The sequence below is a fragment of the Octopus bimaculoides genome, chromosome 2, assembly GCF_046866305.1.
Source record: "Octopus bimaculoides isolate indiv1 chromosome 2, ASM4686630v1, whole genome shotgun sequence".
Taxonomy (NCBI): domain Eukaryota; kingdom Metazoa; phylum Mollusca; class Cephalopoda; order Octopoda; family Octopodidae; genus Octopus; species Octopus bimaculoides.
The window spans coordinates 15,231,784-15,303,872 of record NC_142929.1 but is presented as its reverse complement, the minus strand read 5'-3'; the positions used below and the strand labels follow the sequence as shown (position 1 = coordinate 15,303,872).

At 38.6% G+C, this 72,089-nt stretch overlaps 2 protein-coding genes across 2 annotated transcripts in view; one reads left to right on the top strand and one right to left on the bottom strand.

Annotated features, from left to right (window-relative positions):
* Nucleotides 1–14,879: 14,879 nt before the first annotated feature.
* LOC106875998 (uncharacterized) lies at nt 14,880–49,587 on the top strand. Its single transcript, XM_052975658.2, has 9 exons — nt 14,880–15,552; nt 25,308–26,455; nt 33,974–34,107; nt 38,867–38,911; nt 42,357–42,782; nt 44,397–44,519; nt 45,122–45,373; nt 46,935–47,018; nt 48,007–49,587. The coding sequence occupies exons 2-9, from the start codon at nt 25,386–25,388 to the stop codon at nt 49,161–49,163; spliced, it is 3,291 nt and encodes a 1,096-aa protein (XP_052831618.1). The 5' UTR covers nt 14,880–15,552; nt 25,308–25,385; the 3' UTR covers nt 49,164–49,587.
* A 10,130-nt stretch (nt 49,588–59,717) lies between these two features.
* The window catches only part of LOC106876001 (protein TRC8 homolog), a 14,839-nt gene continuing 2,467 nt past the window's right edge, over nt 59,718–72,089 (bottom strand). Inside the window, exon 2 of the mRNA XM_014924351.3 lies at nt 59,718–61,998. Within this exon, the coding sequence (XP_014779837.1) occupies nt 60,335–61,998 (1,664 nt within the window). The 3' untranslated portion in view covers nt 59,718–60,334. The remainder of the gene's footprint in view (nt 61,999–72,089) is intronic.

Below are 72,089 nucleotides of genomic sequence, written 5' to 3'. Positions count from 1 at the left end.
GAAACTATCGTCATGACAAGTTCGTTGTACAGAATATTCTCGACTCTCTCATGAGACATGCTAATAGTAATGGCTATTATAGTCAATTTATAGTCAATTGCTTGTCATCTATCACCTTGTGGTGAACACAATCAATGTTTTCCTCAGTGGTGACAGTTGCAGGACATTCAGACCTCGGGCCATCTTCTAGACTCTCTCTTCTTCTCCAAAATTCAGCTGCTCACGTTTGCACTGTTGATAAAACTGCAGCTTCGTCCCTTAATGTAGTAACCATATCAGCATGAATGTCCACTGGGGCTGAACCGTTTTTCTGCAGGTACATGATAACATTACGATGCCAAATCATGTCCATTTTCAGGAGAATTCACTACCAGTTACTTTTGAAGTTTTCTTTGACCAGTCAGATGTCAGGTTACCTGGAAAGAAACAATGTGGTTATTAAAAAGAAGAGAGTAAAAAAATTAACGCCAGCAAGTTTTTCAGAGTCCTAGCATCTCTCCTTCGTAGTCAGCCTAAAAACTTTTCAACCTACACCCGTACAAAGCCTGATTTGTGTAATACGAGCTCAAATAGTGATTGTATCTAATGGCATATAAGAAGCACTTCTCTCCACAGAATCACCTCAAGTTCTATATGCGAGATTGCTTTAAATATTACATGTTTTAATAGGCTAAAGACATTTTTTTCCCTGAATATGCGCTGCTGAAATCAGAGGGCGTCTACTTGTGTTCTTTTCTGCCATCAAACATTGTATTTCGTTGAAGATGCTTAATTATAAAACAGTTATGTCCCTTACATCTACTTGCGTTGCAACTCTTAACTACGGCAGCTGACAGTATAGGTCCCCTCAAAATTGATTAAAGGATAACATCTAGAATTTTCTTTATCACACCATTGCCTTTTTTCATCATATATATATATATGGATAGTAAAAAATAAACTAGTTAAAGATAGGTCATTATTTAAGAAGGTTTTTTTTTTAAATCTTACGTTCTCAACTGAGAAAATATGTTTATTTAGTGGGGTGGGGGTGGAAATAATTGACAAGTTCTGGCTAAGTAAACGTATAATTGACATATTTTATGCTAATTGTGCTGAGATGAATAAGAGATATGGAATTAAATAGTATACATAAAACAAAGATGGTGAGAACTGATAAAAAGAGACAAGTAAATAAAGAAATGCTGTTTCATACAGCTGTTGAATTCATATCAGATGAAGGGATACACGCATGCACACACACATTCATATATGTGTATATATGTGTGTGTATATATATGTGTGTGTATATATATATATGTATATATATATATATATATATATATATATATATATATATATATATATATATATATATATATATATATATATATATATATATATATATATATATATACACACAGAGAGGGTGAGAAAGATAGATAGATAGATAGATAGATAGACAGATAGCTACACACACACACATATTATATATATATATATATATATATATATATATATATATATATATATATATATATATATATATATATATAGATAGATAGATAGATAGATATATGTATGTATGTATGTATATATATATATAAAATAATTATATATATATTCAGTTGAAAATTCTTTTAAAGATGCAAATAATTTTCTTATCTAAACATTAATTTATTTAGAAACAAACAAAATCATAATTACTTATTAAGCTGCCAATGCTACAGTTTTATTTATTTTTTGGGGGGGGAGGGGGTTATTTTGTTGTTTGTGTTTTTTTATATTATATTTTCCAAGTTTTGTTTAACTTAAATGTCTGAGAGATAAGATAAATAAATGTTCATCATTTCCTTCAATTACGTCAGAGTTTGGTCACGCAATAAGAATGATAATATGTCTAAGAATAAAGTATTTCAGACAACAGGGAAGCCTCTACATGGTTGCTCAAAATGTTAGAAATAGCAGCCAAACCATCTTGCATTCTCACCTTTTTATTTTACCCTATTTCCAGGATACAAGTTGACATTAGCAGAGGTATAGCTAATAGGGGAGCACATTCTTTAAAATCGGAGCCTTTTCAATAATTTTTAACTCTTTTGTTACCTATATCAGTAACTGTATGTTTTATACATACAGTAATCTCTCGCCGTGGAGGCGCAATGACCCAGTTGGTTAGGGCAGCGGACTCGCGGTCGTAGGAGTGCAGTTTCAATTCCCAGACTGGGCGTTGTGAGTGTTTATTGAGCGGAAACACCTAAAGTTCCACGAGGCTCCGGCAGGGGATGGTGACGAACCCTGCTGTACTCTTTCACCACAACTTTCTCTCACTCTTTCTTCCTGTTTCACACTCTGTGTCACGCTGAATCTCCCCGAGAACTACGTTAAAGGTACACATGTCTGTGGAGTGCTCAGCCACTTGCATGTTAATTTCACAAGCAGTCTGTACCGTTGATCGGATCAGATCAACTGGAACCCTCAACGTCATAACCGACAGAGTACCAACCATCATGGTTTATTATTTAAGCTTACGTCGATCCTTCCGTGGTGTTGTTTTGCATTTGTAATAAAATAAATATATACAAATTATAAAAATGATTAAAAAATATATACAGTACAGTACTGTTTCTACTTTGTGGATTTTCACCTATCACATGGGGTTTTGGAACATAATACCTGCAATAGTCGAGGGATTACTGTAACAACATTCTAACAGAAACATGAAATTAATGAACGTAGAATACAATTATGTATATTTTAACTAATGAAATATTTCAGGTAATACAAGACAAACGAGTTAACAGTTGTTTGGTATGTGTCGCAGTGCCTTTTCTTTTTTTTTTGTATATGCTCTGTCCCCCTAATTTTAGAACCTAGTTATGCTGTTGGACATAGTCTGTAGTTTAAACAATCAAACATCTTTACAGTCTTTCCCAGTCTTGCAGCATTTCACTAGGAATTTTTGCTCCTCAGAAGTTGTCTTGGTGCATAAGTCAACTTACCGCATTTTGGCTGTAAATTTTGGTTTGGAAAATTTTGATTTGTTTGCTGGAAAATATAGTAAATAAAGAGACAATCTATTGGATAATATAGTCTTAGGTACTGATAAAAGAATGGAATGGTTTCGGGTGGAAAGCATCTGGTTTCTTTGATTAAGGTTCACCTGAGACTAAATCACAAAAGTAACAACTCATGTGAGAGATAACCGAATACCGCCACCACCGCCACCATAACCACCACCACTGCTATCACACTTCTGCTGTCATCCTGTGTACTTGTAAAAAGGCGAGACAGTCCTGGTTGGCTTCAATAATATTTGTTGTAGTGTGCTGGAGGTTTTGGGAGTGATAAGCAGTTGATTAATATTTCTTTTTTGAGATGCAAAACATACATATATACATGCATGCATAGGCATACTTATATATATATATATATATCATCATCATCATCATCATCATCGTTTAACGTCCGCTTTCCATGCTAGCATGGGTTGGACGATTTGACTGAGGACTGGTGAAACCGGATGGCAACACCAGGCTCCAGTCTGATTTGGCAGAGTTTCTACAGCTGGATGCCCTTCCTAACGCCAACCACTCAGAGAGTGTAGTGGGTGCTTTTACGTGTCACCCGCACGAAAACGGCCACGCTCGAAATGGTGTCTTTTATGTGCCACCCGCACAAGCCAGTCCAGGGGCACTGGCAACGATCTCGCTCGAAAATCCTACAGGAGCCAGTCAGGCGGTACTGGCAACGGCCACGCTCAAAATGGTGCATCTCATGTGCCACCCGCACAAGAACCAGTCCAGGTGCACTGGCAACGATCTTACTTGGCTTGCCGGGTCTTCTCACACACAGCCCATTTCCAAAGGTCTCGGTCCGTAGTCATCGCCTCGGTGAGGCCCAATGTACGAAGGTCTTGCCTCACCACCTCAGCCCAGGTCTTCCTGGGCCTACCTCTTCCACGGGTTCCCTCAACTGTTAGGGTGTGGCACTTTTTCACGCAGCTATCCTCCTCCATTCTCACCACATGTCCATACCAGCGCAATCGTCTCTCTTGCACGCCACAACTGATGCTTCTAATGTTCAGCTTTTCTCTCAAGATACTTACACTCTGACGGGTATTCACATTGACATTACACATCCAACGGAGCATACTGGCTTCATTCCTTGCGAGCTTACGTATGTCCTCAGCAGTTACAGCCCATGTTTCACTGCCATGTAGCATGGTTGTTCGTACGCATGCGTCATACAGTCTGCCTTTTACTCTGAGTGAGAGTCCCTTTGTCGCCAGCAGGGGTAAGAGCTCTCTAAACTTTGCCCAGGCTATTCTTATTCTAGCAGCTACACTTTCAGCGCACCCACCCCCACTACTAACTTGGTCGCCCAGATAGCGGAAGCTATCGACTACCTCTAGTTTTTCACCCTGGAATGATATATATATATATATATATATATATATATATATATATAGTAAAAAAAGAAGGAAGAGAATTTCAGTTATCCCCATGTGGTAAGTTGTAATGCAAAAGAATAAATAAAAATAAAAGAAGGAAAATGTACACAGTTTACATAGTTTTAATATATTTTAAATGATTGTTGTGGTAGTCAACCAGTTTCGCATTTTGCTAATTATGACATTGAAATTATTGTGATTTTTATATTTTCTTAAGAAGTTTTTAGTCCATGTTCGTGTATGAAAGTTTGTGAATGGTTGATTCATTCACACACTTTTATACAAGAACATGGACTGACTAAAAACGTCTTAAGAAAATATGAAATCACAATAATTTCAATGTCATGATTAACGAAATGCGAAACCGGTCGACTACCAGAACACTCTATCATTTAAAATATATTAAAACTACATAAACTGTATGCCTTTTCCATCTCTTATTTTATATATATATATAGGAGGAATGACCAGCAAAAGTGGACTCCTATATGCTAGAAATAGATGCCGAATCATCTAACCACGAAAAATATTTTCTCAGTAAAAATTTAGCGACACAACAGACTGTAAGGAGTCCACTTTTGCTGGTCATTCCTCTTATTTTTGTATGTAATATAATTTTAATCTTCGGATTTTTTTAATATGCTAGACCACTGGTTTTAATTGATTAATATCAATTTCTACCCTTATTAATAAATTTTACATATATATATTTCAAAACTTTAACAAAAACACTATAAATGGGAAATTTTACAAAAACATAATAAACAGAAAACTCATAGCTAATTCTTCATCAGTCAACATTCAAAAGATCATTACAATTTGTGCCTTTAACATTGGCATGTTTGTATGTATGTATGTATGTATGTATGTATGTATGTATGTATGCATACCCTGCTCCTGGTATTCCTATGCACCCTTATGACTCCTTTGATGTTTGCTTTTCCCTCTTTCTCTCTTTTATTCTCTCTACTGTACACATAATTCTAGCCATCATTACTGTTTTTTGTTTTTTTTTACTTAGGATCTTTGTATGGTTTCCTGACCTGCTAAATATAGCAACCTAATCTCATTCATATCATGCTATAGATGTCTTTAAAAATGAAGAAATGGACAATGAGATTAAGAAAGAAAGACAAGTGGGTCAGGGCTGGACTGGTTTTGATTGTAAATCTGCTGAGACAAAGCTGATGATATGCTAAAACAACAATAACTACAAAAGAACCAACAACAAAACAACAGCAATAATAATGTGGTTATTGTCTGTGCAATAATATTCCCAGTTAAAAGAAAATAAACAGACTTCTACTTAACTCTTTTACTCTTTACTCTTTTACTTGTTTCAGTCATTTGACTGCGGCCATGCTGGAGCACCGCCTTTAGTCAAGCAAATCGACCTCAGGACTTATTCTATGTAAGCCTAGTACTTATTCTATTGGTCTCTTTTGCCGAACCGCTAAGTTACAGGGACATAAACACACCACCATCGGTTGTCAAGCAATGTTGGGGGAACAAACACAGGCACACAAACACACACACACACATATATATATACATATATACAACAGACTTCTTTCAGTTTCCGTCTACCAAATCCACTCACAAGGCTTTGGTCGGCCTGAGGCTATAGTAGAAGACACTTGCCCAAGGTGCCACACAGTGGGACTGAACCTGGAACCATGTGGTTGGTACAACAAATGGTGACAAACCAATTATGGCATCAATATTTTGTGGTTGTCCCCTCTTTGGTCAAATGCTACAACATTTTGTGAACTTCTAAAGTCTCGTGGAGCAAATACTCCTGACCTCTACTTAAAACACTTTAATATCTCCAAACAACTTTAATATAAATACCAGCCTATCGGGGAGGCTATCTATGGCAGTTTGACCTGCTAGAAAGAGCAACCAGATACCCCTCAAATTATATACCCCTTTATGTAGGGGCAAATTATGACTAACTAATCTACAAAAAAATAAAATAATTTGACAGTGTATGAGTTGGTCGTCTTTGAAATGAAGATGACCAACAATCAGCACAACAGTATATTCCCGTTATTTGAGTTATCTTACATCTTTTACTTGTTTCGGTCATTACACTGGACTGTGGCCATGCTGAAGCACCACTTTGAACAATTTCAATCAAATGAATCAACCCCAGTACATTTTTTTTCCTTTAAAACTTGGTACTTACATATCTCATGCAGACATCTTTGTGGTGCCACTGGGAATGGCTAATAGGTCTCTTCACAGAGGCCATAACCAACCTGAAATCTTTGCTAGCATGAGAGACCTAGCCTATCAGTGACTGAAGTTCTAACAGGATGTGAGTTGCAGCTTCTGCATCATCAGGGAACAGCAGGTCTCTGATAAGTGCTACTTGTATTTTTATCTTAGTTTCAGGCAAAATAGATTGAAGAGACTGTCAAGTACAGATATAGATCTTCTCTGTTGTGTCACTGAAGGCCTATTGCAGCAGCACAACAAAGAGAATTCTAGAGAATGTGGGAATGTAGATGCAGTCTATCTTGATACATTGGGGATGGACTCAAAAGAGTTATTGTTGAATAACACTGTCCCCTTCAATTAGAGCTGAAGGACTCAATCATGTTCCGCAGTTTTGGTGAGCAGCCGTTCTCCAGAGGAATCTTGAAAAGGCTATCTCTGTTGGAAGGTCAAATGCCTTGGCCAGGTTCTGATATAAATGATTTATAAAGGCATTTGCTATTCTCAGCACACTTCTGGAATTAATGAAGATGACCAAAGACATACTGTAACTCTGGGAATGTAAGTTCTAAATACGTGTAATAAATGCTGGTTTGCTATAGCAGTATATGATTTACTTTTTAGTTTTCAGTTTTTTGGCTTGTTTGGTTTTTTTTATCTCCTTCAAGGAATACAACATCCAACGGCAGATACAAATTTAGTTTTACAGCAAGACCAAAACACTAATCCATACCTTCATCTAAAACAATGAAAAAATATTTTCTTCATTATTTTATTAATTCTTAATGGAATCTCTAAAGAATGGTCCACTTGATTTTCTTGTAGATCTAGCTAAAAGGTGAAAGATTTTGAAAGTCCAGTGTAGTTAAAACTTGGAATCAGAAGATTAGAAAATTATATAAAACGGATTAATCTCAGAATGAATGGAAGTGACAGTAACAGGATATTGGTAATGTCATGTGACAATCATGTAACGAGAAAATATGCTGAACTTTGGCAGAGTAAATTTTTGGTGCAGTGCAACAAAGTCTTGTGAATAAAGAACTAAGCTGTTTCGAAGACTCACAGGAAAAGTAGATTTGAGCATTGCTTAATAAATAAAACTACTTAAATGTCATTTAGTGTAGCATGCATTTTTAACATCATAGAACTGTTATGGGGGTGGAAATATTATTAAAGTATGTTACTAGCACACCATGTTTGATAAACTTTTCCTAGGAATACCATGGATTGTTGAAAATAGACAGGTGAACCCCAATGTTATTATTTTGCAATAATTCTATAATTTCAGATATATATGTGTGTGTGTGTGTGTGTGTACATATATACATATATATGTGTGTGTGTGTGTGTGTGTGTGTGTGCATATATATATACATATGTATGTATATATATATATATATATATATATATATATATATATATATATATATATATATATAACATTGTCAATGTCTTATGACTGAAACAAATAGAAGGATAAAAGAATAAACGAATGAAAGAATAAGTGAATAAAAGAATATAACCATTGAGTTCTATTTTCCTGTTTATATCAACAAACCTATTTCAATAATGTACCGATTCATTCTTAATATATTTTGGCAGATTCAAACATGAATATCTGATCACTGATGTTTCACATTCAACTCTTTCAGAACATATTAAGAATGAAGAAATCCATTATTGTTTAGAATCTTGCTGTTTTGCATGCACCACATGGATTATAATATACTTAGTTCAGAAAATGGATATTTCTGTTTCATCAATTCACTAAGTTACTATTTTTACATAAAACCAGTTTTCTTTATATCTTTTTGCTTCCTGCAATCAGGGCTGTTTGTGACAAACACACACACACACACACATACATACAGAGTTATTCATGCATAAATCACCTTCGTCATCATCCTTTTAACGTCCAATTTTTTCCTGCTTTCATAGTTATGACGGAATTTGTTGAGACAAATTTTTCTACTGTTGGATGCCCACCACCACTTGACAACCAACGTTGGAGTGTTTATGCCCCAGGGCTAAGCAGTTCAGGGAAAGAGACCAATAGAATAAATACTAGGTTTTACAGAAAATCATAAATACTGGGTTGATAAGTTTGACTGAAATGCTTCAAGGCAGTGCTCCAGCAGGGCTTCAGTCTAATGAATGAAAGAAGTAAAAGCCACATAAAAAACGTCCAGTCCACACTGTAAAGTGGTTGGTGTTAGGAAGGGCATCCAGCTGTAAAAACCATACCAAAATTAACCTCACCTGAGCTGGTGCCACATAGAAAGCCCTTGGTCCACTTTGTGGGGTGGTTGGTGTTAGGAAGGGCATCCAGCTGTAAAAACCATGCCAAAACTGACCTCACCTGAGCTGGTGCCATGTAGAAAGCCCGTGGTCCACTTTGTGGGGTGGTTGGTGTTAGGAAGGGCATCCAGCTGTAAAAACCATGCCAAAACAGACACACCTGTCAAAACATCCAACTCATGCCAGTATGGAAGGCAGATGTTGAATGATGATGATGATGATATATAAGTTGTAATAATGAAGTCAAACCAAATAGTGATAATTTGAACTCAATACATACATTTCAGCTCAGCATAATACGTAATAAGAAATGCATCCATTATCTAAGACCTTCTTTGATACTCTAACCATGATTTGGAGTAGTCTGTTACAGCTGACTTGAGTAGAAAATTCTGGTGTTGTGAACCACTTCTTAGTGTAACACAAAAGGTACAAGTTTATCTCTATAGATTCTCTAAAGAATTCAGATCTAGCACTATAAGTTACATTTCATATACAAATACATCTATGTAAACAATGTGATCAAAGATAGTAAAAGATAGCTAATGGATGTATATAGGTATTTGAAGAGTTATTGCTCTTTCATCAGCATCACATCCAACCCTTCTACTCTCCATGATCACATTGCTTAAATACCCACTAAGTTTAGTAGTGTACTACTGCAAGATAGACCAGTTTATATATTAAATGCATTTCTGGCAATTAGAATGGAAATATTGATTACTAGCATGGAGACTATTTTTTTGGCAACCATGATGTACTATCAAAGGTTTACAAGTTAATATATTGTGCCTTATTTATGTGTTAGCAGTGCGAGGTACATATTTCAAAGTTTATCTCTACAGATTTTCTATAGAATTCAGAGACAGTTTTGGAAGTTACAACATTCCATATATGGATGTCTGTGTGTAAACAATGTGATCAAAGACAGAAAATACTTGTAATGAATGTATATGCATATTTCAAGAGTTATTGCCCATATTTCCCCCCGAGTGAGGGGCCAATGGAGTCCCAACTTTCGTGGACAGAGCTACGCATCCAGGGGGTGCCTCCATCCACTTGCGGGGAGGGCTGCAATTTCCCCTCAATGCTAAAGATCATAACGACACCTAAATACCTGATGTCTTAGGGTGGCTGGTACCACCATGATGCCAGTGGCTGCATGTGTGCTGGCTCCATCTAACCACTACCTCAAGATGCCGCTATAATTGGTACAACCAGAAGGAAGAGACCTCGAGCATCACTTTTGGAGGACACAGGTTTTTGACACATGATCGGACATTAACACCTGCCATCTGGGCAGGGTGAGGGTCAACAGACATGAGCAGGACCCCCAGCTTTTGTGGACAAGCCACATGTCCAGAGGGTGCATCAATTGCCCTCCTCTGGGGCAGCAGAGGTGGGGATCATAGCCATAACCAAACGCCCAGTGTATTGGGGTAGGTTGGTGCCACTGAGGCCACCTTTAGGTTCTAATTGCTAATAAGCCACCTTAATTAATTTGTTGTTTACACTTTTACCATTTTAAAAATCAGCACATGCTTCCAACAGTTTTTCTTGTCATGCTAATGGCATCCATGCTAATGGTACATAAAAGCACCCATTACACTCTTGGAGTGGTTAGTATTAGGAAGGGCATCCAACCATTGAAAACCATGCCAAATCAGACTGGAGTCTGGTGCAGCCTTCCAGCTTACCAGCCCTGGTCAAACCATCCAACCCATACCGGCATGTACAATGGACATTAAATGATGATGATGATGATGACTGACAGAGAAGTTGAGTTTAACCCTAGGCATTAAGAGTTGCTGATGAGGATTAAGATGGTCTGCATCAAAACCCAAAAATGCGATACGACTATATGCCTTCCCTTGTCAGTCATTAAGACAGTGCTTTTGTGGCTTTTGAGTTGTTTTAACTCTTATTTTTAGCAAAAGTGGTGCTACAGTTCTATATTTAAGAGATGAGGAATTATTTACATTATTTACATTATCTACATTTGATGGATATTCGTCCTCATCCATATGGCGTAGTGGTTAAGAGCACGGGCTACTAACCCCAAGGTTCCGAGTTCGATTCACGGCAGCGACCTGATTAATAATAATAATATAATAATAATAATAGTAACATCGATAGGAATGAGAACCCAGGTTCGAAATTTCCCCAAAAGTGGTGCTAGTCAGTACCTTCTGTCACTTTTATGACCTCTATTAATTTTGCCTTTAGGTTCTAATTGCTAATAAGCCACTCTTTTTAATTTGTTATGCACACACACACATATATATATACATACATGTGTGTGTGTGTGTGTGTGTGTGTGCGTGTGTGTGTGTGTATTTACACAAATCTCCCACACTACAGATGTAAAGCATTCCTAAAATTCTTGCTGTGAAACAAAATCTCACATGAAATTCATTTTGCTATTGATTTTCGTGTTATAAATCGAGAATGTATTCCAAGAGAAATTTTTTGAAAGAAGCAATACCTAAAACCAAGTAAAAGAAGCAGTTTTATGCATGTGGTTGCTTCCAAACCATAAGGTTCCAGGATCAGTCCCATAGTGTGACACTTTGGGAAAGTATCTTTTGCTAGAGCCTCAGACCTACCAATGCCTTGTGAGTGGATTTTGAAGACAGAAAATGACAGAAACCTGCCATCATCATCATCATTTTACGTCTGTTGTCCATGCTGGCATGGGTTGGACAGTTTGACCAGGACTGGCAAGCTGGAAGGCTGCACCAGACTCCAGTCTGATTTGGTATGGTTTTCTATGGTTGGATGCCCTTCCAAATGCCAACCACTCCGAGAGTGTAATGGGTGCTTTTATGTGCCACTGGCATGAGTACCATTTGCATGACACCAATATCTGTCATGACTGCAATTTTACTTGGCTTGATGGGACTTCTTCTCAAGCATGACATACTGCCAAGGTCCCAGCCATTTGTCATTGCCTCTGTGAGGCCCAACACTCAAAAGGAGCTTTACGTATGGCACCGGCATTGGTCACTTTGCCTCTGTGAGACCCAGTGCTTGAAAGCTGCTTTTTATGTGCCAGTTACATGATACCAGCATTGGCCACAACTACGATTCCACTTGGCTTGACAGGTCTTCTCAAGCACGGCATATCACCAAAGGTCTCAGTCACCACTCATTGCCTCTGTGAGACCCAAAGTTCAAAGATCATGCTTCACCACCTCATCCCATGTCTTCCTGGGTCTGCCTCTTCCACAAGTTCCCTCCACAGTCAAAGATCGGCACTTCTTTACACAGCTGTCCTCATCCATGCACATGACATGATCATCCCAGCACAGTCGTTTCTCTTGCACATGTTTGCATGGTGCTTTTTATGTGCCACCAGCACAGGGAGCCAGTCAGGCAGCACTGGAAACGACTCACACATGAATGGTTTATTGCATGCCACTGGCATGGGAGCCAGTCAGGCAGCACCGGCATCCACCACAGCTACAATTTCCATTTGACTGTGATTTGATTGTGATTTGATTTGATTTTGATTTTGATTTTACTTGACTCAATAGGTCTCCTCAACCATGGCATGTCGCCTGATGATTCAAAGGTACTTTTTAAATGGGTTTGTTATGTGACACTGATGTAGGCTATGGCTGTGATCTCACTTTACTTGCCGGGTCTTCTCAATCACAGCATATCTCTAGAGGTCTCAGTCTTTCGTCATTGCTTCTGTGAGGCCCAACATTCGAAGGTCATGCTTCACCACCTCATCCCATGTCTTCCTGTGTCTCCCTCTTCCATGGGTTCCTTCCACTGTTAGGGAGTGATACTTCACACAGCTCTCCTCATCCATACGCAGTACATGACCATATCAGTGCAGTTGTCTTTCTTGCACACCACATCTGATGCTTCTTATGTCCAACATTTCTCTCAGGGTGCTTACACTCTGTCGTGTGTGCACACTGACATTACACATCCAGTGAATCATATTAGCTTCATTTCTTTCAAGTCTATGCAGGTCTTCAGCAGACACAGCCCATGTTTCACTGCCATGTAGCATGGCAATTCACACACATGCATCATACAATCTACCTTTCACTCTGAGCGAGAAGCCCTTTGTCACCAGTAGAGGTAGGAGCTTTCTGAACTTTGCCCAGGCTATTCTTATTCTAGTGGCAACACTCTCCGAACATCCACCCCCACTACAGACTTGGTCACCTAGGTAGCAGAAGCTATCAACTACTTCTAGTTTCTCTCCCTGGCATGTGATGGAATCAGTTTTCTGAGCATCTGCGATGTTTATTGCTCCTGTGCATCTGCCGCACACAAAAGCTATCTTCCCAGTTAACCTTCCTTTGATGTTGCTGCACCTCTTATGCATCCATAGCTTACACTGGGTACATCTTATTGAGTTTCTACATACACCTTTTCTACAGATCGAGCTGGGTCATTTACCCGAAGGGGTTTGTAATGTGTTCGCCTTCCTACTTACTAGGACTTTGGTTTTTGCAACATTGACTTTAAGGCCCTCCGATTCTAAACCTTGCTTCCACACCTGAAATTTCTTCTCAAGTTCTGGTAGTGATTCTGCTATGAGAGCAAGGTCATCAGCATAGAGGAGCTCCCAGGGGCAACCTGTCTTGAATTCCTCTGTTATTGCCTGGAGGACTATAATGAATAAGAGGGAGCTGAGGGCTGATCCTTGGTGGACCCCTACTTCTACCCTGAATTCTTCACTATACTCATTGCCGACCCTTACCTTACTAACGGCATCCTTGTACTGGGCCTGTACAGCTCTTAGTAACCACTCGTCAATCTCCAGTTTCCGCATACGTAAATATATGCATGTGTACAGTACAGTCTCTGGCTATCGAATTCCACGCACAATGCATTGATCTATCCAAGCCTTCAAAAACATGACACTTGCGCAATATGCCATGCAATGGGATTGAACCCAGAACCACAGTGTTGTGCAGCAGCAATGCCTGTGCTTATTGCTATAGGTATGATTTCTACTTTGTGTGTTTGGACTCAACTCAAAGTTTCCCATGTTAGTTTTAGCTGAGCAACTCTAGAATCAGACATTCCAGTTGTGATGACCACCACCTCCACTTTTTCCTTTAAATATTTATTTTGCAAAAAAATGTATCAAGAAACAAATCATCTAATGTCGCCCTCCCTAAAATGTTAATGCAATCTTTTTTTCTTTTTTCAGAGATTTAGTTATTTCAACCCCGTCGGACATCCACACTGAGGCTCTCTCAGTAACTCAGTTTTAACGTTTCTTTTAAGGGGTAGATAAAAAATAAATATCTGTCATATATATAATTTCCTGAAGTCACAATCTTTACTAGTAACATCTTAAATTATTTCTTTTTAGAAACTTCTTTTTTTCTTGTAACACTGGCCAAAAATTATATCAGATAAGTTACCAAATTGTGATAATGTGATGCTGCACATTAAACACTGGCGGAAAATCTCTTTAGATAGTTCTAGCTAATCCGATTATTTCAATTAAATAAAATTTAAGGGAGATAATCCAAATAGACACCAAAAGTAAAAATAATTAATATTAAAGAATTTTTTTTAAATTAATTAAAATGTTTTCTTCCGGTTTGGGATTTGTATTTCTAATGAGTTTTTGTATTACATATGCATCATCTACATGTGTTATATTCCAATAAATTTTAATAACTAAAATAGAAAAAAAAATCAGGTTAAAAAAATACGGCAACAGTGTAATGTTTTCAAGTTTCAAACAAAAATGTTCTGTGAAATGGTATATAACGATATATGACAGTGGAATATATTTTCTACTATAGGCACAAGGCCTGAAATTTTGGCGGACTGGACTAGTCGATTCCATCGACCTCAGCACTCAACATGGACTTTGGTTTACCGACCTCGGCATTATTTAAACTAATAATAATAAAAATCCTTTCTCCTATAAGCACAAGACCAGAGATTTTAGTAGGAGTGGAGGTGCTAGTCGATAATATTGACCAATAATAACAATAATAATGTTTTGTTTTTTAATTTTGGAACAAGACTAGCAATTCTAGGGAAGGCGGTAATTCGATTATATAAACAGTGGTGTTCAACTGTAATTTTATCGATCTCAGTATTATTTGAACAAATAATAATAATAATCCTTTCTTCTGTAGGTCAATTTTAGGGTGGGGCTAGTCGATATTATTGACCAAAGATAAAACTTAATTCAAGGTTTAGCACAAGGCCAGCAATTTCGCTGATGGAGAGAGTAAGTCGATTTACATCGACCCCCAGTGCTCAATTGTTACTTATTTTATCGATCCCGAAAGGATAAAAGTCGACCTCAGCAGAATTTGAACCAAGAACCAAAAGACAGATAAAATGCCATTAAACATTTTTGTTTGGCGCGCTAACAATTCCGCCAGCGGAATATATATATTTATGACAATATAATTATACAACAAATTATCAAAGCCGACACATATGATTGTGTGTTTGTCGCCCTTCCATACTTCCGGGAGGAAAAGGTGGAGGAAATTTTTCAACTAAATCTCTCTATCAAACATGGCTGTCGCTTGCGATATTTATGCAGTTGTCTACATTATATTATCTATGCAATAATTTTCGTGGAAAATCTCTTGGTAAGTTGCATATATTTATTTTTTTTAATATCCAATTATATTTAGAATAAAATTATTGTATGTGGGGTTTTTTTTTGCCAAAGTTACTATTTTTTTTCTTCATCCAAGGGATACCAGAACACCAATACAACTGGTTTTCTATATAATATTCAATGTCGTAAGTGGACAGGAGGTGTTTTTTCTTTGAAATGAGAGGCCTTCTTCCATGTCGTGTTGTTGTCATCGATGTGTCTTATTCGTCTTTTATTTCTATTAGATTTCGCATTTAAATAGTTAAGAAAACTGAAAAAAGGGGTCGAGAGAAAAAAGAGAACTTTTGAAAATGGAACAGAGTATTTTATGTTAAAGGAAAAGGGGAGAAATATATATATATTACCGTTCTGAGATGGATGCAGCTTTTAATTGTTTTGAATACAAGCAAACATAATCTGTAGTACACGTATTTTTATACATGTATATATTTACACACACACGTATATATATATATATATATATATATATATATATATATAGGATGTTTAAAGTTGCAAACAGTACTCAATACATCTAGTGAAGTATATTCTATATTCATATGTTATATATATATTGTTATGTATGTGTGTGGTACTATTATATTTCGTGATAGAATTTTCTTTCGTCTAACCTGCAGCTGTGAAGGATGCAAATGAAAATATACTAAGAAGCTGGTATTTAGGACAAAGTGTTCAACTTCATAATTTATTTATTTTTCCAATAAGTAAAACATTTCGTTACGTCTAATTGGAATGTGTGAATTTTAATATTTTACAAGAAACCACCTACACAGATGTGTTGAGTATCAAAAGGAACAATGAATGTATATATTAAATTTCAAAGGATAAATATACACATATCTGCACATTATTTAAACATTCCGCAGATGTGCATTCAATACCGTGTGTTTCCCTATTTTAGAATGTGCCCACCATGTCCCTGTATATCACAAAAAGGCGACAGGAAGGGCATCTTGCTATAAACACAGCCTCAGAAACAAAGTCCACTCCATGTCAGCATGGAAAACCGGTGTTAAAGGGTGACTGAGAATAGTAATGGAATATTGCGTGTAGAAAATATATATTACAACTTAGGAACATTGTTTTGTATTTTCCATTTTATTCATTATAAGATAGATTATATTTTAATTAATCACTGCATTTTACGTAAAAGAAACCCAGTAACTCACTCAAAGATAACTAAACCTATATTATAACTGATAATTCAAACACTCGAATATATTTTTTAATTTGGTTCTTAACTATTTGAGGTCTTAAATGTATTATAACGACGTTCTTGTAACTTAGGTTTTTCATACACCTCTTCGAAACTAAATCAAAAATTTGGATTAATACTTGGTTTTTGTATTTTGTTACTTGGCGCCGCTAGGATGTTCCGATGTTTTCTGTAACTTGTCCTTGTTTGATGTGGAAGGGGCACTCGGTTAAAACAAGTCATGCCTTGAATAAAGATGTGTTTAAAAAGTTCTGTTATAGTTGCATTCATAACTAGGCTACTTTAGAGCAGTGGTTCCCGAAGTGGGTAATACTGCCCCCTTCTGGGCAGTGGAACGATCCAGGGGAGTGTTGAATAAAAGTGGGATGATAATGGGGGTGGCCAAAATAGGGTGATAGATGTGAAAAAAAAAAGTATAAGCTAATTAGGTTTAAGTTTTATTTGTGAAATACAGTTGTTTTGAATTTGCTGTAGAAAGTGGTCTATATTTGTGGTAGGGAAGATGAGGGGGCGCTAGGAATGTGGCCTGGATGCCAAGGGGCAGCAGCTTGTAAAAGTTTGGGAACTACTGCCTTATAGGAATATTTTATCAATCCAGTACTTGACTTGTACTTCAATTACAGACCTTCAAAAACAATACTGGATTTAGACTTGGTGTGGTCCCTAAGGTATATAAAGTGCAGAAGGCACCTTGTTAGAAAAAATACACCAGGAGATCTCAGATATTGAAAACATGGATTCTTTTCTATTTTACAGCCCTGTAGTTTTTGAGGCTCTTAGCCAGTGCTCTGCAACCAGTGTGCCATGAGGCGATGCTAGGTGTGCCACAATGTAACCTGAATATAATTTTTTTTTCCCCCTATACTTTAGTTATATTTTTAGTTTAGGTGTGCCGCCGAATTTTGAAAAGAATATAAGTGTACCACAAGTGAAAAAAAGGTTGCAGAGCACTGCTCTAAGGTATAGCTTGTTTAGTTTATGTCTGGATGCAGCACTGCTCAGAAGAATCCAATGCAAAGTTGGCCTTTGTGAGAACATAAGGGCAGCAACTAAATGCTCCACAGAATTTTGTCTGCTGCTCAAACAATTCAGCCAGTCCCTCATGGTCTCTGTTGTTCTACTGCAAGTTTTTTTTACAGGATTTGAGCATAACAGTGTGCAAGGAAATCACAGTATCAACAAGACCTTCAGATGCTGTTATACACTGCTAGTCACTTCTCTCTTGATTGTACCATTCTTTTCCATTTTGACCCAAATTGTTTAACTAAATCATCTTCCAGTTGGAGTGGAGGCCTTCCAAGGGGCCTTTTCCCCATCTTTTTGATACCACTTGGAAACTGCATCATCATCATCGTCGTTTAACGTCCGCTTTCCATGCTAGCATAGGTTGGACGATTTGACTGAGGACTGGTGGACCAGGTGGCTTCACCAGGCTCCAATCTGATTTGGCAGAGTTTCTACAGCTGGATGCCCTTCCTAATGCCAACCACTCCGAGAGTGTAGTGGGTGCTTTTACGTGCCACCGGCACGAAGGCCAGTCAGGCGGTACTGGCAACGACCACGTTCGAAAAGGTGTATTTTACATGTCATCTGCACAGGAGCCAGTCCATTGGCACTGGCAACGATCTCGCTCGAATGTCTTTTCACGTGCCAGGAAAGCGATGTTGGTAACGATCACGCTGGTGCTATTTACGTGCCACCGGCACGGAAGCCGGACAGCGTCTCTGGCAATGATTACGCTCGGACGGTGCTCTTAGTGCTCCACTGGTACAGGTGCCATCACGATTTTGCCTGGTTCCAACTATTGTCTGCGAACCTTAGGCCTAGCATTTTGCAGTCATATCATTCACTCAACTCCATTCTGAAATTATCTCATTTCAAATGTGTTCTCTTAGTGATGTTCTTAACATGGCTCTTTCAGTGCCCTTTATGTTGTGGATCTTCAGGTGCAATATTTTTAACAAGGTGCCTCCAAGCCTTATATACCTTAAGACCTCACTGAGTCCAATCCAGCATTGTTTTTTGAGAGTTGATAAATAAGTTATTGGACAACCAAGTTGTAGGTCTTCAGCTTAGTCTATTCACAGAGTGTGTTACTGAACACTTGAGTGGTGCACATACTTATATGTGCTTCTTTTCATCAGTCTACTAGAGAGGGAGATAAGAATTAGGTCATCTAAGAATGTTACGTCAGCTAGATGAACCAAAAATTGAGCCTGTGTGATTAATCAAACTGCTAGAAACAGCAGCCAGATCTCCCACAAATAACATTCCTACTGTCTTTAAAAAAGGGGAACATATTGAATAGTGCTGTTGGGCCTCACAGAGACAAAGTGGCTGAGTTCCTTTCGAGTGGTGGGCCTCATGGAGGCAATGACCAAGATCTTTGGCATTATGTCGTGCTTGAGAAGACCCATCAAGTGATGGCAGATACCAGTATCACACAGATTGGTACCCATGCTAGTGGCACATAAAAGCACCCCAGTGTCATGCAAATGGCACCTGTGCCAGTGGCATGTAAAAGCCTTGGAGAGGTCAGCGTTAGGAAGGACATCCAGCCATAGAAAACCATATCAGACTGGAGTCTGGTGCAGCCTTCCAGCGTGCCAGTCTGGTCAAACCATCCAACCCATGCCAGCACGGACAATGGACGTTAAATGATGACGATGATATTATGTCTGAATAGTTAAAATGATTATGGCTGGGATACCTTTGATGATATGACTGTTTCTGCCTGATCTGGGGCTAAAACCACAATCTCAGCTAGAAAAACAACCTATACAGTGGAATCTTTTATCTCTCATCTCTTCATTGTATGGAATTTGATCTAAGCACAATTTAAGCATCGTTTAAAAAAAAAACCCTCCCAGCTGAAGAGACATTATTTATAGTTAGGAAAATGTCATTAAGAGCTAAATGTTTTAACAGTATGTCACCAGGAATGAGATATAAAACAGTAGTATTGAGGCCACAAGGCAGATGTCACTTCTCCCAGTTAGTTGCATAGAGATGCAGCCTTTATGTGGTCACTTGACTTCATGAAATATCAACCAAATGTCATTCAAATTGCATCCTGTTATTGTTTAAGAAAAAAACATAGGAAGGATAATATGTCTCTGAGGAAAAAAGTTGAAGTGATCAGGGTTTGAACTCCTTTTGGCTGTAATGTGTCTGTTCCCACTCCCTAAGCAAACAAGTAAAATATTTTGTGCATTGTAAAAGTATAACCAGTTTATTGCACATAAATTTTAGCAGCAAAATCTTACATGGACCCCAGTTGAGAACCAAGGATCATCTGGACTTCGGTTGAGAACACACAAACCAGCCCAGTTATTATTCTGTTGGATGTAAACAAACCAACAGCGGTTGTCAAGTGGTGGTGGGGGACAAAGACACACACACACACACACACACACAAAGAGGACAGGCTTCTACAAAGTTTTCCCCTCTACCAAATTTTCTCACAAGGCATTGGTCAGCCTAACACTTGCTGAAAGGGGTGCACTGTGGAACTGAACCCAAAACCATGTGGTTACTAAACAAGAGAAAGCGAGAGAGAGAGAGAGAGATCATTTAACATCTACTTTCCATGCTGGCATGGGTTAGACGGTTTAACTGAGCACCATTCCAGTGTGATCGTTACCAGCATCGCCTTACTGGCACATGAACAAAACATTCGAGCAAGGTCGTTGCCAGTGCCGCTGGACTGACTCCTGTGCAGGTGGCATGTAAAATACACCATTTGAACGTGGCCGTTGCCAGTACCTGGCATGTAAAAGCACCCACTACACTCTCGGACTGGTTGGTGTTAGGAAGGGCATCCAGCTGTAGAAACTCTGCCAGATCAGATTGGAGCCTGGTGTTGCCATCCTGTTCACCAGTCCTCAGTCAAATCGTCCAACCCATGCTAGCATGGAAAGCGGACGTTAAACGACGATGATGATGATGATGAGAGAGAGAGGTCATTTAACATCCACTTTCAATGCTGGCATAGGTTAAACGGTTTAACTGGAACTGGTAAGCCGGAGAGCTGCACCAGGTTTCAGTCTAATTTGGTATGGTTTCTACTGCTGGATTCCCTTCCTAATGCCAACCACTCATGGAGTGAAATGGGTGCTATTTGCATGGCACTGGCAATAACTTGACAATTCATGAGTGCCATTTACAAGGAACCACCAACAGCCCGACTCCAATTTCACAGGTGCCATTTACATGGCATCAGCATATATATATATATATATATATATATATAGTCCTCCTGGGGCTAAAAACAGCAGTAGCATCGTCCTCTATGGGACCACCACATTTGGTTAGCAATTATATTTCATATATATAGTGACAAGTTAAAAAGCACTGGTGCTAGTGCCACATAAAAAGCACCCAGTACACTCAGTAAAGTGGTTGGTATTAAGAAGGGCATCCAGCTGTAAGCAAGCCAAAACAGATAACTGGTGACTGGTGCAGCCCCCAGCCTTACTGGCTCCTGTCAAACCATCCAACCCATGCCAGCATGGAAAGCAGACATTAAATGATGATGATATATATATATGTATATACAAACTTCCATAAATACTGTCTAATTCTGTATTGACTCAAATGGAAAAATGTGTTGCTCAAGAAGGACTTCAGTTTGAACAATTTTCAAGATGTTTCATATTTAGATGCTTTTATTAAATTCATTCAGTTGTTAAACATAAATTAATCTTGAAATTCCCGTATTTTAATATGTATAACGAATCCTTTTTTGTCAAAAATTAGGTTAAAAAAAAATATGGGAGTTTCTTATACATGGAATTTTAAGCCCCCAAAATTAGGGGGTTAAAATACGGTAAATGGTTTTGATTTACTGTCACGTGGCTTTTGGCCAACCCTGTATATTGGTAGGAAGTAAGAAAAAATGGCTTGAGAAAATGGTGTCTGCATCAGCAAAAGTTGTATCTTTTTGATAAAGTGTGAAGGGTCTAAACTTCATAAATCATAGAAGAGTTTTGGACATTTTAACAAATGATTAAGTTAACACTTTTGATACCAACCTGGCTGAAACCACCTCTGGCTCTGTAGAAGACATTCACCCGAAGCACCATGCAGTGGTACTGAACCCGGAACCACATGGCTGGGAAGCAAATTTATTACCTCACAGCCACACCTGCACCTACACAAATTTCAGATCTTAGTAGTAACCCTTATCAACTAAAAAGATCTCCATGTTGATTAGCATCCGTTAGCTTACCACAACCATTAATGCACTAACATTCCCTATTCTCTCTCTATCTCGCCTTCTGTAATTAATATGCTCCTCTGAACTGGCAAGCAATACAACCCCCATCCCACACATAACACCCTGCCTAATTTTTTTTTTTTGCCTTAGTGAAAAATCATGCCGGTGCAAAGATCAATGGAGTTGGCGGAGTGAAATTTCCGAGGCTTCCACCTCATCTTCTGGACCCAAAAAAGGGTTTTGTAGCATACCAGGAGGTCACTGGAATTCATTCAATGAAAAGACAAAAAAAAATTTCCAATGATTCCTAACAAAAATAAGGAGTTTGCAGCATATTAGGGAGTCAGGGTACTTGATTCCACGCAAAAAAATCCGTTTTTTTTTTTTTTTTTTTTTTTTCTTTGTGAAAATCATGCAGGTGAAAGGATCAAATAATACCTCTTCTTATCTTCCTTCGTATGTCTCACCTACAAACCTTGCCTACTAAACATCTATTCCCTTGAAATGCAATTCTCTGAAAACTCCCTCCCTGCCCATGGCTACCTGCAGAAATTTAATCTGAACATTAACTACATCATCTCCTTCGCCTGGCTGGGAAGGTCTGCAATGGTTGATAATCATTGCCTTTCCTCTCCATGTTAACGGTGTTAGAAAAACAGAAAAATATAAATAATACCTATGCAGTAAAGGTGTGGTGTTATCCTTGACAGATGATCACAAAGCAGGACTGTACCTGAACATAATGTAATACAGGATAAAAACCTTACGAATATTAACTGCTTAAGTAGCTTCCTGTGAATATTAAGTAAGCTCTGTTATCTACATAACCTGATGCTGGGAGTTCATCTTGTGGGATAATATTACTTCTGGAGAAGTTAAAAACCTTCCTATCATTAGGTGTATCACTTTCTACTTCCTCTCTCTCTCTCTCTCTCTCTACTTCCCTCTTTTTCTCCTCTCCTCCCACTCTCTCCAACAGATTATCTAAAGATGTGTGTGTGTGTGTGAAAAGTGAGATGTGTAGCAGGGATTCTCTGATTGTAAATTTTTTATTTTGGTTTACTTTTGTTTTAGTTATTAGACTGCAGCCATACTGGGGCACCACCTTGAAAAATTTACAAAAAATTTGTTTTTTAAGCCTGGCACTTATTCTATCATTCTCTTTTGCTAAACTGCTAAGTCACAGTGATATAAACAAACCAACACTAATCGTCAAGGGGAGGGGGCACAGTCACACACACACACACACATGTCATTATCATTTAATGTCCATTGTCCATGCTGGAAGGCTTGTGCCAGGCTCCAGTCTGATTTGGCAGAGTTTTTCTACAGCTGGATGCCCTTCCTAATACCGGTCACCCCGAGAGTGCAATGAGTACTTTTCCGTGCCACCAGCACAGGGGCCAATTGCATGAATTGCATGACATTGGTATCTGCCACAACTGCAATTTTGCTCAGCTTGATGAGTCTTCTTCTCAAGCACAACACAATGCCAAAGGTGTCAGTCATTGCCTCCATGAAGCCCAACACTTGAAAGGAACTCAGCCACTTTGCCTCCATCTGGCCCAATGTTCAAAGGTTTTTTGTTTTTTTTACATGCCACCAGCATGGGTGCACTTGGCTTGACGGATCCTCTTAAGCAAAGCATATACATATATATGACAGGCTTCTTTCGGTTTCCATCTACCAAATCCACCCGCAAAATATTTTGACATTTAAAAAAAAATACTGTTCTTAATAATATTTAATTATAAAGATAGACGCAGGAGTGGCTGTGTGGTAGGTAGCTTGCTTACCAACCATATGGTTTTGGGTTCAGTCCCACTGCGTGGCACCTTGGGCAAGTGTCTTCTACTATAGCCTTGAGCTGACCAAAGCCTTGTGAGTGGATTTGGTAGACGGAAACTGAAAGAAGCCCGTCGTATATATATATGTGTGTGTATATATGTTTGTGTGTCTGTGCTTGTCCCTCCAACATCGCTTGACAACTGATGCTGGTGTATTTACGTCCCCATAACTTAGTGGTTCAGCAGAAAGAGACCGAGAGAATAAGTACTAGGCTTACAAAGAATAAGTCCAAGGGTTGATTTGCTCGACTAAAAAGGCGGTGCTCCAGCATGGCCACAGTCAAATTACTGAAACAAGTAAAAGAATAAAATAACCTTAACACTAGAAGGATAAGACTACATCATCATCATCATCATCATCATTGAACACCTGTTTTCTATGCTGGCCTGGATTGGATGGTTTGACCAGAGATGGGAATCCAGAGAACTGCACCAGGCTCCAGTTGTCTGTCTTGGTATGGTTTCTATAGCTGCATGCCCTTTCTAATGCCGACCACTTCACAGAGTGTATTGGGTGCTTTTACATGGAGCTGACAACAAATATTCTTTTCTACTCTAGGCACAAGACCCAAAATTTTGGGGTAGGGGGCCAGTCAATCTGATCGACCGCAGTACGCAACTGGTACTTAATTTATCGACCCCAAAAGATGAAAGGTAAAGTCAACCTCTCCGCGGAATTTGAACTTAGAACGTAGCGGGAGATGAAATACTGCTAAGCATTTTGCCCGGCATGCTAACATTTCTACCAGCTCGCCACATTACAATGACCTACAATGGATTACATTACTCAATGTGTCCTTCCTGTTTTAAAACAATCAGTTGTGATTTGAGGAAGATTTATCTGCTATTTCTAGCATGCAAGTGACTCCTTAGCTTCTCTTTCATTGGTAGTTCATTTCATGAACAGGTGCCCAATAATCTTGAAATGTTCTTTTCTACTCTCGGCACAAGGCCCAAAATTTTGTTGGAGGGGGGCCAGTCAATTAGATCGACCGCAGTACACGACTGGTACTTAATTTACAACCCCGAAAGGATGAAAGGCAAAGTCAACTTTGGTGGAATTTGAACTCAGAACATAAAGACAGACGAAATACAGCTAAGCATTTCACCGGGCGTGCTAACGTTTCTGCCAGCATGCCACTTCATAATCCTGAAATGTTACTGTTCAGGGATAGATTTTCCTATCTTATCATAAAACAAATTAAACATTGACCCTTAAAAAAAACCTTTCAAAGCTCGGTATTCATTTATAATTTTGTTTTCATTCCATATTTTATCAGAGTCTACTTGGTCTTTCATCTTTATGAGTTATCTTAATAACTAATTACCAATCTACTTACTTTGAGTTTTTTTTTAATTATTTTTGCCAATCTACCATTTTCAATTAGATTCATCTCTACATTTTTATGCTTATAATTTTCCATTTTTGTTTTTTGTTTCAGGCCATTTGCTGTGATATGACTAATAATAGATGCCTGCTTTAAAAACTGCAACTTTTCTTCTGCACTCATTTAGTAACGATGGAAACTTGCACCCTTGAAGCTACCTGCAATGTGACAAATGAAGAAAACAGTTATAAAAACAACTCTTCAGATGTTGTCAACAATTCCTCATCTTCAGACAATGCAATAGAAGCTTGCCCAGAGCAAAAAACGGTGATTCAAGTAGCATCAGAAAACAGTGTAGGTAATGAAGGCTCTGAGCATGTCAATGAGGATCAGATGAATTGTGCCAAAAAAGAAGAGAGTTCTGCTGCCAAGATAGACCTACATCAAGCAGAAAGTAACCTAATTTCTGAAAAGGAAGACATTGAAACGGCCATAACTGCTTCACCAGTTGTTGGTAATTATATCACTTTAAGAGATAGGAAAACTGATGATTCCAGTCAAACAATAGATTCTGTTGAAATAATAGAAAATAATCTTTTGAATGTAGCCAATGAAACACCCTTCCCAGTGGAGACCGTGGTGGAAAAGGTTGATGTTGTCAATGATGCTCAAAAAGACTCTAGCACAGTTGAATGTAAGGATGTAATTCTGGTTCCTGTATCGGTATCAATTACTGCATGCCAGAATACAGAATCAAAAGCAGTATCAGTAAAAGAAGTGTCAGAAGGGAATAATTCTAACAATCTCTCGCATTCCAAAAGTTCAAATGATTCAGTCACTGAAACTGTGGATACAGAGACAGAAAAAAGACAGTCTAAAACTAGTGAAAGTGCTGACACCAAAAACCCCGTTTCTGTTGTTCCGGATGGGAAACATTCCACCACGGGTGAGAATGGTACAAAGATTGGAACTAATTGTGAAGATGCAATCACTGCAGAGACTTTAATTGCAATATCAATCTTGCAGAACAATTTAGGTAATGTTAATAACAAGAGCGCTGAACAAGTAAGTAGTACATGCAATAATAACCAGACTAAAGACAGTGATGACAATGGATCGGTTACGAAAGAAAATGAAATGGTGCTGAGGAAGCCTCTCACACCAATTAGTGTGGAAATTGGAGTTCAGGCGAATGATTATGAAATTGAGAGACGATCAGGGAAGGTTCCGGCTCGACGGCGAGTTATTCCCTACAAATTTAGGTAATTAAGTTGTATCCATAATTAACTTGTGTTTTTGTGGCATTCGTTATACATGGACTGAGTATGTATTGTATTGTTTAATCCAACCAAAATATTTGACCTGTTTTATGGTGGAGGCGCATGGCTCTGGTTAAGGTGTTGGACTCATGATCGTAAGATTGTGGTTTCGATTCCTGGACCAGGTGATGCATTGTGTTCTTGAGCAAAACACTTCACTTCTCGTTGCTCCAGTCCACTCAGCTGGCAAAAATGAGCAATCCTGCGACAAATTAGTGTCCCGTCCAGGTGGGGAATTTGTTGGCCACTGAAACCTGGCATGGCTTGAGAAGGAAACATTTCTTCTTTATGTTGAAACTGACCAGATTTGACCTCTTTCATTTCCCCTACATCATTCTAAAAATAAACAATCACGTTATTGAAATTTAAAAACTGCAAGATGATGCATGACTAATTCAAATTCATGTGAATAGATATTACATTTGACAGTAAAACTGAATGTTAAAGGGTTAATACTGTCTGAATCTCATAAAGCTGCATTTTCTAATCCTCTTTAATTTTTCCCAGTTATCTTCTGTTTTTCTTCCAAACTTAGAATAACGATAAGTTAAATTACTGTCAGAATTGTGAACATGAGTCAAATCCTGTTTGCTTTTTGCCCATTTTAGAAGAGGAGGAGGCAACTAAAGTATCATTCAAGTCCCAGTGGTGGGGGTTGATTTATTAAATTGTTGCCTTTCCCAACATTTGGGTCTTCTACCTATGTTAGAGACCATTATTAGTGCTTCTCCATTTCACAAAATTTTCCCCTTTCACCTATTCAACTAGCTAAAGAGTGGAAAGCCCATGTCCCCTAATCTGTTTTCAATGGCTCAGTCTACCTAACTGAATGTATGTACCACACTACCAGCATACAAGTCAAAATTTACAGCCAAAATAAGTAGGTCGACTTACACACCAAGACAACTTTAGAGGCACAAAGATTCCATGTGAAATGCAGCAGGATTTGGAAAGAGAATGTTGATCATCATTTAATGCTCATTTTCCATGCTGGCATGGGTTGGATGGTTTGACAGGAGCTGGCAAGGCCGGAGAGTTGCACCAGACTTCAATTGTCTGCTTTGGCATAGTTTTTGCTGTTGGGTGCCCTTTCTAACGCCAACCACTTTACAGTGTGTGGCTGAGTACATTTTACATGGCACTAGACAAGTTCTTAGCCCCTCAAGTAAATGTTGACGACAATGGACTATAAGATAGAGGATAACGTCTTCCTCCATGTCACCTTCATTCCTCTACCACCATTCCTCACACAGTAATCAATATTTTTTTGTTGATAAGAACATACCCTATTACAATATTTCGATTCTAATTTATGCTCTAACATATTTCTCTTCAAATAGTTTTTTTATGTATACATCTTACTATGTTTGTTTACAAGTTGTTTACTTTCATACTTAAAGGTAATTGTGTGGCTTGATTTTCGTTCTTGTTTCGAAAAAATCCGTAGGAAGGCATTATCTCTTTACAGTAATCCCTCGCCACATCGTGGTTTATTATTTAAGCTTACGTCGATTCCTCCGTGGTGTTGTTTTGCATTTATAATTAAATATATACAAATTAAGAAAATAATTTTTTTTAAATATACATTACGTTACAGTATTGTTTCTACTTCGCGGATTTTCACCTATCGCGGTGGGTTTTGGAACGTAACACCAGCGATAGTCGAGGGATTACTGTATAACATGAAAATTAATGAGAAAATAGTTTTCGCGTTACGACAGATTTTTTCAAGAACGCACCAACTCCGCAACACGAACAGGGGGAGGGTTTTCTGCATTATTCTCAAGCAATGAATATTATCTCCCTTTGATTAATTAATGGGAGTTACCTCCCTTACCATATATTTACTTTCATTTTAGATTTATAAATTGTTTTCTTTATATGCAATTCTAGCCATATAAATCGGATCAGTATTTAACTGGTACTTCATATTTTTATCGATCCTAAAAAGATGAATAGCACATTTAATTTCAATGGGATTTGTCCGACGCTAACAATTCTATCAATCCGCCGGTAATAATTTCAAATAAAAAGCACCTTTCGGACTCTTATCTTGGACTCGTCCTTAGCTTCCCCAGCTGTCAGTAACAAGTTTCAGATCATCTGGTAATGCTGTCTGTGATAAATTGCTATCGCTGTTTAGAGAAAGATTAAATTTCGCGCGTGTTTCATATCATTATCACTAAATCTAGTTTCTGGTTCTCGTATTTACATAAATATGTAATTATCTGCGTTTTAGGTGTGTTGAAGAAAATTGTTGTGTATTTCAAATGAGAACGAGGACCGGATAGGCCAACAAGAAACTAAATAATTAATAATTATGTTCGTTGGATTTTTCTTTTTTTTTTTTCTTTTTTGTTTTAGCTTTGTAATTGGATTTCGTAGACGGAAACAGAAACTAGCCCGTCTCCCACCACCATTTGACAACCTGTGTTGGTGTGTTTACCTTCCCGTAACTTAGCTGTTCTGCAAAAGAGACCGATAGAATAAGTACCAAGCTTTTAAAAAAAAAAAGCTCTGGGGTCGATCCATTGGAATAAAAGTGCTTCAAGACGGTCCCCCTAACATGGTCAAATGATCGAAATAAGTAAAAGATAAAAGATATATCATTGGACAATTTTGATTGAGCAGACTTATGATTAAAGGTATTTCATTTGTAACCATCCAGTCATTTAGATATACCTGGGACTTCATTATCAGGTGTGTTCTTCCTTAACATAATACATCATGAATTGAGAGCTAATTGGCTGATATGAGCGACCACATTTAGTTTCCTTTATTGGTCTACCCATTAAGTTGTAAACACAACTGGAGATTCATCTTTGTGCCCTGAAACTAGTCCGAAATGGTATGGTAGAACTTATCCTTTCAGGAAGTATGATCCAGTGAATGTAGAACGTTAACTAGCATAGGTAAGGTACAGGTAAGCTAAGGGGAACAGTTAGGTATTAAAGACATGAAGCAAGGTATGCCTAAGAGAGAACCATGATGGTTGGGATAGGGATCAATTAAATAAGAATTAGTCAGGAATAGGATTAGATTAAATTGCTTGTGCCATTTCTCAAAATTTTGGAATATTGTACTTGTGATAGAAATTGCCAGCATTATGATTATATCATCCATGTCCTGTGACACGGATGGACAGGATGAGGAATGAGAAGGTGTGAAGACGAACAGGAATGAGAGAAAAACTAACAACCAAATTGGATAGACGAATGGAGAGGATGGATGAGGTGTGGATGGTAAGGAGGGTGATGAAGACTGAAGTAGTAGGCAGCAGAACTAGAGGCAGACCTCGGTTTGTGTGGATGGATGGAGTGAGAAAAGCTTTGGTGGTTAGAGGTGTTGGAGTGAGAGAGGCAAGAGAGTTTATAAATGATAGGAAAGCTTGAAGAGTGTTTGTGGACGGATGAGTGAATTTTGATGTTGCTTAAAGGGGTATGGAACCAGCATGATGCAGTGAGGGTAAACCAGCATATTGCTGTCAGGGCCTCGCTGCTGATATTAGGGGTTGCTTTCTATGCCTTGACCCAAGCATAGAATGGGGCTCACCCCTTTGAGCTGGGAAATGAAGGGAATGCCTGGTGTGTGCCTTATTGTGGCTACCCCCTCCTAAAAAGAAATGGGGAATAGGCTGAGTGGTTGGCGTTAGGAAGGGCATCCAGCTGTAGAAACTCTGCCAAATTAGATTGGAGCCTGGTGTTGCCATCCGGTTTCACCAGTCCTCAGTCAAATTGTCCAACCCATGCTAGCATGGAAAGCGGACGTTAAACGATGATGATGATGATGATGATATATATACACAAGCAAAGTTTGTGAACTGGAAGAATTCTTAGCACATCAGACAAAATGCTTTGTAACATTTCATCTATCTTTATGTTCTGGGTTAAAATACGCCTATGGTTGACTTTTCCTTTTGTGCTTTTGGGGTTGATAAAATAAGCACCATTTTAGCACTGTGGCTGTTATAATTGACTTATCCTCTTTCTCTGAAATTGCTGGCATTGTGCCTATAGTAGAAAGGATTGTGATTATCCTAGCAGAGAAGTGATACAACTTGTTTAACCTTTAGTGAATTAGACATTGGGTTGTCTTTTCCAGTAGACACCTCTGGCATGCCAACCACTAGTTTAGCTTTGAAGGAAACTTTGGCAGGATCACTACACCATATTCATCTTCTAGGTGAAAACTCCTCAACATTCAACAGAACAAAACAACTCAAAGAAAATCCTTAAACAGGAACAATAATGGTTTTATTCATTGTGGTGTCTGCTGTAATTTTACAGATAATAGTTTCTCAATGTTGTGTATGCAAACATAGTATACAAGAATACCTTGAAATAAAAACAATACATCTTATAATCAGAGGACAGTTGTAAGAACAACCTACATATATTCAATGCTTCTCATCCAAAGCTCAAATGCTTTTGAAATTTCTATTTGGCCCTTCCATAAGGGAAGATTAACTTTCGTTTTTTTCCTTTAATAATATGTGGAGTGGAAATCCCTCACTTCCATGTTATCTGGAAATTCATGGAATGTTCCAGAACATTCTATAGAAGGTCACTCAAGCTACATTTATTTATTTTTTTTTTTATCTAATTATCTGAGAGGGCACTACAAACCCTCTAATTGTGAAATTAAATTTCATAGTTATTCCAGTAATGGTCTTAAATATCTACCAAAAAAAATAGAATTGGTATTTTCTGCAAGTTTTGTTGCTCCAATGAACTTGACATATCTCAACATGAACTAGTTTCAAACATGACAGTCCTCAACAAAAGATAGATTGGTTTATAAAACTGCTTTCCACTGTTAATTTTGAGTGGATATACCTGATTTCCACAATTGTTCTGGTTTAAGCTATAGGGTTATGTGCATCCTTCACTCTTGAGAGGTCTTGGATCTGCCTTCAAAGAGGGTACAAGCCTAGACACGGTTGTGTGGAAGACCAGTGGTTGTCCATACGGTGGGTTTTCCCTGTCTATGCAACTTAACACCAGAGTTGTCACAGGACCAAGTTGAAGATAACTTCAGATTGTTTTAGGGACTCCAGCTTTTGATTTTTAGTCAATTAAACATTTGTATTTAACAAATATTGATTGTGGGTGTGTGGTAAGTAGTTTGCTAACCAACCACATGGTTCTGGGTTCAGTCCCACTGTGTGGCACCTTAGGCAAGTGTCTTCTACCATAGACTCGGGCTGACCAAAGCCTTGTGAGTGGATTTGGTAGACGGAAACTGAAAAAAGCCTATTGTATGTGTATATATATATATATATATATATATATATATATATATATATATATATATATATATATGTTTGTATGTGTGTGTCCCCACCAACATCGCTTGACAACCGATGCTGGTGTGTTTACATCCCCGTAACTTAGCGGTTCAGCAAAAGAGATCAATAGAATAAGTAGTGGGCTTGCAAAGAATAAGTCCTGGGGGCGGGGATGTGCTCGACTAAAGGCAGTGCTCCAGCATGACTCCAGTCAAAATGAAACAAGTAAAAGAAAAAGTAGAATCCTGTTCATTTGATCAAATGTAATATTTTCTCTTTTTAAAAAGTGTCTTGAAAAAAAACATTATTGTTGTTGCTGTTGTCATTGTTAAACTTCATTGAAGAGGTAAAAACAGGATTTTAGTTTTATTACTCTAGTTTTTATGTTTAATTTCTGTCAGGTTCACTTGAGTTCCCTTTTCTGTGAACTCAGTAAAATCATTCACAGTCATAAACTGGAGATTAATTCAGTTGGCTGCACCCTTTCCACAGAAAGATATAGCTTGTTTCCAAGAAAATGTATGTTTCTATGGGTAAAGCTTTGAACACTTTCATTACCATATTTTTGCTGAAACATGTCTTTGTTTCCATTAATTTGGAATGGAATGGAAATTCCTCTTAGCCCGTTGTGGAGCATAGGGCCGGTTTCCTGGTTTCCATGGCGTATGTGTTCCCCCACCCCCAGCTGAATGGGACACCAGTCCATAGCAGCTTTTTACTCAAGAAACAGGAAGAAAGAGTGAGAGAAAGTTGGGGCAAAAGAGTGCAAGAGGGGTCGCCACCACCCCGTGCTGGAGCCTCATGGAGCTTTAGGTGTTTTCGCTCAATAAACACACAACACTCAGTCTGGGAATCGAAACCGTGATCCTTTGACTGCGAGTTCACTGCTCTAACCACTGGGCCATTGTGCCAACTTCCATTAATTTAAAATAATAAAAAAAAAGAATTTAATAAAGTAAATTAGTTATTAAACTGGTGTTTGGAACATAAAGTTTTAACTTAGATCACTTTAACACTTTTCTTACCATATTTCTGTTGAGATGCTCTGTGTTTCTTTCAATTAATTTTAAATATAACAAAGAATTTAGTAAAATAACTTAGTTATCATTAAGCTAGTGTTAGAAACATAAATTGTGACTAAGGTTTGGTGGAAGATTTTAATTCAGAACTTTTGAAAACAAAACATTTGTACTACAGAGCCAGAGCCGGTTTCAGCCGGATTGGTAACGAAAGGGTTTGTATCATGATATCAAGAGCAGTCTCATGTAGGTTGGTATCAAAAGGGTTAATTACTAAAATATACTAGTATGGTAAATATCATTCAGTTATTTTTGACATCCTTAAACCCTTTCAATACCAACTTGTTCATGACTATTTCTGCCTGTAGAATACAAAATCTCTCGTTTTAGTGTTTATATTTAAATTAAACTTTCCATTTTTTTAATATTCATTTAAGAACCATTCTGTCAGTTACATTCAAATCATAGCTTCATAAAAATGTTATGCTATTTTACTAAATGCTTCCAAATTTTTGATCACTTCCAAAATTAATTGAAACACTGCACAAATATTTGTGCAGTGCATTTCATAAGAAAAGTTATGGAAGGGCTTATTAGAAATTTCAAAAGAGAGACTGGCACTCGTGCCGGTGGAGTACTAACAGCACCATCCGAGCAGGATCACTGCCAGAGTAGCGGTCTCGCTTCCATGCCGGTGGCACGTAAAAAGCACCATTTGAGCGCGATTGTTTCCAGCTTCGCCTTACTGGCACTTGTGCCGGTGGCATGTGAACAGAACATTGGACTGACTCCTGTGCAGGTGGCACGTAAAAAACACCATTTGAGCATGGCCGTTGCCAATACCGCCAGACTGGCCCTCATGCCGGTGGCACGTAAAAAGCACCCACTACACTCTCGGAGTGGTTGGCGTTAGGAAGGGCATCCAGCTGTAGAAACTCTGCCAGATCAGATTGGTGTCTGGTGTAGCCATATGGTTCACCAGTCCCCAGTCAAATCGTCCAACCCATGCCAGCATGGAAGGTGGACGTTAAATGATGATGGAAAAAAAATTAAAGCTGCAGATTTTTAAAAATATGGTTATTTTCTAAATTACTTTGAATGTGCCATGTTTTTCAATAACATCTTCTTGACTCTACTATTATCTACTTTTGTCAGAGATTACCGGAATGTTGATTTAGTGGAACAAACGAACGACAGTGATTCAGACTACCATCCTTCAGAGGCAGAACCAAAAGCACCCAAAAAACGGAAAGTTACTCCAGCTCCAACTTCTACAGGACGGAGACCAGGTAAATGCTGTAGACTAATATATACTCACTCCTTTACAATTTCTGCTGTTGTTTCATGTTTGTCTTTTTGGTATGCTATCATATATGTGATGATTATAGAAATGACTGGGAATCGGTTTCAGTGAAGGCTAAGAGATGTACAGTAAGGGATGTACCAAAATATATTGACAAAGGTAAAAAATAACTTTTCACAGATTGTATTCAGCCATTACAATTTATTTTATACACTGAAGCTTGTGGCAGTCAACTGTTTTCAAATTGGAGGCGGATGATAAGAATTATTTCAAATTTTTGCCACAAGAGCAGCTTGGGGGAGGTGGAGATGAGTTGATTATATTGACTCCAGTGTTTAACTGGTACTTATTTTATTGACCCAAAAAGAATGAAAGGCAAAATCAATCTTGGCAGAATTTGAACTCAGAACATAGCGATGAGTGAAATACCGCTAAGCATTTCATCCAATTTGCTAACGATTCTGCCAGCTCGCTGCCTTGTGGAGGATGATAATAATCCTTTCTATTATAGGCACAAGGCCTGAAATTTTGGGGGTGGAGATAAATCAATTATATCAACCCGAGTGCGTAACTGGTACTTAATTTATTGACCCCGAAAGGATGGAAAGCAAAGTCGACCTCAGCGGAATTTGAACTCAGAACATAGTGACGAGTGAAATACCATTAAGCATTTTATCCAATTTGTTAACGATTCTGCCAGCTTGCCGGCTTGAGGAGGAGGATAATAATGACAAGGCTCACACAGCAGAAAAGTTATCGTTTGTCTCAGTATAGGTGCTAGAAAGTGACAGAAGTGAACTAAGAATGAAGAAGGAACTGTTTGAGAAAACTTGGAAAGGATTTGAATTTACACCTGTTTGAAAGTTAAAAGTAGGTCATTGAAACAAAATGAAAAGGTTTATCTGAGTTGAACAGAATTAATACTCACACTCTCTCACGCATACACACATGAATGGATGAATGGATAGATAAAAGAAACTGTGATATATGTATATGTTGCACAATCTCCTATAATTTTAGTAGAGTAGAATTAGAACATTTTTACGTGTAGGGGCCTCCCCCACTCACAAAAATAGACTTAATGACATTACTGAGATAGAAGAGTTTCTGTTGAAAATTGATACTGTGTTATAAGTCTTGGTTTACTGCTTGCCCTACATTAAGAGCTCACCCATCTCCAAATACACACACTCACACATATATATATATTTACTCTCTTCTACTTGTTTCAGTCATTTGACAGCGGCCATGCTGGAGTACCGCCTTTAGTCGAGCAAATCGACCCCGGGACTTTTTCTTTGTAAGCCTAGTACTTATTCTATTGGTCTCTTTTGCCGAACCGCTAAGTTACGGGGATGTAAACACACCAGCATCGGTTGTCAAGTAATGTTGGGGGCACAAACATACACACACACACACACACATATATACATATATACGACGGGCTTCTTTCAGTTTCCGTCTACCAAATCCACTCGCAAGGCTTTGGTCGGCCCGAAGCTATAGTAGAAGACACTTTCCCAAGGTGCCACACAGTGGGACTGAACCCAGAACCATGTGGTTGGAAAGCAAGCTACTTACCACACAGCCACTCCTACGCGTATTTGTTTTTATGGTCAGTTATAATAAAAATAATTTTACATTAGTGAATTATAACGTGTCTTGAATGACACAACAATGCAAAGTGGACTATAATAACTGTTTTAATTTAATTATTCATATAATAATATTCAATATAATATTTCGGAATATAAAAATTCCTTCTTCGGATATTGCTAGGAATTGATCGAGTCACTGCTATAATCGGCTTTTTTTTTATCTATCTATCTAGCCATCCAATTATAGAAGTGGCTCAATCAATTCCCAGCAATATCTGAAGAAGGAATTTTTATATTCCAAAATATTATATTGAATATTATTATATGAATAATTAAATTATAGCAGTTATTATAGTCCACTCTGCATTGTTGTGCCATTCAAGACATTATATTTCACAAACAATACACAATCCTTCCAGCGAACTGGTGAGTAGCTTGCTTACCAACCACATAGTTCTGGGTTCAGTCCCATTGTATGGCACCTTGGGCAAGTGTCTTCTACTATAGCCTCGGGCCAACCAAAGCCTTGTGAGTGGATTTGGTAGACGGAAACTGAAAGAAGCCTGTCGTATATATGTATATATATATATATATATATATATATATATATATATATGTGTGTCTGTGTTTGTCCCCTCCCCCCCCCCCCAACATCGCTTGACAACTGATGCTGGTGTGTTTACTTCCCCGTAACTTAGCGGTTCAGCAAAAGAAACCGATAGAATAAGTACTGGGCTTACAAAGAATAAGTCCTAAGGTCGATTTGCTCAACTAAAGGTGATGCTCCAGCATGGCCTCAGTCAAATGACTGAAACAAGTAAAAGAGTAAAGAGTATATATATATATATATATATATATATATATATATATATATATATATATATATATTCCAGATTTTATATGAATAAATATTTACATTTTCCGGGTTTTTCTTATATAAGTAACTTTATCAATTTAATATCATTTTCTGTATGCCTCTACCTATTTTTATTCTGGTAACATAACCAGGCTACTTTCTGGCCGTTGTTGGCTCAAGCAGTATACCATCAAGCTACAACACCATGTCCTTCCCAGCTAAAATCTTCAATGATACTGCAACATACAAAATATAAATATCTAAACGACTGGGATTGGCTGCTCTCAAAAATACTATTAATTTGAAAGGTTAATAACTTCTTGTTGGAATGATTGTTGTAAAGAAGCTTATAGTTTTTCAGGCTGTTAACCTCATCGTTGGAGATGGGAGTAAATAGTTTAACATAAAATGGAAATGAAAGTCCTGTTCTTATTTTACAAATCATTAAATAAAAACTATGAATTAATTTCCACTGAGATTATGGTGCTGTACTATAACCAAACTTTATTCTAATTATAGAATCTCCCCTCTCTCCTTATTTCTTAGAAATAAACTTCATTTCATCCAGCTGATAATATATTCTGCTTGAGTTACTTTCTTAAGGAGCATCTTAAGATTTACAAACCTATCAGACCTATTCAATCTGTAATAGTGTATAAAAGAAAATGTTTATGGAAGTTTCTTTTCTTTTTTTTACTTTTTCTGTTTACTCAAAACTACTTCAAGTTTCATGAGTTGCTTTGACCTATTGGATTTAAATTAATCCTTCAGACTGAAATTAAAATCTCTATCAAATTATTGTTACAACATAAGTAATGAGATTTTAGTTGGTCTATAGAATCATCAACATCATCGTCGTTGTTTAACGCCCGCTTTCCATGCTGGCATGGGTTGGACGGTTTGACTGAAGGCTGGCAAGCCAGAAAGCTGTACCAGGCTCCAATCTGATCTGGCTAAGTTTCTACAACTGGATGCCCTTCCTAACGCTAACCACTCCAAGAGTGTAGTAGATGCTTTTTACGTGCCACCAGCACAGAGATCAATCAGGCGGTACTGGCATTGACCACGCTTGAATGTCGCTTTTTACATGCCACCAGCATAGGAGCCAGTCAGACAGCACTGGCAACAACCACACTCGAATGGTGCTTTTTACGTGCCACCAGCATAGGAGCCAGTCAGGCAGCACTGGCATCGACCACACTCAAATGGTGCTTTTTACATGCCACTGGCACAGGTGCCAATCAGGCAGTACTGTCATCAGCCATGACAACAACTTCACTTGCCTCAACAGGTCTTTGCAAGTGCAATTTATTGCCCAATGATTGAAGGGTACTCTTAAATGGACTGCTTATGCTGCACTGGCATAGGTCACAGTTACGGTCTCACTTGGCTTGCTAGGTCTTCTCAAGCACAGCATAAAATAAACTAATCAATGCATATACACAGACCCACACATATGTGTGTCTTTCTGTAAGTGTATATATATTGAGTCTCTACATTTTTAAACATACAAATTTGAAACCTTGGAAATATAAACAATGAGAACGACCCTTAAGGAATCTAATAAATGATCCTTTGGGATGTAGTCTTATGCTATATTGGTAGCGATTACGAAATTAACTGGAAAATTATATATATATATATATATATATATATATGATTCTTTTAACCTCCACTTTTTCCTTCTTGCATTGATCAGGTGGAATTTAATGAGGCTGGTGTTGTTTCTTAACAGCACAGCTCTGCTTGTACCTTATATAAGTATCATTCTCATCATTTAATATCCATTTTCTATGGTGGTATGACAAGATCTGGTGAGCTGCAGAACTGCCTTACACTCAAATGTCATGGTTTCTATGGCTGGATGCCTTTCCTAATGCCAACCACTTTACATAGATATGAATATCATCATCGTTTAACATTCACTTTCCATCCTAGCATGGGTTAGAATGTTTGAGAGGAGCTGGCAAGGCCAGAGCGCTGCCCCATCCTCCATTTGTCTGCTTTAGCATGGTCTCTATGACAGGATGCCCTTCTTAGCCCCAACCACTTTACAGAGTAATCTGGGTGCTTTTTACATGGCACCAGCACATATTTAGCTAGATATAAAGTTACTGATATTTTATTACACTCCTTACAAAAATCTTGATTATATTTAAAATTAATCAAAACATGTAACCAGTCTAACTCATCACAGAATGGTTATCAAATAAATTCTCAACCATCAGAGCAAATCAATTTTATATTTCTTTTAAAACTTTCTTTCTTGTCTTTTTTTTCCCATTCTTCAGGAAGGCCTCGGAAAATTCGTCTTGAAAAAACTGAAAATGAAACTTGTAAGCATTTATTTGTATTTATTTTTTCATTTTTGTTTCATTTCAATCAAGATTTATTACTTTCAACTTTATCTTTATAATTAGCTATTACATGCTTTCATAAACGATATATTTGATATATTTAATGTATTGAGTGTTTGAATTCAAAGATGGTTCTGGAGAAAGTCCAGTGAACTGATCTCTGGCAGCATCCTTAAGAATCTTCATCATCATCATTTTAATGTCCACTTATCCATGTTTGCACAGGGCTGATGGGATTTGTTGAAGCACCTTTTTTAATGACTACATTTTCCTTGTTACGAACCCTCACTTGTTTCCAGGCAAGGTAATATTTCCCCATAGCCTGACATGTTTTCATGGAAGACTGGAAATGCTTGTATGACACTGACAATCGTTTTATATCTGTTGCATTACATGATGTCAGGACAAGGAGACACATGCATGCATACATACATACATACACAACACACACGCACACACACATAATTAAGATACAGTTAAACTGAGTACTTAAATTGAGGCACCTTGCTAGATTGGTATAATCCTCACACCCAAACAATATTAATTGAATATTGAATATAAAGACTCCGTGCAGGGGTGTTTGTACCTGATATTTCTGCCATGTGTGTGGACAACGCAACCCAGCTAAGTGACAATATCTGCTCTTGGTAATTCAGACATGTGCTTTTATAAAGGTACTTTTTATAGTATTTCTGAAGTGCAGATACCAAGTTAGGCGAACAGAATATAAATGTGTAATAAAGATGTGCAAAGATGACCAAAGCCTTGTGAGTGGATTTGGTAGACAGAAACTAAAAGGAGCCCATTGTATATATATGTGTGTGTATATATATATATATATATATATATATATATATATATATATATATATATATATATATATATAATGGATAAGGATAGCTGTGTGAAAAAGTGCCACACCCTAGCAGTTGAGGGAGCCTGTGGAAGAGGTAGACCCAGGAAGACCTGGGATGAGGTGGTGAAGTACGACCTTCGAACTTTAGGCCTCACCGAGGCAGTGACTAGTGACCGGGACCTTTGGAAATATGCAGTACGTGAGAAGACCTGGCAAGCCAAGTGAGAGCATAATCTGTGGCCTCTGCCAGGGATGTAGCCAGCTCACTTATTCGTATCTTTACTTCATTGGACACTAAACTCTGCTTGCGAAGACCTGTTGAGGCAAGTGAATTTAAAATCGAAATCAAACCAAATTCGACGACTAGCACCCATGCCAACCTCTCCTTCATTGGGAACTAAACTCTGCTTGCAAAGACCTGTTGGGGCGAGTGAAATCAAAATCATAATTGAACCATATTCGATGACTGGCACCTGTGCCATTGGTGCACTAACAGCACTGTCCAAGCGTGATTATTGCCAGAGCAGCTGTCTTGCTTCCGTGCTAGTGGCACATAAATAGCACCATTTGAGTGTGATCATTACCAGTGTCGCCTTACTGGCACTTGTGCCAGTGGCATGTTAGAAAATCATTTGAGTGAGGCCATTGCCAGTGCTGCTGGACTGGCTCCTGTGCAGGTGGCACATAAAAAACACCATTTTGAGCGTGGCTGTTGCCAGTACAGCCTGACTGGCCCTCATGCCAGTGGCACATAAAAGCACCCACTACATTATCAGAGTGGTTGGCGTTAGGAAGGGCATCCAGCTGTAGAAACTCTGCCAGATCAGATTGGAGCCTGGTGCAGCCATCCGGTTCACCAGTACTCAGTCAAATTGTCCAACCCATGCTAGCATGAAAATCGGATGTTAAAAGATGAGGATGATGATATCTGTGTGTGTCTTGTTTGTCCCACCATCATCACTTGACAACTGATGTTGTTGTGTTTACATCCCTGTAACTTAGCGGTTCAGCAAGAGAGACCGATAGAATAAGTCCTGAGGTTGGTTTGTTCAACCAAAGGCGGTGCTCCAGCATGGCCACAGTCAAAATTCCTGAAACAAATAACAGAATAAAAGACTAAAAAAATCACATCGTCATCATCATCATCATCATTTAACATCCATTTTCCATGCTGGCATGGGTTGAACGGTTTAACAGGAGCTGGCCAGTTGAAGAGCACCTGAAGGTTCCATGTCTGTTTTGGCATAGTCTCTATGGCTTGATGCCCTTCCTAATGCCAACCACTTTACAGAGTGCACTGGGTGGTTTTATACAGCACAGGCAAGGGTGCTTTTACATGGCATCAGCATCCATGAGCCTGCAAGATTAGGAATGCTCAGCTGAAGAGGGATGCAGGGGACATGCCTGTATGCAAAGACAACCACAATTTTACTTAGCTTTATGTGTCTCCTCACAGCAAACCACCAGGAGTCTCGGTCCCCTATCATCCCCTCTGTAAGGCCCAACATCCGAAGATTCTTTCTCACAACTTCATCCCACATTCTTCTATAAGGAAAATATGCCTCCTAAGACAATTCCTGCTGGCAAAGTCTTTCAATGTTTGAGTATATATATGACAGTGTTAAACATTACTGTTTATACCTATACGTGGTCTGATCAATAAGTATCCAGACTGTAGCCATGGTAATGAAGCTAAAGCACACTGAGTGAAGCTGCTTGGCACTGATTGACCTTGAATTCTGGTCTGAATGCTCACTAAGTTTTAATGTTTTATCTCACTTCCGCTGTTTAGAAGGAAGGTGTGTAGTGTGTGATCATCACACTGATCATGACAGAGAAAGTTGAGCAGAGAATCTGCATCAAATTTTGCCAAAAGCTTGGTGATACCTGCTCAGAGGCCTAAGCAAAGTTTTCAAAGAGTTTTCATTGTTCTTGACACAATCATCTATAGCTTGATGCCCTTCCTAATGCCAACCACTTTACAGAGTGCACTGGGTGGTTTTATACAGCACAGGCAAGGGTGCTTTTTGCATGGCACCAGCACCTATGAGCCCATAAGAATTAGGGATGCTCAGCTGGAGAGGGATGCTGGGGACATACCTGTATGCAAGGACAACCTCAGTTTTACTGAGCTCAACATGTCTTTTCAAGCACAGCAAACTGGCCCCCTGTCATCCTCTCTGTGAGTCCCAATGTCTCTGGATCCTTTCTCACCACTTCGTCTCACGTCTTCCTGGGTCTACCCCTTCCATATGTTCTCTCTACGATTAGAGATAGGCACTTCTTGATGCTACTGTCTTCACTCATACATGTTATTAAAATTTCAAAGCTACAAGATAATGCCTGATTAATTCAAACCAGTGTGAATAAATAAGCATTACATTTGAGGGAGTAATCTGAATACTGAAGGGTTAATCGTAATAGGTCCACTGCTCGATCGGAGCTGGCCTGGGGCTAAACAGCAACAGGAAAAGTGGGGAAACTAGACATTGCTGTCATAAATACATGCATCCACTTGTTATCTTCATAGTAAGCCACATGTTGAAAGTTATATTGTTTTCATTACAGCTCCTTCTCTTCTGCTTCCACCACCACCACCTCCTCCTCCTCCACCACCAATAACAACAACAGCAGCAACAACAACAGCAGCAACAACAACAACAACAGCAGCGGAATTAACAACAACAACATCGTCGTCATCGTCATCATCGTCGTCGTCATCATCATCATCATCATCATCATCATCAGTAGTAGCAGCAGCAGCAGAGTCAATAAATGAATTAGTCGGGCTCACCAATCAATCAGGGTCAGAAAGTACTGAACCTATAGAGTCTGTCTTTGTGGTGTCCTTAGAAGACAAAGCACTTTCGTCTGTGGAAGGTACCTGTGCAAAGAAAACGGAAGGTTCCTGTGCAAAAAAAACGGAAGGAAATGCTTCTTCAAATAAAAGTAATTTTTCTTGTAAAATTTGTCATAGAGAATTCACTCAAAAAGGTAATATAGATTTGATTTTTTATATTGTTGTTATTATTATTATTATTATTATTATTGTTCAGTAGTTTTATTTTTATAACATGCTTTCACTTCACTACCGAGCGCAGCTCTGTGCGCCTTGGGTATGTGCTGTGGTTTGCTGGTGCTCTTATGGTTACTGTATTGAAAGTGTTTTGCATAGGATGTGTGCAGTGCCCAGTAGTGCAATTTTCTGTATGTTATATATATTTGTAAGTCCTGGTGTTTTTGTTATGTATTTGTCTGAATATTTTTTTATTACACCTAAGGCACCTACTATGGTAGGAATTATTTCTGGTTTTAGATTCCACATTCGAGTTACCTCTATTTCCAGATCTTTGTATTTTGAAAGTTTCTCCATTTCTTTTAGAGAAATGTTGTCATCTGAAGGTATTGATACATCAATTAGAAAGCATTTTTTTTCTTCATGATCCCTGACAACTATATCTGGCCTATTGGCCTTAATTTCTCTATCTGTGTGTATTGGCATATCTCAGAGTATGGTTACTTTCTCGTTTTCTGTGACCTTTTCTGGCATGTGCCTATACCATCTCTTTTCTGTTGTTGTTGTTGTTGTTATTATTATGTTATTCTGTTGTTATTATCATTATTATTATTATTATTAGTAGTAGTAGTAGTAGTAGTAGTATTTAAGGCGGTGAGCTGGCAGAATCGTTAGCATGCTGGATGAAATGCTTTGAGGTATTTCACTCATCACTCCATTCTGAATTCAAATTCTGCCGCTTTCCATGCTGGCATGAGTTTGACAGTTTGATTGAGGACTAGTGAACCAGAGGCTGCACCAGGCTCAATCAAATCTGATTTTACATATTTATGTAACCTATTAAATTATTGCCTTATTCTTAAGAGCTAATTGTTTTAATTCATTAATATTTTTTGTGGAAGGGGACAACAAGAATGGATATATATATATATATATATATATATAAAACATTGTCTCCTTCATTGGACACTAAACTCAGCTTGCGAAGACCTATTGGGGCAAGCGAAAGTGAAATAGTGATGGCACCTGTGCCCAGCATCGCCTTCCTGGCACTGGTGCCAGTAGCACGTTTAAAGACATTCAAGCGAGATCGTTGCCAGTGCCGCTGGACTGGCTCCTGTGCAGGTGGCACGTAAAATACACCATTTTGAGCTTGGTCATTGCCAGTACCGCCTGACTGGCCTTCATGCCGGTGGCACGTAAAAGCACCCACTATACTCTCAGAGTGGTTGGCGTTAGGAAGGGCATCCAGCTGTAGAAACTCTGCCAGATCAGATTGGAGCCTGGTGTAGCCATCTAGTTCACCAGTCCTCAGTCAAATCGTCCAACCCATGCTAGCATGGAAAGCGGACGTTAAACGATGATGATGATGATGGTGGTGGTGGTGATATATATATATATATATATGCGATCCGAAATGGTTTGTAGAATGAGGGAATTGTTAATGTAAGGACCAAAATACGGTTCACCAGCCTCTGTGCCAGCTGTCTAGCTGCATTAAATCCAAGACTTGCCCTACCCATTTCACCTGTTGCTAGAACCTACTGTTAAAGCCCTGTCTCACACGTGCATATGTATTTTATTTATTTCAGGCAATCTCAAAGTACACATGAGAGTACATACAGGAGAAAAACCATTTCAGTGCAGTTTTAATGGTTGTGCAAAACGTTTTCGAAACAATGAAAGTTTGCGAAGACATAATCTTGTTCACTTAGGTTTGTGTTTTGATTTTCTTTAGTTGTGATTATCATTTTTTCCCCCCGTCTTCCTCTTTCAACAAATTTCCTAGTCTTACATTAATAATGAAATTATTGTGTGCAGTGCTCAGGTGCACTACAACTCATCGAAGGTATATGTACAGTACATAGAATTATGTACAAAAGTCAGGAAAGTAAACAGTGTATGTGAGTCATGATATACATGTGTGCATGTGTATGGAGGGGGGTGGATATCAGGTGTAGTGTTGACGAATTTCAGGAAGCATGGAGGTTTTAAAGGATGCAATGTCTCAGCAACTAACAATTGATGCAGGTAGTTTGTTCCACGCTTCAGCAATTCTGAGTGTGAAAAAAATGTTTCTGAAAGTCATGGGAGCTGTGCTGTTTTCTGACTTTGTAGGCATGCCCATGTGTGTTAGACACATGGAGCTCAAAAAAGTGCTCAAGGTGGTTGTTGGCACAATGATTTAAACCAATGTACTTCCTCTCCCGATGTCAATATTCTCCTTCTCCCAAATAAATCAATTATTATTTCATTTAACAACCTTTTAAAATAATCTTTTTCATTTTTTTCTTTTCCCTTTCATAAAATTATGCAGGAATCAAACCTTTTGCATGTGAAATATGTGATAACAAGTTCTCGAGTAAAATAAGCTTGTTGGAACATGTAGCAATTCATACCAACTCCAAGCCACATGTTTGTCATATTTGTCAGCTTCCTTTCCGTCAGATTAGTTGTCTACGACGCCATCTCATCACTCACTCTTCAGAGAAACCCTTTGAGTGCAACCAATGTGGCCAGAAGTTTTCTCAGATGGTGTATCTAAAATCTCATTCTAAAGTACATACAGGTATCTTTCAGTTTTCCTATTTTCATTAATTTTCTAACTAAAACCTGTTCGGCATTTTCTTTAATTGAAAATGTGTATAAATGTTGCTTCATTGTCGAATTAGGTTTGCAAGATTCTTGATGTGAGTTTGTGTGTTGGGTGGGTCATTTCACCAATGATAACACATGCACAGGTTCAATTCCACTTAATTGTTTATCAGTTAAATATTTAACCAACTCGTTAACTAATTGATTGTTTAATGTGCTAGTTAAAAAGTCAGTCAGTGACTTTCTCTCTCATTCCAAGGTTTGCAAGGTCCCTAGATAAGTTTTGGTTTTCCTTTTAATAAACGGCATGGTTGATGCCAGTGCTGGCTGACTGGTCCTGTGCCGGTGGCATGTAAAAAGCACCATTCAAGCGTGGTCATTGCTAGTGCCACCTGACTGACCCTCGTGCCAGTGGCATGTAAAAAGCACCCACTACACTCTCGGAGTGGTTGGTGTTGGGAAGGGCACCCAGCTGTAGAAACATTGCCAGATTGGATTGGATTGGAGCCTGGTGCAGCCTTCTGGCTTGCCAGCCCTCAATTAGACCGTCCAACCCATGCTAGCATGGAAAGCAGACATTAAACGATGACAATGATGATGATGATGATGAACCATACCAGCAAACTTGTTTGCTATGCTGCACTGGGGAAATATTTATGGAACTGATTTGTGTCTTACAAGATTTGTGTCTTGCATGAATATGGCTAATGATAACTAATTAACAAATTTCATTAATATTCTCAAATGTACAGTTATTTTTGAAAACGTAAACTCAAACCATAAACTGTATAATCATGCAACTAACTTCCACTCCCTAAAATCACTGGCCTTGTGCCATAATTCGAAATTATTATTATTATTATTATTATTATTATTGAGTGAGAGAACAGTGCATGCCATCAAAGTGATTTGATATATTCCATATAAGTGAAATATAAAAAACACCTTAAAAGATCATTTTTTGGATCTGCTATAATCATTAACTCTAGCTTTTGAACCAACCATATTTGGCTCAAATATTCTTCCTGTTTTATATTCAAACTGGCCAGGTTTGGCCTCTCATACCTACCCTACAATGTCATACTAAAATAAATAATCATATCAAAATCTCAAGTGTTTTTTGGCATGGCATTATTAATAGTAATAATATTGGTTTCAAGTTAACGCATGAATAATTCAAAACTGAATAAATAAGCATTATATTAGACTGAGAAAAGTAACGAGTTGGCAGAATCATTAGTACGCTGGATGAAATGCTTCGTGGTAGTTTGCCCGTCGCTATGTTCTGAGTTCAAATTCCACCAAGGTTGACTTTGCCTTTCATCCTTTCGGAGTCAATAAAATAAGTACCAATGAAACACTGGGCTCAATGTGATCGACTAGTCCCCTCCCAACAAATTTGAGGCCTTGTGCCTATAATAGAAAGCAATATATTAGACAGAGTAAGCTGAATTCTAAAGGGTTTTAGCAAGATTATACTTTGATTGTGACAGTTTTCTTTTCTAAAATATGAACCTTTTAACATCAATTTTCAGGTGAAAAACCATTTGTCTGTGATCATTGCAACCGTGGGTTCGCTCACCAATCAGATGTAACAAGGCATAAAATCATTCATACAGGTGACTTTCTCCTTTATATAAACTTATTCTTCATGGTAGCCATTCATAATACTCAGTATTTTTTCTTGTTTTTTGTATATTTGTATTTATATTTTTAAGATATGTCAACTTCAATCTGTTCTTGTTACTAATTAAATTATTATTATTATTTCTTTCTGTGTAATACATTGGTACTCTTTGCATAAGGTCATATATATATATAACTATGTATATAACTGCAGATATAACTGTTTAAAGGATAAACCTATTATAATGGATAATATAATGTGATGTAATCTTGGGACTGGCAATATTTGCGGCTGAAGATAGCTTTAAACCATCCTTTATATCAACAATATATACTGATGTAATGACAGATTGTGTATAAAGCTTGAAACATGTGTACCGCGATATCCTTTGTGTTCTGTTTTCAATTTACATTTGATATATTCTTTCACCTCTGCCACTATTTGGCATATACAGGTGCTTACACTTATCAAGTATTACCTCTAAACTTACAGTACCTACGTGATATATATATATATAAGCATATAATTAGCATTAAAAGCACCCTTCAGTCGTTGGGCAATATGCTATGCTTGTGAAGACCTGTTGAACCAAGTGAAATAGTAGTCGTGGCCGATGCCAGTGCTGTATGACTGGCACTTAAAAAGCACAGTTCAAGCGTGGCGGATGACAATGCTGCCTGGCTGGCCCCCGTGCCAGTGGCACATGAAAGCCCACACTCTTGGAATGGTTGGTGTTAGGAAAGGCATCCAGCTGTAGCAACCTTGCCAAATCAGATTGGAGCCTGGTGCAGCCTCCCAGCTTGCCTGTTCTCGGTCAAATCATCCACACAAATTTAGTGGGAAGGGTAAAATCAACTAAAGCAGCCACAAGTACTCAAACAGTTTTTTTCTTTTTTTTTAATCCAAGAAACTGCTAACGATATTAATGACAATGTTGATAATTTCATGTAAATAAGATTTTTTTTTTTTTTTTTTTTCAGGAAAGAAGCCATTTGTTTGTAATTTATGCCATGCACGATTTAGTGACCCTTCCAGCAAAAGACGCCATGTTAAAGAACATTTGGGTTCGAAACCCTACACTTGTGAACTGTGTGGTGATTCTTTTAAAAGGGCTGGACAATTAAAGGTCCATACGACACGTAAGCATTCAGAACATGAGAGCAATTTTAAGATTTCTAAACAAGAAGCCAAATCTACCTCCCAATTATCATATAAGGAAAATGAGAGAAATCAAGCTGGAGCTGTTTCTCGAGTTGCTGTAGACAATAAACCAACAGCCTATCATAAAAAATTAGCCCAAATAGTTGAAGGATTAACAGGCAGTGAAGTGACACATATAGCCACTCCAGTGAACAGTGGGGATGTTATCTTAGAAGAAACAGATGGTTCGAGTTCACAGACTGTGGCTCAGGTGGTAGCTACGGCAATGCAGTCTGCTGGCATCGGCACTATCTCTGAAAACGAACGAGAGCAGTTCTCAGCTATGTGCCAAGCTGCATCACAAGAACACTCTGCCAACTATGACAACACGGCAAATCAGATTGCTGCAACAATCGTTGAACAAGATCTCCCTTCGTTAATTGAAAACACTACTGATGGTGCCACAGTAATAACTATTGTCAGCTTGGAAGATGTTGAACAAAATCCCAATCAAACTTGTACAGAGCAAGTAGAGGTGCCAGTTGAATACGCTCAGCAACTTATAGAGAACGTAAAAGGTGAAGATAATCAGCCACATTTTGTTGAAGTTCAATTTGAAGAGAACAACGAGTCAGTGAAGCAGGAAGAAATAGCAACAGATTCCCAACATCTTCTACAAAGTGATAAACTTGAAGGTCCAGTAGATTTTGTATCGAAACCAGATTTCAGTAGCCAGGAATACTACGATTGGTTGTCTAACTTTACAGAAGTTTGCAAAGTAATGCCAATGCCATTGAGTCCTGATCTTTTCCAAAAGATCAGTCAAGTTCACAAGACCCTGTCTGATGTGATGGCAACACCAAGCGGTGTTTTAGCAGACAAAGACAATTTTAGAATTCTTATGTATATTTCAAGTGATCTCCATACAATCATCTGTGAACATTTATCATTTGTATTACAGAATTTAGACAGTGAAGAAAACACTCAAATGCAATAGTCTTTTATAAATTATGAAAAACAGTGGGTGCGAGGTTAAGGCTGGATGACTTTTTTAAGTTGTCTATGTAGAAAAGGAGATAATTTCACATGCCTCAACCTACCTGACAAACAAATAGCTTCCACTTGTCCTTGAAGGTCGAGTGGTTGGCAGTCATGAAAAGAATCTAACCATCAAAAGTGGGGAAAAGCATTGTTGGAACAATATGCATATGTATAAGTTTTTAAAAATGTAATTTCCCAACCACATGTGCATGATAAAACAAATAAAAATATAAATGGAAAGAACATCATTAAATTATATATTTCTTTAGTATTTGCAATGTGTAGTTTATCATAAATACTTGTTTAAAAATGCCAAAATAAAAATTGTGATTTTTACTGTAGATCTCAATGACCTGTTTTATTCTCAACAGGAAAACCTTTTTTTTGTTTTTGTTTTTTTGCTTTTTCATTCCCGTAGGATTTTCGAGTGAGATCGTTGCCAGTGCCCCTGGACTGGCCTGTGCGTGTGGCACATAAAAGACACCATTTCGAGCGTGGACGTTTTCGTACGGGTGACACGTAAAGGCACCCACTACACTCTCTGAGTGGTTGGCGTTAGGAAGGGCATCCAGCTGTAGAAACTCTGCCAAATCAGACTGGAGCCTGGTGTTGCCATCCGGTTTCACCAGTCCTCAGTCAAATCGTCCAACTCATGCTAGCATGGAAAGCGGACGTTAAACGATGATGATGATGATGATGATGATGATTCCATTGTTAGAAAATGCTGAAACGTGCAGAAGTTTATCCCAGTTTCATGGTACTGACCACTTGATGGACATTTGATTTTGCATTTTCTGACCACAAAATATGCTCAACCATACAAGTTAACAAAACTCTTGTTAAGCACAAGGTACCCTCCAATGTTTATAGTATCTTCTGAAATTCTAGAGATATTCCATAGAAATAAACAAGCACCACCATCATCCTTCGTTTCCAGTCTCCCATGAAAATATGTTCATTCACAGGAGAATATTATTTTGCTTGAAAACAGGCCAGGGTTGGTGATAGGAAGAGCATCAATGATGCATGGAAAACTATAAATTTAAATGATGATGCCAGCATATATATATTCCATGCACACATACATACTTATATTATAAACATCACCATTTTAACGCCTGCTTTTCTATGCTTGCATGAAACAAATGGAATTCAATGCGACAGATTTTCTGTAATTGGATGCCCTTCCTTATTGCTAACCCTCACCTACTTCCAAGTAAAGTACATTTTCTTCATAAGCATTTTCATTGCCATAGAATATGTGTCATCGTCATCATCTAAAGTATGTTTTCCATGTTGGTATTGGCTGGACAGTTTGGTAGGAGCTGGTACGGTGAGGATCCACACCAGTTCAGTAGTCTGATTTGGGTTGGTTCCTACAACTGGATGCTCTCCCTAACAACTACCAATTTACAGAATGTACTGGGTGCTTTTTATCTGACACCAGACACCAGTGCCTTTCATAAGCAAGCATTACCAAAGTGGTTTTAGGATATCAATTTTGTTCAGTTCCGTTGTGATGGGTAGATTTTGAGTACAGTAATGCACTGTATATTCCAGTCTTTAATCATTTCCTTTGTAAAGCTCAGCATTTTGAGGTCGGTCTATATATATAAACTCAGCAACTTGTTAAGCCGGCAACAATATAGTAAAAGAAAAACAATAGTTGACATTTATTATTAATTTTCAGTACTAAGTACATAAAACCCAACTCTAGACATGTTTAACTAGTGTAGATTCCTCAGCAAAAATGGACCCTTCTTATAATCAGCCAAAAATTGCTAAATGTGCATATTAAACCAGAGATTTATTGGTGTAGAATAAGTGGAATTCTGACAAAATATTATTTTCTACTCTAGGCACAAGGCCCGAAATTTTTGGAGAGGGCCCCAGTTGATTAGATTGAGCCCAGTATGCAACTGGTATTTAATTTATCGACCCCCAAAAGGATGAAAGGCAAAGTCGAGCTCGGCTGGATTTGAACTCAGAATGTAAAGACAGACGAAATGCCACTAAGCATTTCGCCCAGCGTGCTAACATTTCTGCCATTCACAACTCAGCTACTTTGCCTCCATGAGGCCCACTGCTGGAAAGAAACTCAGCCACTTTGCCTCCGTGAGGCCCAACGCTCGGAAGGAACTCAGTCACTTTACTTCTGTGAAGCCCAACACTCTGAAGGATATCAGCCACTTTACTTCTGTGAGGCTCAACACTTGGAACTCAGCGATTTACCTCTGTGAGGCCCAATGCTTGAAAGGTACTCAACCACTTTACCTCCGTGAGGCCCAATGCTCAAAAGCAACTCAGCCACTTTACCTCTGAGAGGCCCAATGATCAGAACTTAGCCACTTTGCCTCCATGATGCTCAACGCTGGAAAGGAACTCTACCACTTTGCCTCTGTGAGGCCCAATGCTCGAAAGGAACTCAGCCACTTTGCCTTTGTGAGGCCCAACACACTGAATGGAATTCAGTCACTTGCCTCCGTGAGGTCTGTTGCTTGATTGGAACTCAGTCACGTTGTCCCCATGAGGCCCAATGCTTCAAAGGAACTCAGCCACTTGACTCCATCAGTCCCAATGCTCAAAAGGAACTCGGCCACTTTGCCCCCAGGAGGCCCAACACTCAAAAGGAACTCAATCACTTTGCCTCCATGAGGCCCAATGCTTGAAAGGAATTCAGCCACTATGCCTCTGTGCGGCCCAATGCTCGGATCTCAGTCACTTTGCCTCCATGCGGCTCAACACTAAAAAGGAATTCAGCAACTTGTCTCCATGAGGTCTAATGCTTGATAGGAACTCAGCCACTTTGCCTCGAAAGGAAATCCTCCATGAGGTCCAACCACACTATTAAATATGTCTCCTTTCTTTTTTTAAAAACAATAGGAATGCTATTTGTGGGAGATCTGGCTGTTGTTTCTAGCAGTTTGATTAATCACACTATTTTTGGTTCATCTAGCTGACGTAACATTCTTAGATGACCTAATTCTTATCTCCTTCTCTAGTAGAATGATGATAAGAATTGCGTATAATGATGTGCATTGCTTAAGTGCTCAATAACACAGAAACACTTTGCTTCCATGAGGCTCAACACTTGAAAGGAAATCAGTCACTTTGTTTCCGTGAGGCCCAACGCTCAAAAGGAACTCAGCTACTTTGCCTCCATGAGGCCCAATGCTGGAAACCAACTCAGCCACTTTGCCTCTGTGAGGCCTTAAGCTTGGAACGCAGCCACTTTGCCTCTGTGAGGCCCAACGCTCAGAACTCAGTCACTTAGCCACCATGAGGCTCAACGCTTCGAAGGAACTTAGCCACTTTGCCTCCGTGAGACCTAACGCTGGAAAGGAACTCAGGCATTTTGCCTCTGTGAGGCTCAACGCTCGAAAGGAACTCAGCCACTTTGCTTCTGTGAAGCCCAATGCTCGGAACTCAGCCACTTTGCCTCCATGAGGCCAACACTTGAATTTAACTCAGCCACTTTGCCTCCATGAGGCCAACACTTGAATTTAACTCAGCCACTTTGCCTCTGTGAGGCCCAACGCTTAGAAGGAGTTCAGCCACTTTGCTTTGGTGAAGCCCAAAACTCAAAAGGAACTGATCTACTTTGCCTCCATGAGGCCCAACACTTGATAGGAACTGAGCCACTTTGCCTCTGCGAAGCCCAACACTTGGAGGGAACTCAACAACTTTGTTCAGTGCAACCCAACGCTCAGAAGGAACTGGGCTAGTTTGCCTCTGTGAGGCCCAGCACACTGAAAGGAATTCAACCACTTTGCCTCGGTGAGGCCCAACACTGAAAAGGAACTCAACTACTTTGCCTTCGTGAGGCCCAATGCTCGAAAGGAAATCCTCCATGAGGTCCAACCACACTATTCAATATGTCCCCCTTCTTTTTTAAAGACAGTAGGAATGCTATTTGAGGGAGATCTGGCTGCTGTTTCTAGCAGTTTGATTAATCACACTATTTTTGGTTCATCTAGCTGACGTAACATTCTCAGATGACCTAATTCTTATCTCCCTCTCTAGTACACTGATGATAAGAAGCACATATAATGATGTGCACTGCTCAAGTGCTGGGTAACACAGAAACACTTTGCTTCGGTGAGACCCGATGTTCAAAAGGAACACAGCCAGTCTGCTTCGGTGAGGCCCAGCAGTCGAAAGGAACTCAGCCACTTTGCCTCCATGAGACCCAACACTCAGAAGGAACTAAGCTACTTTGCTTCTGTGAAGCCCAACACTTGAAAGGAACTCAGCCGCTTTGCCTCCTTGAAGCCCAATGCTCAAAAGGAACTAAGCTACTTTGCTTCTATCAGGCCCAATGCTCCATGCTGGAGCACCGCCTTTAGTCGAGCAAATCGACCCCAGGACTTATTCTATCAGTCAGTTTTGCCAAACCGCTAAGTTATGGGGATGTAAACACACCAGCATCAGTTGTCAAGCAATGTTGGAGGAACAAACACAGACACACACATACATATGTGTGTGTGTGTGTGTGTGTATATATACGACTGGCTTCTTTCAGTTTCCATCTACCAAATCCACTCACAAGGCTTTGGTCGGCCCAAGGCTATAGTAGAAGACACTTACCCAAGATGCCACACAGTGGGACTGAACCAGAACCATGTGGTTGGTAAGCAAGATACTTACCACACAGCCACTCATGCACCTATGTATGTATATTTTCTCAAAGATACGTCTTGAGAAAATACACACATACTTGAGCTCTAGCACACTTGTAAGAATTTTGTTAATACATAAAGATTTAATAAATTCTAATTCTATTAGAGTGGAAATCTTTAAATCTCTTAGCTGATAAGTTAGTATTTAAATAGAATTTATCCAAATCGAGCCAAAGAACATACACACAAAAGTTTAAACTTACCAAGCTTTATTATTATATTTTTTTTATTATTGTTATTATTATTATTAATCATCATCATTGTTTAACATCCGCTTTCCATGCTGGCATGGGTTGGACGGTTTGACTGAAGACTGGTGAACCAGAGGCTGCACCAGGCTCAATCTGATCTGGCAAAGTTTCTACAGCTGGATGACCTTCCTAATGCCAATCACTCCGAGAGTGTAGTGGGTGCTTTTTACATGCCACCAGCACAAGGGCCAGTCAAGCGGCACTGGCAACATCCACGGTCAAATGTTGTTTTTCACATATCACTGCCACGTCAGCAATTTAGGTTTGTTTACACTTGCCTCAATAGGTCTTCGCAAGCAAAGGTCATTGTCCAATGAATGAGAGGTACTCATAAATGGGCTAGTTACACCCACTAGCATAGGCCATGGGCTCACTTGGCTTGTCGGGTCTTCTCAAGCACAGCATATCTCCATCCCAGGTTTTCCTGGGTCTACCTCTTCCACAGGTTCCCTCAACTGCAAGAGTGTGACACTTTTTCACACAGCTGTCCTCATTCATTCACAACACATGACCATATTATTATTATTATTATTATTATTATATAAATGTGATGAGTTGGCAGACTTGTTAGCACACCAGGCAAAATGCTTTGAGGCATTTCGTCTGTCTTTACATTTTGAGTTCAAATTCCACCAAGGTTGACTTTGCCTTTCATCCTTTCAGGATCCATAAAATACAGGTTTCTTTAAAATTAAAAAAAGCACAGATCTACCGGTAGAAAGTATTTTTTGGTAGATATTCAACAACTCCACTAGAAATGAAAGCAATAAGGAGAAAGGTCAATATCAACAGGTTATAATGGTACATAAAACTAGGACTATATAGTATAAAACGTGTTTAATATTATTTATTTAAAAGTCACAACTGAAAACAACAATCTGTTATAAAAACATTTATTTAATTTATTTTGTTTTGGGATCTTCATATGCACACAAGTCTCTCTATCTCCATTTTGCAAGAATAAATGTTATTATTTAAATATATTGGCAGTTTACAGTAAAGATCTGATGAAATCAAATAAAGAATTGGACAGTTGTAGACTGAGAATCAGATGAAAATTAATGCATGTGCACAAATTATTTCCAATAAAAAATATATTTCAACTTTCCTGAAATAGAGAGAGGGCTTATAACTGAAAGAGGGTGGGTGGGTTACAAATCGACTGCACTGATTGCAGATTTCAATATTGGAACTTATATTATGGATAAAGAAAAGAAAAAAAAAAAATTCATCCGAAAGTGATTTCCACTAAGATGAGAAAAACTAAATGCTATGATGCGTTTAGTCCCCCGCTTTTTTTTTTTCATTTTCATCATTTTAGGTTGTAGTTGAAATAATAAATTAACAGCAACATGTATGCAATATATTGAAGACAGACCTAAAAAAGTTGTAAAATTTTAAATGTCTGAAATGTTGATTAAGATAATTTTTCAGACTATTGACTTCATTGTAAGGATTAAATGTTGTTTTAATAACTCCCTCTTCTCTGACTGAAGGAGCCATGTATCTCCTTTACAGCAACACACCCGTTTCTTTCACCCTTTCAGACTTCAACTTCACATTACATGGCCCAAAGCCACCTCCCTCAATACTATCCCCCTGCTTCAGTTGAGGGGGGGGGTCTTGTCTTGCAAGTTACCTGGTGACTCCACTGGTGCCAATATCACATGAGAAGCACCCAACACACTCTCTAAAGTGGCTGGCATTAGGAAGGGCATTCAACCGTAGAAACCATACCAAAGCAGACACTGGATCATGGCACAGTCCTCTGGCTCACCTGTTACTGCAGAACTGTCCACCTTGTGCAAGCATGGAAAATGGATATTTAATGGTGATGATGATGATGATGATGATGATCTGCACTACGTTTCAAACAGTTTGATCTCAGATCAATATTGCCTTACTCCTGTAATCGAACCAACAGGATTGTTTATTTCTAAATTCAGAGCATTACTGCCTTTAATTTAGAAATGCAAGTTCCTAGTTCAAATCCAGTCTGATACTAAGCACGTAGTTAGGAATATGACCCCAGACAACAACAACAATTAGAAAACAAAAAAAAAAAAAGAAAGAAATGTAATGTTTATCCCAGCATTGTTTTGAAGACCATTCCTTTTTTATTTCTTCATGCTGGCAGCAGGAATTGGACAAGACTCTCTTTGATAGTATTCTGCGGCTAGGTACCCTTCATGTCAACAACTCTCTGTTTTTCAAGTGATGCATTATTGTATTCATCTTTACACACACACAAACCCTCAAGCTGCAGGACAAACTATTTACAGCAGCTTAAACCAAGGCTGAAGCCCAAACGGTTTCATGCAAAAGACATGGAAATAAATACTCACGCATACATGAATATATGTATGTATGTGTTGTGTGGGTGTGTATGTATATACATACATATATGCATGTATATGTAACATAAAAGAATAAGAATTTGAAATCTAGGTAGGTACCTAATGAATACTCTAATACAATCCAGATCTGGCTAACCATATTGAATGATAGGGTATCTTCAGAATCCTTTTAGATAAAGAAACTGTATTTCATTTGATAGGTAAATCCCGAGTTCATTTCGTTGGATTTCATGTAGCATACAGGACATGATAAAGAAGAATGGAGAATTATAGATCTGCAAAATTTATTTATTGAAGTAATTTCTTCATAAATAAGAAAATGAAGAAAATACTTTAATAAATAAATTCTGAAGATGTATAACTCTGTTATGATGTCAGGATCATATATACACACATACATATGTAGATTATATATATATACACACACACATACACATACACACACAGACATCCATCTACATATACATCTTTATAAATACATACATACATGTATATATAGACATACACATATGCATATAAAAACACTCACACACATACAATGGGCTTCTATATAGTTTTTATCTACCAATTGCATTCACAAAGCATTGGTCAGCCCAAGGCTATAGCAGAAGACACTTGCTCAAGGTGTCATGCTAGGGAACAGAACCGTAAACCATGTGGTAGTATTGATGTAAATATTAAAAACACGTCTACTTTCTAAAGATGAGGTTAACAGTCAGAAAAATTTACCTTCTCGTTAGTAAAATTAAATCCTGGATTTACCTAGTTATACATAGGTAACCAGATGTACAAACAATAACAAAGACAAGAAGAGAAACAAACCAAGGGTTGTACAGTTAAATTATATACTTCTGAAGAAGTTAGTCTTTTAATATTTTTATACTTAACGATTATTCAGAATTTTGGAATTTATGAAAAAAAAATGGATCTTTAGCTTAGTCAGATAAATGTGATAGGGTTTTGAATGGTTTCTTAAATACGACATCATCTAGAATTGAATTTAACTTTAATAAGACAGATATGAATGTGTGTGTGTGTCTACAAATATTATGTATATATATATATATATATATATATATATATATATATAACTATATACTTATAATACATGTACCCTTTCACTCATTTCAGTCGACTGTTGCCATGCTGGAGCACGACCTTTTAGTCGAATAAATCGACCTCAGGATTTATTCTTTGTGAGCCTAGTACTTATTCTATCAGGCTCTTTTGCTGAACTGCTAAGTGATGGGGATGTAAACACACCAACATTGGTTGTCAAGTAATGGTGGGATGGGGGGAACACAGACACGCAAACACACACACACACATATATATATATATTCATGTTCAGTTTCCGTCTACCAAATCCACTCATAAGGCTTTGGTCGGCCCGACGCTATAGTAGGAGACACTTGCCAAAGGTGCCACACAGTGGGACTGAACCTGCAACCATGTGGTTGGGGAGCAAGCTGCTTACCACACAGCCACGCCTGCGCCTATAGATATATTGAATATTCAGATATACAATAAATATATATAATACATATATATATATATATATATATATATATATATATATATATATATATAAAGGGCATCCAGCTGTAGAAACTCTGCCAAATTTAGATTGGAGCCTGGTGTTGCCATCCGGTTTCACCAGTCCTCAGTCAAATCGTCCAACCCATGCTAGCATGGAAAGCGGACGTTAAACGATGATGATGATGATATATTGTATATCTGAATATTCAATATATCTATAGGTGCAGGCCTGGCTGTGTGGTAAGCAGCTTGCTCCCCAACCATATATTTATATATATATATAATGGCATAAGTACACACACACACACATATATATATATAAAGTGACATATGTGCTTATACATGTCAGACTAAGTTACTCAATCTTTGCTTTCTTTTGCCAGCAAGATGCTTACTGTTGCAAGCTGCAGAAAACCCGAAAATCTTTGTCAGATTTATTCATGAGACAAGTTTTTCCACTTTGGTGAACTAAATAATCTCAATAAAACAATATTCCAGTAAATATTTCTAGCCTTTCGACTTACAGGCATGTAAGGATGGATGTATGGCTTAGAAGTTTGCTTAATTCCACTACATTGCACCTTGGACAAACAGTTTCTACCATAACCTCAGATTGACCCAAACCTCGAGAGTGGAGTTTGGCTGATGGAAACTATGTAGAAGCTTGTCAAAAGGACTGCACTTGTTCTAAGATGGTAGAATTAAAGTGTTACCCTGTTTGCAGTCCCCATCTGGCCTCTTAATAAAGTCTATTCTTGTTTCAAGCCTTCAGTTGAGGTTGTGCTTTCTTCCACATGTATGTGTCACACACACACACACAATTACAGAGTCTTGGAGGTCTGGCAAGAAAGTTATGAGCACTCCTTTTCCTCCTCTGACCAAACTACAAAAAAGTTTATATTACCACTCTGGTTTGGGAGAAACAGGTAGCTAAATACATAATTTAAACAAACAAAAAAAAAACGATTATTTGGTTTTGGATTAAGTCCTGAATATCTGGTGTCTTTGACATTCCTAGACTGTGCATTTTGCATGTGAAAAGAAATAAGATTCTAATATATTTAACTTATTATCAGGACTGATATTCTAAAACTGCAAAATGCCACTCAACATGAAAAAAACTTTAATAAACGATCACTCTCCAACATCACAACCAGATGTTCAATTAAAATTGAAAACTGATTTTTAATTTATAATTTCAGTTAGTTTCTCCTTTTTATTACTCTTTCTTTTAAAATTTTAATTAACTGATTCAAACAAAAAAAAAGTAACTTGAAAACATTCAAGATAAAACAAACAAAAAAAAATTTTGTTTTTTTAATGCCTCTTGCCAACAATTGAAGAATTTTTCCACAGATCATAGAAGTAAAAGTTGCCAATCATGCTAATCACATCTTTTAAACGTTTGTCTACGAATAACATAAAATAACTGATGGAACCAATAACTGTTAATTTCTCTAACAAGAGCTATCATAATTATGGTAATAATCTGAAATAACATCTGTAAATAAGATGCACAAGTGAAAATGCAGTAAGCACATTTAAATGAAACAGCTAAAAGAAATGAAGAAAATTAAATAGTGGAGGGGTTGTTTGTAAATCCATTTTTTTTTTTTAAATATATCAAGGTAAGTTTTGCAAGAAAAAAAAAATTATATTGAAAATATACCTTATAATGTGTAAATTTTATTTTGGAAAGATAATTGTTTTGTTTTTGTTGCTTTTTTTTTAAATTTATAACAAAAAAAGTTGCTAACTTTTCCGTTATGCTACGTCTACATTCAACTTTTTATATTTCTCTTTGCATAAATAAGTCCAGAGATCAGTTTTCCGTATATTACATATTTACAGATTAATAATAGTCAAGGGATCTGTGATAAAGACTAGTTTGTTTACACAAAAGGAAACTTTTAAAAATTTAGATTGATAATCTCCCTTTTTTTTTTTTCTTTTTTTTTTTGTCAAATGTAGAATCATGAAAGTTATTAGTTGGATCCTTTGCTGGTGGACATAAAACATTCAAAATTGTAAAAGGCAGATCATGTTAGAGTGTGAAGCAGTCAGATGTTGTTTAAAAAATATCCTTGTTGTGAAAACTGAGAGATTTCCTCAACCTCAAACTCCAGAACAAACTTCCAGCTCACCTTTTAAGTTTCATTTCTTCCTGAGATATGCATAAAATGGTAACAATGAAATTCTTAAACAAAAATCTGACAGGTCTGAAGAAGTGTTCAGAACACGATGCTGTTGCTGCTACCTGTTGCTGTTATATATCTGGTACGGCTTTCTTTTATAACAGTATTAGTCTAGCTGTCTGATTTCGTATATCAAACTGTGGCACATTGGACATTTGTCTTGGATATAAAGCCATTTACGCAGACATACTCCATGGAAGTAATGGTTGCATGGTGTTATCTTTGCCGAATTCAGATGTTCAAAACAAATAGCACACAGATCGTTAAGTTCCTGTAACTGTCCTTCAGATGCATCAGGAAGAGAATTGATTTTGCTCACAGCTGTCCGACGGTGCATAAACATTTTCCAACCTTTTTTCGCTTGCAGCCATATATTGAAGTAAGCATGTATACACATCATGATAGCCCGGATGGTTCCACCAGATTCAAACAACATAATCCATGTGCCGTTGCAAAATAAGAAGATTCCAAACAAAAACTCAACAGTATTGCCAGCAGATTGAATATAATAGACATAGTCATCTAATCCCTCCCAGAAGCTATTTCTGTAAGCATCTATCATAAACAAAATGTACACAGTTACTGTAACGAGGACTTTGACAATGATCTCAATACTAAATGCCGACACGGCCAAAAGCCAAGTACTTGTAGAATGGTGACTCCAAAGATATTTCAAGAGAAGACAGGGGAAAAGGATGAGAATAAAACACATCAATAATGGTCGTATGTGTCGATTGGGCACGGAATTTCGTGATGCACTTACTGACATTAGAATAGGGTGTACCATACTGTGGACAAAATGGAAAATAGCAGTCGATAATAAACAAAAATTACGGAACAGTCTTACTAAACGTGCATCAACCTCAAGACTAGTTAGACCTGTTTGTAATGCTAAAACTAAGAACAGCATGGCAGATAATAAACCAACATTACGGTCAGCATTTCGATCTTCCTCAACATCACAACCAACAAAATATGCAACAAAGATGCCTATATAATGTGAGATGAGGGACACAATGCATGTGAGCCCAAAAAGAGCAATAAATGTATCACAGCCACGGACAAGTAGACTTTTACTAATCACAGTATAAAGTTCCAAAGTGTTTTCAGGTATCTTCCCCGAAATTAATTTTGAAAAAACTTCATCTGGACTTGCATTGTCTGGTAAAGCTATCATGTTGACATAAAATAGTAAATGGTACATAAAACGGCTGAACCAGAACAAACGAAATACTTGTGGAAAGTGAAGACGAATCCAGTGGGATTCAAGGAAAATTTGAATTCCAAAATTTCCCAAATCTTCACGAACAGATTGGTAGCAGTCTTGAATAAATGTAAAAATGTTTTGTCTTTCTAAAATTATTTCAAAAAGAAGCAAAGAAAATGTGTAAAAAGTGTGTAGATATATTAAAATTTGAGGTGTGTAAATGTCTGTAACTAATTTGCTAAATACTACCAAAAGAAAAGTAATGTAAATACTAAATTCAAGGTAATTTCCTTCAAAGTATGCCCACAACCGGCCCTTTCTTCGAAAATGAATAAAAAGCCTTTGTAAAGTGAAATTAACTACTACAAAGAATAGAAAGCGCTTTAAACTTTTGAAGGCTAATTCTTCTTTTAAAAACAAAACACTATAAGTTAGTGGCATCTGTGTATATGAGGAATTTATATGCTGGCACAAAATAATTATTCCTCCAGAGAAGATGTAAGAATATACTAACTGGATGTAGTTGAGTTCAAGGCAGAAAACAAACAAAGAAGACAGGAAACCTGAAATTAAGAAGGAAAAAAAAATGTTTTAAAAACCAAAGCAATTAAATGTCTATGAGAAGCATTAATTTCATTAATTAAAATATGAAAAAGAAAAACAAAATAATCAGTCCATAATAGCAATACTGAACTGTCACATTCAAAACTTGAAATAAATAACATCAGTTGAACATAAGACAAACAGAAAATGGTAAATAGTCAATAAAAACATAATTTTTAAATCACGGTTAGAGCAGTAAAACCTATAATGTTTACTCTTTTACTTGTTTCAGTCATTTGACTGCGGCCATGCTGGAGCACCGCCTTTAGTCGAGCAAATCGACCCCAGGACTTATTCTTTGGAAGCCTAGTACTTATTCTATCGGTTTCTTTTGCCGAACTGCTAAGTGACAGGGACATAAACACACCAGCATCGGTTGTCAAGCAATGCTAGGGGGTCAAACACAGACACACAAACACACACACACACACACACACATATATATATATATACGATGGACTTCTTTCAGTTTCCGTCACAAGGCTTTAGTCGGCCTGAGGCTATAGTAGAAGACACTTGCCCAAGGTGCCACGCAGTGGGACTGAACCCGGAACCATGTGGTTGGTAAGCAAGCTACTTACCACACAGCCACTTTTGCGCCTATTCAAAAAACAAATTTACATCCTAGGGGTCCCCAACCACTGAGCTGTGAATCATTTAGTACTGGGTCACACAGAAAGAATAAATGTTTTTATTTATTTCTATTTTATTAACTACTGCAGTCTGCAGTTTTCTTTTGAAAAAGTGCCATTTTTGTCTCTTCCTTTTTCTGGCACTTGTCTCTAAGTCAGAGTTTTTTTTTTTTCATGCACTGATAAATTAAGTCAACAAACAAACTGTAACAATAATAAGAGCATGTGATCTGGTCTGCAGAAAAAGGAATGGTTCATGCTAAAGCATTTTTGAGTAGAGACAGATGGCCTAGTGGCTAGAGTAGCAGACTTGCGATCGAGGGATCGCGGGTTCGAATCTCAGACTGGGCAGTGTGTGTGTGTGTGTGTGTTTACAAGCAACTTCGGCAGAAGGTAATAGCAAACTTCTGCTGACTCTTTCGCCACAACTTTCTCTCACTCTTTCCTCCTACATCTAGAAGCTCACCTGTGACAGACCAGTGTCCTGTCCGGGTGGGGAACCTATACGCCAATGAAACAGGGAAATTGGCCCTTATGAGCCAGATATGGCTCGAGAAAGAACAAACCACAACAACAACAAAGCATTTTTGAACATGGATCTGCTCAGTCAAGATTAACTTGCATCTAAACAACAATATGGTGGAGGAAAGAAGTGAAATCTCATATCTTCAAAGCTAATGTTAACCCTTTGCCTACCCAAAGCATTATCATAAGTTTGTCCTAAACATCCATGTTAGTTTTGGGTAATATAAAGCTTTCCTTTTATAAGTCACAAGTTACTCTGATGGTTAAAAGAAAATTGGGAAGATGCATGGTTACCATGGAAATATGCTGTGTGTGTCACCATGGTACACAGAACAGGCAAAGGGTTAACTAGAAGACAAGAGAACTTTCATTCTCAACTATCCACGATTCTATAAGATATCTTTTACTTGTTTCAGTCATTTGACTGCGGCCATGCTGGAGCACTGCCTTAAAGGTTTTTAGTCAAACAAATCGACCCCAGGACTTTGGTTTTAAGCCTTGTACTTATTCTATCAGTCTCTTTTTGCTGAACCACTAAGTTACAGGGACGTAAACACACCAACACCGGTTGTCAAGTGGTGGTGGTGGGGGGGGGGACAAACACAGACACAAACACACAAATACACACACACACACACACATATATACACACAACAGTCTTCTTTCGGTTTCTTATTTCGTTATTGCCCACAAGGGGCTAAACATAGAGGGGACAAACAAGGAGATTAAGTCGATTACATTGACCCCAGTGTGTAACTGGTACTTAGTTTATCGACCCCGAAAGGATGAAAGGCAAAGTTGACCTCGGTGGAATTTGAACTCAGAACGTAGCAGCAGACGAAATACCACTAAGCATTTCGCCCGGCGTGCTAACGTTTCTGCCAGCTCGCCGCCTTATCTTTTCTGCCTACCAAATCCACTCCACTCACAAGGCTTTGGTTGACCTGAGGCTACAGCAGAAGACACTTGCCCAAGGTGTCATGTAGTGGGAGTGAACCCGGAACCACGTGGTTGGGAAGCAAACTTCTTACCACACACTCAAGCCTGCACTGAAGATGAAGTTTGAAATACAGAAAGATTCCTAAAGGCCTGGACATTAATGTTTCTGTGGTTATCCTATCTTTAACATTTTAGCATTTAAACCGGCCATATCCAGCTCAAATATTCTACTTGGTTATCGTTGAAACTGGTCAGATCTGGCCTCTGATACATACCCTGCAATGTCATTCTGAAAAATAAACAATCACATCATCGACTGTCTCAAAACTTGAAGATAATGCAAGATTAATTCGAAATAATGTGAATAAATACGCATTATATTTCACAGAGTGATCTGAATATTAAACGAAGATCATCTGCAAGAATTCTAATCTTCTTTTATTTTTGGCCACTATATTTGGAGGAGCAGGAGTGGCTGTGTGGTAAGAAGCTTGCTTCACAACTACATGGTTCCGGGTTCAGTCCCACTGCATGGTAGCTTGGGCAAGTGTCTTTTACTATAGCCTCAGGCCGACCAAAGCCTTGTGAGTGGATTTGGTAGACGGAAACTGAAAGAAGCCCGTCGTATATATGTGTGTATATATATATATATATATATGTATGTGTGTGATGTTGTGTATCTGTGTTTGTCCCCCACCAACATCGCTTGGCAACCGATGCTGGTGTGTTTAGGTCCCCGTAACTTAGCAGTTCGGCAAAAAAAGACCGATAGAATAAGTACTAGGCTTACAAAGAATAAGTCCTGGAGTCGATTTGATTCGACTAAAGGCGGTGCTCCAGCATGGCCACAGTCAAGTGACTGAGACAAGTAAAAGAATACAGTTACAGAATCCAAAGGAAATACAGATAAATCTAAAATATAAAGTTATTTAAGTGTCGTCTAAATGACATAAAAATTAATTATTAGCTACGTCCACGATTCTATTTCTGGCAAACATGTCCTATTTTTTCCCCGTTATTTACATTTTGCAAAATGATTCATCCCAGCAATTTATCATACAGAAAACTTCAAGTGGAACAAACAAGATTAAGAAAAAGTTCTGTTTCTTGCAAAAGTTAAGTGGAAAATAGAAACAAATTTCTCTCTCACTGTCTCTCCTCTCTTTCTCCTTCCGTTTCTCTCTCTCTCTGTTTTTCTTTTTTTTTTTCACAAGGTCAGATTTACAATATATTTAGCCATCAAAAAGGTATCCCTCCATTCTTGCCAAGATATGTAGCTGTAAAAGCATCTATCTCTGTTCTTTAGATGTTAATTAAGATTTCAGTCGTGGAATCTTCAACTTATGTGACTGACCACAGTTAGAAGGTATCAGGTGATAATCAGCTAACTTCCTGTTCCATAGCAAAGTCTTCATCTATTATCCATAGTTCTTACTTTCTTGTTTACTAAAATACACATCTCTCTCTTTCTCTCTCAAAATACACTTATTCAATCCACACACTTAGACATACATTTCAACACACACATACACACACATGTATGTAGCTTTAAGATACCAACACGCACATGCAGGTTTTCAATCACAATCATACACATTTTCATTTACTAACTCTGTGAAATCAGATTGGAGCCTGGTGTAGCCATTCCTCAGTCAAATCGTCCAACCCATGCTAGCATGGAAGGCGGACGTTAAACAATGATGATGATGATGATGATATGCAAAAGAAAATTCATGTTAACACAGCTGTTTCCAGCAATAATTGCCAATATACTTCCAGGCAGCATAAACTAAATCACAGACGAAATGTGAAATTTTACAAGCTTATACATCTTTCCAGTGGAGGCGCATGGTTTAGTGGTTAGAGTGTCAGCATCATGATTGTAAGATTGTGGTTTCGATTCCTGGACCGGGCAACGCGTTGTGTTCTTGAGCAAAACACTTCATTTTCACGTTGCTCCAGTCCACTCAGCTGGCAAAAATGAGTAACGCTGCGATGAACTGGCGTCCCATCCAGCTGGGGAACACATACGCCATTGAAACCGGGAAACCAGGCCCATGAGCCTGGCTAGGCTTTGAAAGGGAGCATTTATTTTTTTTTATAAATCTTTCCACAAAAGAGATCAACATCATTATCATCACAACTCTAATTTTACTAATCACAACTCTTATAAATTCTTTAGAATCATCATCATCATCATCATTTAACGTCCGCTTTCCATGCTGGCATGGGTTGGACGATTTGACTTGGGACTGGCAAACCAGATGGCTACACCAGACTCTAATCTGATCTGGCAGAGTTTCTACAGCTGGATGCCCTTCCCAATGCCAACCACTCCGAGAGTGTAGTGGGTGTTTTTTACACGCCACCGGCACAAGGGCCAGTCCGGCGGTACTGGCAACGCTCACACTCAAATGGTGTTTTTTTTACATGCCACCTGCACAGGAGTCAGTCCAATATTTTGTTCACATGCCACCGGCACAAGTGCCAGTAAGGCAAAGCTGGAAACAATCGCGCTCAAATGGTGCTTTTTACGTGCCACCGGCATGGGAGTGAGACCGCTGCTCTGGTAGTGATCCCACTCGGATGGTGCTGTTAGCGCTCCACTGGCACGGATGCCAGTCATCAAATTTGGTTCAGTTTCGATCTCACTTGCCCCAACAGGTCTTCGCAAGCTGAGTTTAGTGTCCAATGAAGGAAGGTTGGCATGGGTGCCAGTGAACCAATTTGGTTCATATTGCTAGGTTGACTCAAAAGTCCTTTGATTCTAGACCTTTCTTCCACACCTGAAATTTCTCCTCTAGTTCAGATAGTGACTCAAATATTAGTGCAAAGTCATCAGCATAGAGAAGCTCCCAGGTGCATCCTGTCTTGAATTCCTCTGCTATTGCCTGCAGGACTATGATGAATAAGAGGGGACTGAGGACTGATCCTTGGAGGACCCCTACCCCTACCTGGAATTCTTCACTGTACTCATTGCCAACCCTCATCTTACAGACAGTATCCCTGTACATGGCTTGTACAGCTCTCACTAACCACTCATCTATCTCTAGTTTCCGTATTGACCACCAGATAACGGATTGGGGGATTCTGTCAAAAGCTTTCTCCAAGTCAATAAAAGCCAAGTGCAGAGGTTTATCTTTGGCTAGATATTTCTCCTGCAGTTGCCTTACCAGAAATATAGCATCAATGGTGCTTCTACCTGACACAAAGCCAAACTCCATCTCATCTAGACTAACTTTCTCCCTAATTAGTTCGGCTATGACCCTCTTCGTGACTTTCATTACCTAATCCAATAACTTGATATCTCTGTAATTATTTGTATCTAATGCATCACCTTTACCTTTGTAGCAGTTGACTATGGTGCTGCTACACCAGTCATTGGGTATAACTCCTTCATGTATCACCTGATTGACTATACAAGTGACTAGACTATAGCCGACATATCTGTGGTGATTCCTGATGGGACGGGGGCTTTCCCTGTCTTCATACCTTCAATTGCTTTATCTACCAAAGTACTGTCAATTCAAATAACTGGTCCCTCTGTTGGATCATTTGACAGACTCTCTTTCTCCCATTCATTCTCTTCATTTAGCAACCTTTCATAGTGGTGTCGCCAAGTCTCTCTCTTTACAGCCTCATTAAATGCAAGTGAGCCGTCATCCATGCAGACACATTTCTCTCCTATGACATCACAATTCTGTCACACACACTGGCTTGCAACACGAAACACCTCAAGTCTTTGGTCCTCACAATGCAGAACACTGGCAAATTTTTTGATATCTGCTTCCCCACGTGTGTGTGTGTGTGCATATATATATAAAGAATATGAGGGGTTTAGTTCACTAGTGATCAAAACAAATAGGTACACGATTAAATATTATAGTTAGTAGGTTCCAAGATCACAGCTAAGGCTCGATCTAGGGATCCGTGTTAGGGTTCTGTTATAGCAGGTATATATTATATTAGAGGAAAAATAAAAACCAAGGCACAACGAGTATCTCAAGTCATTTAGAATAATTTAATTAGGGCAAGGTGAATTACCCTAATTAAATTATTCTAAATGACTTGAGATACTCGTTCCGCCTTGGTTTTGATCTTTCCTCTAATGTGATGGATGGATGGATGGATGGATGGATGGATGGATGGACAGACGGACGGGTAGATATGTATACATACTAGTTGCATTCCACTAGTTTTGAGACATCTTCAAAGTAATACAACATATTATATATATATATGCCCAGCGTCGCCTTTCTGGCACTTGTGCCCGTGGCATGTGTAAGGAATTTTGAGCTAGATCGTTGCCAGTGCCGCTGGACTGGCTCTTGTGCGGGTGGCACGTAAAATACACCATTTTGAGCGTGGCCGTTGCCAGTACCGCCTGACAGGCCTTCGTGCCGGTGGCATGTGAAAAGCACTCACTACACTCTCGGAGTGGTTGGTGTTAGGAAGGGCATCCAGCTGTAGAAACTCTGCCAAATCAAATTGGAGCCTGGTGTAGCCATCAGGTTTCACCAGTCCTCCGTTAAATCGTCCAACCCATGCTAGCATGGAAAGTGGACGTTAAACGATGATGATGATGATGATGATATGCCCCACCACCAAATGGCCACAGCCTTACAGCTGAAATATGTACAATAATACAAGAACACATACATACATATATACCATCATTATCATCCATGCTGGCATGGTTGGAAGGATTCAATGGGTCCAAGAACTGCATCGTGCTCCAGTGTCTGCTTTCTATGGTTGGATGCCCTTCCTAGTGCCCACCACTTTACAAAGTGTGCTGGGTGCTTTTTTCATGCCACCAACACTATTGAGGCTGCCAAGCAGCTCAGAAACCCCATGGGAGTAGGGACTGGCTTTATGCTGGGGAACAAGAGGTTAAATTATGAAAGTCGTAGGGGACAGAGCAGGTTCTTGTGGAAGAACTACATGGCTACTCACATTTAATATGGAAAGACAGAATGAACATTAGGAGTTGTGATGAGACAGATGGTGATGATGAGGTGTCCAGGTGCCCCCCCCCCCCCCACTCAAAGTACATAGTGAGTAGAAGTGGGTTGATGGAGATGTTTGCAAAATTGAATGGGGAACAGATGAGGGAATGAGGAGGCAGACTGCAACTGTAAAATTGAGTGTAAGGTCAAAGGGTGAGTGACCGATGAGTTATCAGTTGGGGGAAGAGAATGGGATGGGGAGAAAGACCAGCAGTATAGTAATAATGATACAGTTGACAATGGGAAGACGAGAGAGAGAGAGAGAGAGAGAGAGAGAGAGGCAGAGAGAGAGATAACATGGTTGGGTAGGCTGCAAGAATAGAGGGAGGAGGAGAGAGAGGCAGACATAGTACTTCATGAGAAGTAATTAGGTTCAGGGAGTGAGGCATGAATTGATGTCACGCGTGGGTGGAGAGCACAATATATATATATGTGGTGTGTTCCAGTATTCAGTTTCGTTGAGGTGGATGAAACTTTCGAGAACTCCATATTGCCAGACATCTTAATCCTTTGTCGTCTCTTCCATGGGGCTCAGGGCTCTGAGGTCAGCCTTCACCACTTCACCATTATTTCTTCCTGAGTCTCTCCCTTCTGCAAATGCCAACTACATTAAGTGATCACCACTTCCTTATATAATTGTCCTCATCCATACGCATCACAGGTCCATACCAACACAGTCTTCTTTCTTGCACACTACGTCTGATTCCTCTTATGCCCGGTTTTTCTCTCAGCACTTGTATACTGTTGCCATTCAGGCATTTTCATCCAACAGAACAGGCTCACCTCATTTCTTTCCAGTCTTCTTAAGTGCTCTGAATTCAAGGCCCCTACCTCATTACTATGCAACATTGCAGTTCTAATACAAGCGTCATGCAATCTGCCTATCATCATCATCGTCATCGTTTAACATCTTTCCAGGCTGGCAAGGGTTGAATGGTTTGACTGAGGACTGGCAAGCCAGGAGGCTACACCAGGCTCCAATCTGATCTGGCAAGGTTTCTACAGCTGGATGCCCTTCCTAATGCCAACCACTCCGAGAGTGTAGTGGGTGCTTTTTACGTGCCACCAGCATGGGAGCCAGTCAGACGGCACTGGCAACAGCCACGCTTGAGTGGTGCTTTTTACATGTATCTTGTTATGATGTTTCATATCCGAGACATCAAATGTAAACAAACAATGAGACTGAAGATGAAAGATGAAAAATGGGTAATGGGCATATATGCCATATTTCGGGAGTTTTCACTCTTTCATCAGCACCTGTCTAAGCTCTTAATCTTTGATCTCATTGTTTGTTTATATCTGATGTCTTGGATACGAAATGCTGTAATAAAATCAATGCTGGCTACAATTTCTATATAAAATCTGTAGAGATGACTCAATCACATAAGAAGACTGCATGTATCACACCTCTTTCAGACACAAAACTGAACTGCATCTCATCTGCCCTATCAGGAATCAATTGTGCTATAACTTTCTCTGTGACCTTCACAACCTGATCCAGTAGCTTGATTCCTCTACAGCTGTCTCCCTCTAAGATATCACCTTTGCCTTTGTAACAGTTTACCATGAGACTGCTCACCATTCATTAGGTATGAATCCTTCCTGTATAACTTGATCTGTCGGTAATTCTGTACTCTATCTCAATGGATATTTCGAGCATCTCTGCATCTATCCCTGATAGACCTGCAGTTTTCCCTCTCTTTGTGTTCTTCATCACCTTACCTATTATGTTCTTGTCGACTTGAATTGCTGATCCTTTTGTAGCGTCAGCATAAGTAAACCCTCTTTATCCCAAACATTCTCTGCATCCAACAGCCTCTCATAATAATACCTCTATGCCACTTCCTTGTCTTCCATATTAATGGCAAATATGCCTTCATCATCCTGGATACACTCTTCACCTATGACATCTTGTTTCTCTCTCACACACTGTCTTGCAATCCTGAACACCCCCACACCTCTAATCCTCACACTGCAAGACATGCACAAGCTTCTACCTCTCTGTCTCACCCTTAGCCAAGTATACCTGATGGTTAGCTGTCCTCCTAGACATTTGGTAATGCTCCCTACTAGCACCTTTTCGCTGGGGTTTTTAAGCCTGTCACTTATCATTTACAGTCCTGTCAACCAAGTTACTTTTGGTTTGGTCAGGACTTTGTTCTAGCCACATGTCTATTCTGTGACCCTAAGCAAATTCCCAGTTTTCATCCCTGCTACAGGTGTATAAATCTGCTTCCCTACAGTCATATGTGTCAGTTAGAATTTCCTTATTTGTTCCCAATTATGGAATCTTCTAATTTCCATATCTTCTTTCCCCATGCTGTCCTTTTCTGTATCTGCCAAGCTCTGAACCATATGTACACACACACACACACACATATGCATATACATATGCATACAAGCATATACATATGCATACAAGCATATACATATGGATGATTGCAAACAAACATCCCCATTATAGAAGTGGAGCTGTTTGTTAGTAATTTTCCATGAAACAGATGTGAGTTGGCAAGAGAAAGAGTACCTGACCCTAGAAATCTACCTCAATGAATTTCATCGGACTCATGCAAGCATTGAAAAGTAGATGTTAAAACAATGGTGATGAAGGTTAAAAGCAGTAAATGTAGGCCTGGCAGGGTACAAATATTGCGGCTTCTAACACAACCCCCAACTTAAGAGCACGTGTTACTGAGGGTGAGCAAGTTTTTTGCAGCATCACCTATTGTCAATCAATATGGTCTTTTGTCATCTCTATAAAATGCAGCATCTTTTAGGTCAGTCTTTACCACTTCATCCCATCTTCCTCAGTATCCCTCTTCTATGGGTCCCACAAACATGAAGTGCACAGCACTTCCTAATGCAGCAGTCATCCTCTCCATGCATCATATGGCCATACTAATGCAAGCTCTCTCTTATATACCACACCTGATTCTGCTAACATCC

Bases quoted from the DNA above. Each gene is read 5' to 3' on its own strand.
- LOC106875998 (XM_052975658.2), top strand. From the start codon at position 25,386: ATGGAAACTTGCACCCTTGAAGCTACCTGCAATGTGACAAATGAAGAA. The intron at 34,108-38,866 runs GTAAATGCTGTA...CCCATTCTTCAG, and splicing joins TTCTACAGGACGGAGACCAG to GAAGGCCTCGGAAAATTCGT. The intron at 47,019-48,006 runs GTGACTTTCTCC...TTTTTTTTTCAG, and splicing joins GCATAAAATCATTCATACAG to GAAAGAAGCCATTTGTTTGT.